Source organism: Dipteris shenzhenensis, chromosome 11 (assembly GCF_047967505.1).
Source record: "Dipteris shenzhenensis isolate YYH24624 ecotype China chromosome 11, Dip_SZ_1.0, whole genome shotgun sequence".
Classification (NCBI taxonomy): Eukaryota; Viridiplantae; Streptophyta; class Polypodiopsida; order Gleicheniales; family Dipteridaceae; genus Dipteris; species Dipteris shenzhenensis.
The window spans coordinates 31,457,704-31,529,792 of NC_141606.1; the positions used below are offsets into that span (position 1 = coordinate 31,457,704).

At 42.4% G+C, this 72,089-nt stretch overlaps 1 protein-coding gene and 1 pseudogene across 5 annotated transcripts; both read left to right on the top strand.

Annotated features, from left to right (window-relative positions):
* Nucleotides 1-874: 874 nt before the first annotated feature.
* On the top strand, nt 875-1,931 carry LOC147896905 (uncharacterized; annotated as a pseudogene).
* A 12,778-nt stretch (nt 1,932-14,709) lies between these two features.
* On the top strand, nt 14,710-58,559 carry LOC147896906 (cyclin-L1-1-like). 5 transcript variants are annotated; one of them, XR_015541768.1, is made up of 10 exons: nt 14,710-14,973; nt 15,101-15,182; nt 15,259-15,399; nt 15,491-15,660; nt 15,802-16,069; nt 16,168-16,558; nt 36,946-36,981; nt 37,090-37,440; nt 37,851-37,970; nt 57,694-58,559. XR_015541768.1 is itself a non-coding variant. In XM_087381595.1 (8 exons), exons 1-8 carry the CDS (start codon nt 14,822-14,824, stop codon nt 37,158-37,160), a joined length of 1,311 nt encoding a protein of 436 aa, XP_087237721.1. In that variant the 5' UTR covers nt 14,710-14,821; the 3' UTR covers nt 37,161-37,704. The 5 variants fall into 5 exon arrangements, 1 of the variants encoding a protein (XP_087237721.1); XR_015541769.1 differs by lacking the exon at nt 57,694-58,559 and adding an exon at nt 52,169-52,296; XR_015541770.1 differs by lacking the exon at nt 57,694-58,559 and having other exon boundaries at nt 37,848-38,110.
* The last annotated feature ends 13,530 nt before the right edge of the window (nt 58,560-72,089 follow it).

A 72,089-nucleotide genomic window follows, 5' to 3' on the forward strand; every position in this document is an offset into this window, starting at 1 on the left:
CTCTAGAGAGGGCGCATCGATGCGCCATCTCTGGGGGCATTTTTTTTTCCTCTTCCTGAGGCATTTTAGCCTCAGGCATCAGCTCACCCAGGGGCTGTAAGTTGAAGTTCATGAATCTTTGTTTGCTTCAAGTTCATCTTCAAGTTCAATGATGCTTCATGCTTCATTTTGATTTTAAATATTGGACATTTTCTGCATTACTATTTCAGTCTACATTTATGTTTCAAGCTATTGTTTGTATTTTGTTTGTTATACATTCTGTAGAAATGTTGACCGATCAAATGTTGGTCCTAGCAAGCGTGCGAGGCGAGGAGGTAGAGGAAAGGGGAGAGGAAATGAAGAGCCCCTTGAGGGCATTGCCCCCATTACTGATGTTCATTCTATGGGAGCAAAGGATATGGGAGACATGAGCTAGGGGCTTGGAGAGGGCTCTGGAGCACAGCATGATCCTAACCATGCACCTGCTTTTGAGGAGTCCTCCTTACAGATTGTGCCATACATAGTTCAGTTGGAGATCATCCCTCCTAGAGGAGGGGATTCTTTGTCTGAGAATTCACTTTATCTAGATAGGGGGGAGGACATTCTCCAAAAGACAAGAATATTTTCTTGTTTTCAGTGTCCTCCTATTCCTTTGTGTAGGCTTATCCCCAATGCCAAGGTGAGAGGGCTAAGGGATGATGTCTCTAGATTGAAAGCCACCTTCAGTAGAGAGGGTTATGTGTAGGAGAAGGGAGCTTTTATTGTTTCTCTTTGAACTTCTGGGAGAGATGACTGTGATGTTGATGAGGCTATCATGCAAGAATGGGACCCTATATGGGTTTCCATTAATGCAAAGTTTGAGGCAGAGCTTGCTAGGCAACCTACATATTAGGTTATGTCTTACAAAATGTTCTACATTTGGGAGGGCAACCATAAGACCGTTGCATGGCAAGCAGCAATCAAAGAGCGTTTTTCACAGATGCATGAAAAGCATTAAAGAGTCCTCTGCACAAGTCATTGATCCTACATGTGTCAGTGAGATTGCTCTGTTATCCACCTTGCAAAGGATGAACTTGTAAGAATTTATTTTCCTTTTCTTAGAAACATTATTTGCTTTACTAAATTAAGTCAAAACTCTTCCTTTTACTGGAAAGAATATTTGATGGTTGATTGCTTTTATTGTTTACCTCTTCTTTGAACATTCACAGCAAATACACATGCATTGGTTGCTGCCTCTTTGAGAGATGAGCTGGTGAATTGCAAAAACATTTGTTCAACCAATCATGAAGAGTACTTGAAGAATTTTCCAGATAGAGATAGGAGGATAGGCGCAAATACACGAAGGGGAGTGAGCCCTGGTATCCTCTTATGAGGAGATACCTTGGCAAGTTGGTTTATAATGTATGTTAGTCTCTTTTATTATTTAGCAATTAATTGCTTTTGTTTGCAGGCTAACATTTGAAGAGTTGTGCTTCATGCTACTTGAAGGTTCAAATCTCTCAAGCGCTTGGAAAGAATTTGAAGAAAGCCAAACATTCTATGTCAAAGGAGGAGCTTAGGAGAGTGGAGGAGAAGGAGCTGGAAGAGCTTGCCACTCGATACGGTGAACGTATAAGGAAGGTGCATCATCTCAATTACTTTAAAAATAAATGATTATGTTTTTGTTGCACTAGTGCAAGCTTTACAATTCTTACATTTTTGTATTCGTTTACATGTTAGACTTTAAGATTAAGATGGTTACAAAGTTAATATTTCATTGGCTCTTTAATATTCACATTTTCATCGATTGTTTAAAAACTTTAAATTGTTTGTATGTCTTAGATTCTCAATATAATTGATCCGAGATTGGGGATGAGTGGATGGCAAAATTAATGTCGTTGAGATGGGACACATAAAGTTTTGCCACCATTGAGAAGCTGAACCTTATTGCACTTCATGAGGCTCCAATCTAGACAAAAATATTTTGGTTGTCTTTATTGGAAGCTAGCAAAGCCATGAAGTCTTTGTATGGTCTACTTCGCAGAGACAATTTATACAGAGTGTGAGTACTTTGCTTGTTTACTTGAGTTTGTGATTCTATTTTTTATCAAACCATCTAGGTAATTATCAATTGTGTCGGTTTAGATGGTTGAAATGTGAAGGCACTCTCAAAAAGATATACCAGAGAGGCCTTCGTATTCTACAGGACTTTGATGACATTTCAGACGTTGCAGCTCTTCCTGCTGATTGTACATTGCATGAGTTTTATGAGGAGGTAAAACTTGATGCTAGGAAGCACATGTTTGATCTAGAGTGTAGGGTTGATAGAAACGACAAGAGTGAGGATGCTCTGTTGCTAAAAAAACTTGATTGGGTACACATGGCTACACAACGGCTTGTGTTCAAGTACTTGGCTACCTACAACCTCTTTCATTTGGAATGATTTTAAGTTAAAGTTTAATGTTGGAAAGTTTGAAGCTTGTTTATTGAGTTGAACCTCCTTAATTTGGAATGGATTTGCCCAACTTATGTATGGACATAGCAATGATTTGTGTTTTTGAAAATCTTTTTTTGTCAAGGTTCTTTTCGTTGATGAGAGAAAAGGGCCATCTATCAAGTATACCACTTCTCGCTCGCCAGTGGTTGGCATTGAACAAAGAGGACAATTGCATATATCCACCTCCCATGCATCACCTCACCAAATGGGAGTGGATACATGTCCTTGGTAGATAGATATGGAGGACTCTTTTGTCATGGAGAGGGAGGAGGGGCTGCATGTGGTCTTCAAGGTAGAAGAAGCTACGAAGACCCCGACTGAGAGAAGGACTTGAGAGGAGAGCCTTGCTTCTCCGTCTATGATAGTACCCCCAGATGCAGGTATAGAACCATCTATTTTACTTCTTTATTTGTGTTCCATTTAGTGGTTGTTCTTTTCAAAAGCATTGACTACTCGCAGGAGCTAGAATGCAGGATGAGATAGAGGATTCCACTTCTATCGAGCGAGTAGTGGGAGAGTCTGCTTCTAGGAGAGGTGAATAACATTTCAGTTTGCGTTTTTATGATTGGATATATGTTCACATGATTTAAGTGGAAAAGTATAAAGTTACATTTTACTAAGTTGAAAAAAGTTCAAGTGAGGTTTTTAGATTGCATCTTATAGTTTGTGTTCTGTTGAAGTTTATGCTTGTGATAATTGAGGGGTGCGTGTTTAAAATATGAGTATGCTTCTCAAATTTGTATGCAAATCGTGTAGTAGTCAGAGCCAGAGTTGTTTTGAAAAAACAACTTAGATTTGTTTACTTGGCTGACCATGCATGTCATGGTGCACCCCCTATTGGGGACCATCGATGCGCATAGCGGTGGTGGCAAATTACCCATTGGCCATGATTTTGCCACTGATTTGCGAAGCCCATCCTTTGCGGACATACATGCATATATGTCTTCACGTAAACCAAGAGGACGGTCTTATGTGCAGAAGGGAAGATCCGTAACTTGGGCTGCTGATTTGATTTTCTTGGATCTGCCCTTTGGTGGGGACCTTGTGATGCCCCCCTCGCATCCACTTTGGGATACTTTGCTGGAGGACCATGTGTGCTATAGGCTATTATTGTCAGCATTCACCCTGTCAGATGAAGGGTGGTTGGTTGTCATGGCAGGTAGTGGAGGTAGTTTATATGATTGTTAGTCTATTTTTGCAACATGCATATATGTCTTCACGTAAACCAAGAGGACGGTCTTATGTGCAGAAGGGAAGATCCGTAACTTGGGCTACTGATTTGATTTTCTTGGATCTGCCCTTTGGTGGGGACCATGTGATGCCCCCCTCGCATCCACTTTGGGATACTTTGCTGGAGGACCATGTGTGCTATAGGCTATTATTGTCAGCATTCACCCTGTCAGATGAAGGGTGGTTGGTTGTCATGGCAGGTAGTGGAGGTAGTTTATATGATTGTTAGTCTATTTTTGCAACAAGCATTTTATGTTTATTTTATGGTTTGTAAATAGTCTCAATACCTTGGCTTTCAGGGGAGAGTATTAGTTGGGTGGAGCACTACTGCCAAGTCTTAGAGCTTCATATTGCATGATGCATTGTAGTTGTGCATCACACCTCATTTGGATCCTATGAGTCGAATGGATCCAACATTGGGGTGATGCTTGTTTCAAACTCTATTTCCATCCTTCTCGTTACATTGGATTGCACAAGTAACTAAATTGGTTTTGATGTTTGTAGGCTTGTACATTGCACATATTTCTATTGCATCACTGAATGCACCCTCGGACTTTTGTTGATCGCACTTCCCCATTCTTTGAGGCCCTCGGCATGTAGGCGACAGATGATGTGATGTACCACTACATCCCCAACGATGCTCTGGGGACCATCACGACAAGGATGCCTTTGAGGGGAGGCATATGGAGACCATGGGATTGCAAAAGAGAGAATATTATATTAAGTTATGCACACACACACACCGAGTTAGGCACAGGCTTTAGTCAAACTCGGGGTGAAAACAAAAGTCCATTAAGCTTTGCTTCGGTGACCCTACTCGAGATTGATGTGCTAAAAGTTTTGAGTGGGGAATTGAGCACATTGACAATAGGAGTCTATAGAAATGAGTACACAAATTCTCCAAATAGCAACTTATGTAGACTCAGCCATGCCTTCCTCTCGTGCTTTTTGGAGATGCTTTGTGTTCCAGAGGGTATCCGTGTTGAGCTGGGATGTGGCACAGCCCCATTGCTAAAGGCATGCCTTAGCACAAGACGTGCTTGCATCCCTAGATGTGGATGATAGACTGATGCGCTTGTACATTCTTCCTTTACTTAGCGCTAGCAGGCAGGGTAGGGAGGACATCACAGAGGGTGATGATGAGGTGGACACCAAGGCTAGTCTTAACCCTTTTGATGACTAGTGAGCACCTTCTATCACACTAGAAGGTGTTTCATTTATTCATGGACATTGTTTTTTGGTGCTGCTTTGAGGCTTCATTTCATATTGGAACTTGACCATTTTGTGCTCTTCTAAAATGTGATTGAGTGCGTGAAACATAGAACATGCATGACTCTTTTAAATATACCATTTGTTAGTCTAATTTTATATCTGAGTGTGGATGTTTTTTGTATGTTGTCTTGGTAAAGTTTGTTGTCAGTTTATGTAGAGGCGAGTGCAAGGGCTATGGTTAATGATCCACGTTGCAAGGAGACTCAGCCAAAGTGTCAACTGAGGAGAAACATCTTTATAGATGATGAGTATGACTCTGAGTGAATATTGACCAGGGATCACATTTGTGATTGGTGTAGGAAAATGTTTTATTGATGAACATGGATCCCTTTTTTGGGCCAATCTATTGCTTGCTTTTTCCCTCTATGAGGACAATGTAATGATCTATTTGATTTAGTTCGAGCAATCAATCATGTTTCACCATACGATAATCTTAAAGTCACGTGTTGTAATAGTGTCTATATCTATCGACACTAAATAGTATTGGTATATACTAACACTATAGAAGTCATTTTACCAATGTTACTCATAAAAATTTTCCATACCAAAGAAATCACATAATGTAGTTTGCAATAAGACCCAAAATAATTTTTTGCTACAAGTTTTATCATTTGAACGATAAAAAATATAAGAGTATGTACACCAAGTTTGAGATCAAAATACTCATGTATTCATGGTGAATTCAATATACAAATGTATATAATGCCACTATAAAAGTGAAAGGGGCAGATATAAAAAGCCTTGTTGATGGCAAAAATCAATCTCTAGGATTTACATCAACAACTGCCAAGTCCAACATGCCAAATAATTCTATCTCTAACTGTATAGTCAATTGATAACCTATATCATGTATTGTACGTCTACCTAAGACTCGATCCTCTAATTCATCTTCTTCAATAATCTCGGGTGATACATGATCTCCACCTTCCTCCATTACGATGTCATTATACACACTTTCTTCTTGGCCCAAATTGTGATTTTCATATTCTTCCCTAGATCCATCTGGATCAATTGGATCCATTGGCGGCATCTCTTATCCACATCCCTATCTTTAAAATGATGTTTACTTTGAGGAGAAACTTGGATGACATACCGCCATCGTGGAACAGAACGATTTGGATGGAATACCACCTATTTTCAAGGTGCAAATTAAATGCCATCAATTGTATTAATGGATGCTTAATTATATATGAACATGTACCAATTCTTTAAAAATGACAATTAATTCATTAGTACATACCTACTCATAATGCTTGGGAACAACAAAAGTATCACTTTCATCAGTCCACAGTTTGGTGGAGTCTATCGCAAAGAAACCACTACTATTTTTTGTAACTGTAGCATTGGGACTACCATAGATAGTTCTAAACCATTTCTCATCAAGAATGAAAATACTAAATCGTCTAAAATCAAGTTCATAGATTTCGTGTATAGTCCGATTGGTATCAGAAGCACTTGCTTGCTATCTTGTGTGAAGTTGGCCATGACTCCACAATCATATGTGACTCTCTTTGAATCGATGCATTCCACACAAAAATGTCATCCATATGACCATTATGAATTGTACTCTTTGTACTACAAAAGGACATCATTAAAACAATTAGGATGCATTCTATTAAAGTGAATGTGACCATGAATTAATTAATCGAGTCAAAAGGTAAGAAGCTTACATGTACCATACATACGCGTGGAAACTCTCTCTTTCACTTGGATACTATCTCGCTCTCACTTGGAGAAGAGCAAGATCCTATGGATATGGTAGCGCTTGCCTATGCATGACTCTATATCATGCCCTGTCATTTACTATTTTGACTTTGCGTGCTTCATATCTCTCAATCCACTTTTGCATCTCCTTGCTATAGAGGATACAAAACTTGCTGAATTTCTCCCTTTGTTCTTTGCTCATCTTTCTTTCAATCCCTTTTCCTTGGGGGACCTTGGCAACGATACGATCATCGTCATGGTTATGCCAAGCATGGATGGGGAAAGGTTATATAGCCCTATAAATGCTTGAGAGGAAATGCTTCCATGCCCACTTTGAAGATTTGGGTATGTAGTCTTTCTTGTTAGACTCACTTGTAAATCCATGTAACACGACTCAAGTGCTCTTTAGGGATCAAGCTATACTGATCATTTACATTTTGAGAGATTTTTCCTCTCTCTTTTCTCTTTTCCTCTTTTCTCCTTAACTCTCTTTCTGCTTCTCTCTTTTCTCTCTTCCTTTTTCTCTCTTTTCTCTCTTCCTCCTTCTCTCTCTCTCTCTCTCTTTCTCTCTTCCTCTCTTCCTCTCTCCCGAACCTGTACCAAGTGATTGAATGCGTTGATCAAATGTCTCAAATGTTGAAAAACTACGAACAATTGTGGATTACAAGTGACATGATCGCTTAATTTCCTACATGTAATTTCTTATTTTTTCCTTTCTTCTTTCTTCCTTCCTTCCTCTCTTTCTTTCCACATTCTTTTCGCATTTTTTGCATTTTTCTCCATATTTCCGCACTCTTTTTGCATTTTCACATTGTTTTTCGTATTTTCGCATTCTTTTCACATTTCCACACGCTTTTTCATATTTTTGCATTTTCGTATTCTTTTCTGCATTTCCACATTGTTTTCCATACTTCCGCGTTCTTTTTACATTTTTGCACTCTTTTCCATATTTCCATATTTTCGCATTTCTGCATTCTTTTTCTCATTTTCGCATTCTTTTTCTCTCTTTCTCCGTTCTTCTCTTCACTGCTCTTTTCTGCATTCTTTCTTCTCCTCTCCTCTTTTCTCTTCATCTCCTGGCTCTTCTTCCTTTTCCTTTTCTTATTTTCGCATTAATTAGCCTTTTCCCATTTTTGTAGTTTTTATTTATTCAGCTTTCTTTTTTTGTATGGGTTTGTGCTTTATTTATTCAACATGGATTCACATCGCACTCTTATGCTTTAGAGCAGTCCAGCTATTCTAGGGGAGGCCATGGACTCATGAGCCTCAAGGACTTCTTAGCGCAAATGAGCCCAGTCATCCTAGAGAGATGCCATCATCTTATCTAGTCTCGGATCACCTCATCTCCTGTCTCTCCTAGCACATCGAGTCCCCCTAGTGCTGGAGCATTAGCATTGCCTACCCGACAAGCATCGCCTATCACATTTAGTCGGGCATCATTGCTTGGGGAGTGACAACCTGCCTCTAGGAAGAGTAATAAGGGTAGTTGTTGGGGTGGAGGTGCAGCCCCACCGCAGATGTGGATTGGTTACTTCTCCACCACCCCTAGCTACACCCCTTACCCTAGTAAGGGTAGGAAGGCTTGCTGGGAATGTAAACATAAATGAGTCTACACATTCCCACCCACCATGATGAGACAAAGCTTGGTACTAGCCCCATGTCAATTGGCTCCACTAATCCTACTTGCACCTCAGGTCGGTCCAGAATCCACCACTCCTTGCTCCACAAGTGCCACTCCCAGCTCTATTAAAAATGAAAATTTTGAAGGAATTGTTATAGCAAGGGTTATTCAATTTCCACATCGGTGAGACAGAGAGTCTAGGAACTCATCTAAATTGAATGCAAGCATTGGTAAGCGATCAATGCTCTAGGATCAAATGTTGAAGAAGATGACGGTAAAGCAATTTTGCTTTCAAGTGTGAAATTCAAGGTCTAGCTGCATTGCTTTTGAGTGAGGAGAGAAGGTCAAAAGAACTTTCACCTAGCATACATAGTAAAGGAGAAAAGGAAAGGTGTAGCAAAGACAAATGAGTTTGTCACTATTGTGGAAAGGAAGGCCATATAAAAATTTTTGCTACAAGAAGCAACGTGATGAACAACTAAAGACTTCAAAGGAAAAAGCTTGTATTGTTGAAGAATTTACATCAATGAATGATTGGTCTTGCTAAAGTTAACGTGGATGAATATGATTGGCATTTTTGAAATAGAGCATCACCCACATCGGCTCTAGCCAATGGGTAAGCCTCCATGTGCAACCATCCAAAAGATAATAAATTTCCCATGGTCTAAGGCTGGTCCAAAGACACAACCAAAAGCAAGAGAGGACCTCCCAAAAAACTTCTTGCTCTACCCAAAGCCACTCCCTTGAGGAGGTCATTGTTGCTACCTCCAACTAAAGATGTTGACATCAAAAAACTCCATTGAGGTGTCTGCTATCAATATGTGAGAACAAAGTCATAATTGGTTCGTAAAATGTTGGCCACTTCTTGCTCTTTTCATATTTCATGTGATATTTTATGTTGCCTTCATTTCAGGTTGTAAGTGAGATTAAAATATTTTATGTGCTTTAGATTCCACAACGAGCATGCCTACATGGTCTAACATAAAAATTTAGGTGCAAGTGAAGTCATGGACCCTTGAAAGGGGTCTTACGCTTGAAAGCATTGTATTAAGAAATCGATATTTTAAAGTTGTAGGCCATTTTATCGATGCATTTGATGACGGTTACAACGACCTTTTTTTTAATGCTTGCCCTATATCATCAGTTAGCATTTTCTATTAAGTTATTTTGATGCTTAGTTGAGTACGTCAATGTTTGAGAGCAACACCAAAGTCATATTGATCGCATACATGAGAAGATATTATATGAATGTGCATGATGTAAGGTTGCCAACTAGACAAGTTTGCATAGGTAATAAGCAAATTCAAGACTTTGGGCATTTGTTTCTCATTTTCGCATTCTTTTTCTCTCTTTCTCCGTTCTTCTCTTCACTACTCTTTTCTGCATTCTTTCTTCTCCTCTCCTCTTTTCTCTTCATCTCCTGGCTCTTCTTCCTTTTCCTTTTCTTATTTTTGCATTAATTAGCCTTTTCCCATTTTTGTAGTTTTTATTTATTCAACTTTCTTTTTTTGTATGGGTTTGTGCTTTATTTATTCAACATGGATTCACATCGCACTCTTATGCTTTAGAGCAGTCCAACTATTCTAGGGGAGGCTATGGACTCATGAGTGTCGAGGACTTCTTAGCGCAGATGAGCCCAGTCATCCTCGAGAGATGCCATCATCTTATCTAGTCTCAGATCACCTCATCTCCTGTCTCTCCTAGCACATCGAGTCCCCCTAGTGCTGGAGCATTAGCATTGCCTACCCGACAAGCGTCGCCTATCACATTTAGTCAGGCATCATTGCTTGGGGAGAGACAACCTGCCTCTAGGAAGAGTAATAAGGGTAGTTGTTGGGGTGGAGGTGCAGCCCCGCCGTAGATGTGGACTGGTTACTTCTCCACCACCCCTAGCTACACCCCTTACCTTAGTAAGGGCAAGAAGTGTTGCTGGGAATGTAAACATAAATGAGTCTACACATTCCCACCTACCCCACCATGATGAGACAAAGCTTGGTACTGGCCCCATGTCAATTGGCTCCACCAATCCTACTTGCACCCCAGGCCGGTCTAGAATCCACCACTCCTTGCTCCACAAGTGCCACTCCCAGCTCTATTAAAAATGAAAACTTTGAAGGAATTGTTATAGCAAGGGTTATTCAATTTCCACACGGGTGAGACAGAGAGTTTAGGAACTCATCTAAATTGAATGCAAGCATTGTTAAGCGATCAATGCTCTAGGATCAAATGTTGAAGAAGATGACGGTAAAGCAATTTTGCTTTCAAGTGTGAAATTCAAGGTCTAGCTGCATTGCTTTTGAGTGAGGAGAGAAGGTCAAAAGCACTTTCACCTGGCATACATAGTAAAGGAGAAAAGGAAAGGTGTAGCAAAGACAAATGAGTTTGTCACTATTGTGGAAAGGAAGGCCATATAAAAAATTTTGCTACAAGAAGCAACATGATGAACAACTAAAGACTTCAAAGGAAAAAGCTTGTATTGTTGAAGAATTTACATCAATGAATGATTGGTCTTGCTAAAGTTAATGTGGATGAATATGATTGGCATTACTGAAATAGGGCATCAGCCACATCGGCTCTAGCTAGGGGCCAATGGGTAAGCCTCCATGTGCAACCATCCAAAAGATAATAAATTTCCCATGGTCTAAGGCTGGTCCAAAGACACAACCAAAAGCAAGAGAGGACCTCCCAAGAAACTTCCTGCTCTACCCAAAGCCACTCCCTAGAGGAGGTCATTGTTGCTACCTCCAACTAAAGATGTTGACATCAAAAAACTCCATTGAGGTGTCTGTTATCAATATGTGAGAACAAAGTCATAATTGGTTCGTAAAATGTTGGCCACTTCTTGCTCTTTTCATATTTCATGTGAAATTTTATGTTGCCTTCATTTCAGGTTGTAAGTGAGATTAAAATGTTTATGTGCTTTAGATTCCACAACGAGCATGCCTACATGGTCTAACATAAAAATTTAGGTGCAAGTGAAGTCATGGACCCTTGAAAGGGGTCTTACGCTTGAAAGCATTGTATTAAGCAATTGATACTTTAAAGTTGTAGGCCATTTTATCGATGCATTTGATGACGGTTACAAAGACCTTTTTTTTAATGCTTCCCTATATCATCAGTTAGCATTTTCTATTAAGTTATTTTGATGCTTAGTTGAGTACGTCAATGTTTGAGAGCAACACCAAAGTCATATTGATCGCATACATGAGAAGATATTATATGAATGTGCATGATGTAAGGTTGCCAACTAGACAAGTTTGCATAGGTAATAAGCAAATTCAAGACTTTGGGCATTTGTTATGGAATCCTTTGCCTTTTGTAGTCTACATCAATGAGTGGTACTTGGTAGTCCACATCTCCAATTGTTGATGTGTAAATATCTAGAGTTTCCTCCTCATCATTACTTGGTTCTTGAGCTTTTGTTGGATGTGACTCTTTTGGATGCAATCTCTTACAAATTTGTTGTTTGAAAGCTAGAACTAAGTTTAGTAGTTGATCAAGAGTAATTTGTACCTTGGAGTCCATTAACTCTTGGAAAAAGAGTGTGTTGTCTTCATTTTGCATGCTTGTGTCTTGTTGCATCTCTTGGGCCCTTGTCGTAGTATCCTCACTTCCTGGAGTTGTTTTGGCATGTATCATAGTCTGTGGTTTTGTCTTTGTGGTCGTATTCTGTAATTCTGGGAACTCCGGCTCACTTGATTAGGAGGCAAATACAATGTTACACCTAGGATCCAACACATCTCATCTCACAACAATTATTCTCATATTGAATCTATAGGGTTCCCCTGCATGGTTTGACATAAGTGTCACCTTTCTTTTCAGGTGAGGAGCCTTGTGGAGTTGCAATAACACCAATTTGACATTTTATTTTTTGCCTAGGTTGCTTTATACATTGCTTCCTAAGGGTGCAATGGCCAAGAAAGAGACAAAGCAAGTTCTTGCAGTGTTAAGTATAGACTACAACTCTACCATGCTTCCTTTTCAGGGATGCATACAAGCATACCTCAATTTGTCTTAAATGTGGACCCCCACGATATAGGCAAAATACAAGGGGATAAGATACCAAAGAAGGTGTTGCAACATATGCCTATATACCTAGGCTAAAACACATGTTGTTGTGCTTCATTTCCCCAGCTTATGGATTGGCATGCTCAAAATCACTCAACAGATGGCATGTTAAGAATCCCAACTGATGGGAAAGCATGGCACCGCATAGAGAGCAAGAGGGTATTTTTTAAACATGAGCCTTGCTATTTACGTCTTGGACTAGCTATGGGTGATGTTAATGCCTTTGGATGCCAGTCCAAATCTTGGTCTACATGGCCAATGATACTTGTAAACTATAATACTCCTTCATGGATCAATATAAGGAAAGGACTTCTCATGCTAGCCTTGATAATTCCAACAAGCATAAGGTGAGGGACATGGACCTGTATCTTGCACCAGTAGTGGATGAGCTTCAAGCTTTGTGGCATGGCACTCAAGTATATAATACTTCATGACCCATCGGTAAAGGACCCTAATGTTATAGGGGATTTTATTTTGGACCAAGGATGACTTTCCTGGATTACATGATTGTGCAAGTCTAAGAGTGCAAGAATATTCTTCTTGTCCATTTTATAAAGATAGTTCAGAGAGTTGCCATTCCATGCACCTTGGAAACATGGTGTATGAAAACCATCAAAAGTATCTTCCTATGGATCATTCCTACTGCATCCATGCTTCATTTGGTGAGCTTGATATGAAGGAAGCAACTTCAACGATGAAGGCAGGGGATTGTTTGGTGGAATGGCATGATCCTAACACATCGACACCTCCTCATGGCATGGAAAAGCTTTCTCTTTTCTATGGATACCCAAACAGTGGAAAGCGAGTTGGATTATATTGGAATCATATAAGCCATCAGAAAAGTGAGCTTTCGACAATTCGGCATGTTGATATTAGATGTGAAATGGTTCAAATTTGTGTGTAGCGATGCTCAAATAGCTATGAGAAAAGATTCGAATTATTTTGTACCGTTGACTCAACCATATTTTGGGATGACCTTACGGATACATTTGTGCTACCTCGTCGTTGTGGATAACTACACATATTTTGGTATTAATATTCTTATTTGATAGTTTGGACCATAGATATTGTGATTTTTGATGCAAGGAAGCGACATGTCTTTGAAGATGAGGACACCTAGAAAGAGATGCAAAATATTACAATAGATGATATGGAGGCAATCACTTGCAATGCTTCTCCCCTACCTCATGAGTAACCTCTAGAAAATAATGACAATTTAACATGTTCGGATCATTATCAAAGCTAGATGTGGGGAATCTAGTCTTTGATGTCTTGAACTGTTTGGATCATTACTAGTATGCTTATTATTTCTTGAAATGTTTCTTTTGTAATAAGAGAATGTTGTACCCATGTTATATCTCAATGATAAATAGATGTGGATGTTGCTAGGACAATTCCTCTTTTTAATTCAAGTACACTAGGAAGAGCACTGTGCATATGAGTGTTAACCCTTATTCCCACATGAGATGTTGTTGTTTTCCTTTCTATTTCCTAAGCCTGTGTGGGGCTTGGTTTTCCTCTTGCTCTCTATTTCCTCTCTTCTTCTCTCTTTCTCCGTTGGGTATGTTATTGTGCTTTGGAGACATGTGAATTGAGCCTACACTTTTGATTGTCTGAGTAAGTGAAAACGTATGGCATGGTACTTTCACAACAATTTAGCCTATACTTTTGATTGTCCAAGTGAGTGAAAAAGTGAACATATAGCAAGGACCACCATTCACCTCAATCACTTTGAGAGACCAATGTGATCATTATCGTGCTGTGTAAGTTCTTGCCTATTTAGCTAGTGATATTTCTACTTCTCTTTGCCATGTTGTTGTGTACTATGTTCTCTTACTCCAAACCAACTCACCTTGTTTTGTAAGGTGATCTACCCAAAAAAATGTTCTCTAAGGTGATAAAAAAAGATTGTTGAAAAAGCTTCAAGTGAATGAAGGTGCACTCTTTGTCATTTGAGTTGAGAGCGTACAACATGTTCCAGGGTTTACGAGTATGCCCACTTATGAATGCGAGGATTTAGCTTATCACCTGCTAATTGATTGTCACCAGGATCTCTTGTAGATCTTATGACAACATCGGTGCTGTCAGGAGCTCTCCAAGCGGGCTGGATAACAGTTTTCGAGAGAAGACAGTTTGGGTAACAAGTTTTCCGCACAAGTAGAACAAAAATGCAAAATGTTAAAAATCCACTAATTTTCAAAAATTTCCATTCACATGAAAGAAAATCCTCTAATGTTCAAAATGGTAAAAATCCTCTAAAAGCATGAGGAAGAAGGGTCAACGATGAGCGTTGACACGGGCAATCAACTCCAAAGGCTGGAATTTTGCATTCTATAAAAGCCTTTCATCTTTTTCCGTCTTCATCGTCTCCATTTTTCTGTTTCTGTTGCTTTGAGCTCCTCCATCGCCATCGCCATCGCCATCGCTGCAGGCTTTGAGCTCCTCCATCGCCATCTCTGCAGCCTTTGCTAATGATCTACACTGCCCTCGACTCCTTCTACCTCTCGCAGGAGCAGCTCTCCAATTCTCCCTCCCGTCGTGATGGCATCGACGACCAAACCGAATCTCTCCTTCGCCTTTTCGGTTGCGAGCTCATCCAGGAGAGCGGCATCCTCCTCAAACTGTATGCCTCCCTCCGCTCGCTCGCTCTCTGCTAGATTCTTCTTTGCACTAGCGCCTTTTGCATTGATCGATGTATTTGATTTTGAGGATCTGCACATTTGCCTTTGGCTTTTCTTTTCGCGATGCAGACCTCAGGCAGTCATGGCGACAGGGCAAGTGCTCTTCCACCGCTTCTTTTGTAAGAAGTCCTTCGCTAAATTCAATGCCAAGGTTTGCACTCCAGCTCTAGTATTCTTTCGTTTTGTCGTGTTGCTCTCGGATTGCCTCGCTTATTTCCAATCTGCAGAGGGTAGCCGCAAGTTGCGTCTGGCTCGCCGCGAAACTAGAAGAAAGTCCGAGGAGAATCGGGCATTTTTTGCATGTATTCCACAGGATAGAGTGCCGTCGGGAGAACAAGCCTCTTGCACTGCTGGACCCATTTTCGAAGGCGAGTGCTGCACCTTCTGATGCCGTCAATTGCCCTTGTGTGAACAGCATTTGCCTCGTCGTTTCTTATTTCATCGTTCTTATTTTCTCAGAAGTATGAAGAGCTGAAGCTCGACTTAATAAGAACAGAGCGTCACTTGTTGAAGGAGATGGGATTTATCTGCCACGTGGAACATCCGCACAAGTTTATTCTGAATTATTTATCGCAGCTCCAAGCACCACCAGAATTGATGCAAGAGGCCTGGAATTTGGCTAATGACAGGTATCCTGTAGCAATGAAGGGTTTTAAGGTTGGTTGTACGAACTTAAGGCTTAATTGGTAAAGATGGTTTCGGATTTCTGAGGTTATGAACCTCAATCTTTGTGGTTTTTCCTTATGTGCAATACCGCTGTCTTCTGTCAGCTTGCGTACTACACTTTCAGTGCGTTTCAAGAGTGAAGTGGTTGCGTGTGGTGTTGTTTATGCGGCTGCACGGAGGTTCAAGGTCAGCTTGCCTGAGAATCCTCCTTGGTGGAAGGTCTTTAACGCAGAAAAGGATGAAATTGATGAAGTTTGTAGAGTTCTTGCAAACCTTCACAGGCAGGCCAAGGCAAAATACATTGAAGTTGGGAAAATTTCAAAATCATTTGTGTTGACAAGTACAGCTTGGGATCCTCCTCGAAATGTCCAGGCAAGTTGCAGTACTCATGTTAGTTTTTAATCGACTCAGATCTCCACAATTTTATTGTTCATAGCAGATCTTTACCATATGGTGTTACTTCTACACAGGATTACTTGGTAAATTCTAGTTCTGCTAAGGGAAAAACACAGCGTCAGATGCCCAATTTAATTGCTGATGGTGCGTTGAAAGACAAATCCAAAAGTCGTGAACCTGAGGAAGAGGTCAGGGCCTCCACTGCAAATGGACAGCTCACAGAGGAGAGAGTCAGGACCTCCAGGGAGCACGGGGAGGAGATTGTTGACCGAAGCAGGGAAGGTGGAATCACTGACATGGTTAAAGAGAAAGACAAAGACAGGTCAAGGTACCGAAAGAAGGATAGGGATAGCAAGAGGGTTTGGGATGGAGAGCATGACACAGCTAGGGAGAAGGATACAGAAAAAGCTCGGGAACGTGTCAAGGACAGACACTATCACAGCAAGGAAAGGAGTAAAGATCAAGGTTGGCTAGTTTTGTTTTTGATATTGTTAAGGCTTATTCATCTTACTTTGTGGCAGATAAGTGGTTCTGAGTGATATATTAAGTCTGATATGAACGTTGCTTTCAGCAAACAAGTGCAAACTTGTTTTTTTTGGGGAGGGGGGGGGATGATCAGCATGCCTTAATACTGCATGAGAGAGAGAGAGAGAGAGAGAGAGAGAGAGAGAGAGAGAGAGAGAGAGTTTCAATGTCATAGCTCAACGCTCAGATCCGTGCTTTTGAAAAGCACACGATTGAGAATCAAAATTCAGTAAAAGAAATGTGAATAGGCAAGGAAAGCACGTTTGAAGAAAGAAAAGGTTGCAATAATATTTTAATGACTGCACTATACCTTCGAGCATTTGTGATGCCAAGATCTGGCAAATTTAACAAACAGTCAAAGGAGACATAATTCATTTATTGCATCTCGAATGTTATTTTATATGTGCATGCATGCATGTGTGTGTGTGTGTGTGTGTAAAGTTATATGGTGAAAATATCAAATTCAAACTGGGCCTATAAAAGGCGCCTCCCCCAACTCCTACCCTTGGTGCTGCCTTAAAACCTTGCAAATATGCTGCATTGGGGTGCTCTGAGATGGTGAGTGTGCAGCCAGTTGTCACTGCCACTCGTGCCTGGCATTGGTGCATGTGACATTCCCCTCTTCTGCATTTGTTACTAGGTGGATACCTTTCAACGCTTTGACCTGGCGACCCGAACTGTTCCACCATGGCCTGCGACGTAGGGAAAAAAGAATGGACCCATGTAGCTCATGCCTGATTTCCCTAGACTGGGGCTCACAAAGGGGTCACGGCATACGACAAAATGTGTTGGGTCTGACTGTGTCACAATGCACCCTAATGCAGGGATGCATGTGCTTAAATGTTGCTACCAAGGAATAGAGTGAAACTATGGTAGCTACCGAGGACTTGCTGAAACTATGGCTGTGTCCCAAAGGGACTGATAAGCATTCCTCTAATAAATGGACTGAAGAGGATGCTGCCATGAAGGAATGGAGGAGCTGCTGAGCAGCCCTCTATTGAATCTACTGACTGGGATGCTGCCTGAAAGGATTGTGAGATGTATGAAACTGCTGAAAACACCTTGAATGAAATAGTTGCATCTTGAAAGAACTGAGAGATGGAAGGAATAGATGCTCCTCTCGAAGGAAGGAGAGGGGGACCTGACGATGAGCACACCTTTGATGAATTGACGCAAGTGCTGCCCACACCTAGGGAACTGACGGTGAGGACACTGGTCACTGCTACTGTTGGTGTCTTGGGATCTGATGAAGAGGGAACTGTATGACTAACCTCCTTGCGTGAAGGACACAGTAATGGGAAGGCATCGTTAACCTCTCTATTGACTGGTATTGCACCTGCTGCCTCCCTAAAGAGTTGAGAAGGGTAATTGTGGAGGGAGCTACATGACTGTCCTCACTGACTGCCGAGGAATCGCCAACCTCCATACTGCTGATAGCTACACCTACTACTACAACTGTGAGGGTACTCCCCCTTGCTAGGCCTGAAACTAGTTTGGCAGTAGACTTCTGAGACACCAGGCCAATGGGACTGGAAACTGACTCTGCTAGTCTTGAGAAATGTTAGTCAGCCTGACTAAAGCTGATGTGGCCAATGGAACTCTAAGGTTATAGGACTTGAGTTGAAAAGGCCTGATGGATGGAAGAACCATCACACCTGTCTGCTGGATCTACCTTCGGTGGAAGCCCCAGGAGAGCTTACTGTGGGAACTAGACAACCCCTCGGGTGGTGGACCCAAGAGGCTCATCTACTACAATGGTTGACGGTTCTGAGATGTCTCCAAGGATGGAAGACCCATCACAAATGATTGTGAAAACTGTATGCTCCTCTGATAAAGCTGATCCAGTTGACTGAGCGCCCTGGGTGGAAGACCCATAGGAACTAATTGGAGATGATAAAGCTGCTGGACGAGTGAAAAACCCATCCAAACTAATTGTACTGACTGAATGATTCCCTGCGGTGGGAACCTCAAGAATAAGTTGACGATCCCCATGGGTTGTAGACCCAAGAGGCTCATCATCTGCGTGTGCTGATTGAGCTCCAGGGATGGAAGACCCCTGAGAACTGGCTCTGGAAATGGCTGCAATAACCTCATGGGTGGTAGACCCTGAGGAACTGCACATAGCTGCTGTGGAAATTGAATGGTCCCCTGGACTGGTAGACCCAAGAGAAGCCAATGTCTGAACTGCTATGAACTGTCTGTGGGTACTGTGGGAGGATAGTCCACTACACAGTGTTCTATGCTGAGTAGATGATTGACGCACACTGGGAACTGCTGATTGGGAGAGAAACTGTGGGAGGATAGTCCACTACAGTGTGCTCTAGGGTGGAAGACCCTTGAGCAGATGATGGACTCACATTGGGAGCTGCTGATGATGGAACTGTGAGCAGGCCCTGAGAAACTGCTAATGCATTTGCTCTCGGTCTCGCCTGTGCTGAACTCCCCTCCCTCCCAATGCTGCCAAGTCGGCCTGACGTCTCGCCCGATGCACGCTGCCTCAAGGCATTCCTGCTGCAGCAGAAGCTGGAAATGGTCCAATGTTGTTGCATCCTCCTTCCAGCGCAATACTCAATAAAAGGGTGGGAGGGAGAGGCCAATGGAGTATAGTGCCACCACTAGATATAAAAATACATAATATCCCAAACGTGCTCCCTCCTCTGCTGACTAAGTCCCCATACTGAGCTTTGCTGCTAGGACTCCCTCCAGCCTACTCCAGATCATAAGGAACCATGATGCTCTGACATCGGGGAGTTGCTGTGTGGAAATAGACGAGATGTGAAAGGAACTCAAGCATGAGAGACACAAGATATCTTCCTAACTAAAGTACACTGCTCTATTTATAATATTGGCTTAAATGCCCCCACTACTGCTGTACAGGAGTGCCACATCGGCATGCAAAACTGAGCTGAGAAAACTCCCCTAACTGCGACTGTGGGAGATGGAGCTACTCTGCTGAAACACAACACAAAACCTCAACCATATGCTGGCTAGCCCAGGGCTGAAAGTGTGGCTGGTCACCCTCTCCTTGGTACGGCTGATCTTTGCTGCTGTACGGCGTGGACTGGATCTGGCTGAGGGCTGCACAAGGGGCTGGAGAGTTACTTGGAGGCTGGAGACTGAGGCTGGAGACTGAATGCCAAAAGAGGGGCCAAGGGGCCCCTTATATAGGGGCTGAAATCAGTTGATTTTCTCAGCCAACTTGGTTGATAAGTGACTCGACTGGTTGGCTGGCTGGTAGGGCCTGCCGATGCAGCCCTATGGGCCGACTTGAAGGGGGTTGAGGCTGCCTATTAAAGGCGCCTCCCCAGTCCTCTTCCTACACTCTTCCTACCTTGCAAATATGCTGCAGTGGGGTGCTGCAAGAAGGCGAGTGTGGAGCCAGTTGCCTTGTGTGCTTGGCACTGGTGCTTGTGACAATGGGCTGCTTTCCTTGGTCATTTTCTTAAGCTGCATCCTGTTGTTCACGTGCAGTCTTTTTTAATTTTAAAATGTAGAGTCATCAATCGACTCTTTAGAAAACTTTCCGAGGTACACCCACCTGTTGCTGCAGCTTGCAGAGAATTGCGATATGACTTTGACTTGTCTCTTTGTTGATAAGATGCTATTTTCCGAGCTGCAAGTCTTGTGCTCATGAGTCCTGACTCCGGAGTCCTAACATTTATTGTTTCCTTGTTTCAAATACATGTCGATCTTAAGGGGCAAAGATTATTTTGAGCTTCCACCCATGGATGTGTAGAAAAGGAAGTTCGTTAGCAGTCTTACAGTGGCTTTGTACTTTGCACTTAGGGCCTGCTAGTATGCTGCTACATGGTAGCCTAAGGGAGTTATTGTTGGAGATATCATAGCCAAAGAGAATGAATGAAAGCCTTCTACGGTTTCTACATTTTTGTATCATTTCTTCACTCCCTAGCCTACCTCTCTCTCTCTCACTCTCACCATGTTTCTAACATGGTATCAGAGCAGGTCAGCCCTGCCACATCATCATCATTTCCAGCCCTAACCCTAATCTGCCTATGCAGTCTCCTCTTCTCAGCCGCCTCATTTTTGCCTCCTCCTTTCAGCTGCTCCTATTTGGCTAGAGTTTCTGCACAACCTTCCATCGCCTCCTCTATATTTTGCTGCCTCCATTGCCACCTCTTTCTTCACAGCTAGGCGCCTTCATTCAAGTCCCTGTGGAGCTTTAGGCGGCCCTATTACCTGCTTGTCGGCAGTTTTTGCAAGGAGCGCTTCCACGTAGGCCGTTTTGGAGCTCTTCGTTGCGGATTCTAGGGGTTCTGAGGTTGCTGTTGCATTTCCTAGCTGTTCTGAGGCTGCTGCTGCATAACCGCCTTCGATAGAGGTGTTTCCTGGCCTTCAGCACATCTACATCAGCTATTTCTTCATCAGAGACCGGCACAGCATTCAGAGCTGTTCTAGGGAGCCGCCTTTCACTTCAGAGATCTGCTTTTGCACTTCAGAGTGCCTTGGTGAGCCATTTTTGAAGATTTTGGACCCGTTGCAGTCCACGCCCACAAGTGCTCCTCTCTTGGTTTATTTCTGCATTTCGGGGCATCAACTTGCTGCTTTTTCTCTCAGTTCTCCATTTCGGGGCATTTGGAACACCACTAGACATCTATATCTGCCCTTTTGCATACGAGGAGTTGGCTGGTGTGGTTCGAAGCCCAAGACCAGCCCATTCCTTTGCTGGTATTCATTTCAGCATGTAGCCCGTCTACACGAAGCCATTTTTTACCATGACTTCCTTGTCCGCTAGTTCCTTGCTCGTGGAGAAGTTCAAGGGGTTAGGCTTTCCCACATGGCAAACCAAGAGGCAGCTGCTCCTTATACATGAAGGAGTTTGGGATGTTGAGGATGACAAAGTTGAGTTATTTGATCAGCAACAACGCAAGCTTTGGAAGCAGCAGAATGCAAAAGCCATTGCCCTCATTGGTCTTTGCTTGGCCAACTCTCTCATCCATCATGTGGACTTCAAGTCAACAGCTAAGGAGATTTGGGATCGCCTTGAGACATTATTTGGTAATAAAATTACCAACTCCAAAGTCGTTTTGAAGCTTAAGCTCTATGATTTGAAAATGGAAGAGAGTGATGAGTTGAGTGATCATCTAGCGAGGTTTCAATCTCTTGTTCAACAACTTTCAAGTTGCTCAACAACTTTCAAGTTGTTCAACAACTTTCAAGTTTGAAAAGTGCGCCTGATGATGAAGATAATATGGCAGCAAACTCTTGAAGTACTACGCCTTGCCACTACCACGTTTGATGATATGGTGGCACTACTCATTGAGAAGGACCGTCGTAATAAGGAAGCCACTCTTGCCTCTCCTGGTGATCAAGCATTTGCTTCCACAAGCAAATGGAAGACCAACAAGAATATTAGAATATTCTTTGCAAGTTTTGCAAGAGGAAAGGACATATTGAGGCTCATTGCTTCAAAAAGAAGGAACAAGAACAAGAGAAGCACCATGCCAATCTCCTTGCTTAATAACATGCCGAACTTGAAGAGCCCCTTGAGGAGATACATGTAGCCACAGTTGAGGTTCACGGCCTCTGTCTTGAGGACCCATATGATATGGATTGGAATTTCTAGGCCCTATATGCTATGTGTTTTTGTGTTGAGTCAATAAATGTTCTCAACCTTGAGTTGTCCCTCTAAGCTGAATGTAGTTGAGTCAATAATAAGAGGTACTCTGCCCTGGGTTGTCCCCCCAAAGTGATTGTATTTTTTTTAAAACTTTGGTGTGATGGTATTGACCACCCAATTCAGAGTAAGGGGGGTTGGTGAGTGATGGTTTGCCCTTGCCGGTCGCAAGCTGACTGAGAAGTCACTATCACACAGGAGGTGTTGGATAGTTGGACTTGCTCTTTGTAGTATTGCGGTGGAGGGGGAATCCGTCTATTCTTTGCGTTTTGGGTCTCACACTCTTTGCTCTGAAGGGGATGGAGATATCATAGCCAAAGAGAGAGTGAGATGTGATGTGTGACGACGTGTTGTACTAGGAGATCTAGTACTAGTTCATGTGAGTCTGGAATTGGAGCGTTACTCTAGCACATCGCAGCAGTTCAAGGGAATTGCCTGTGTCAGAAATCAGCCCTGATTTTTCGCTCCAGACTAGAAATTATGAAACGATTTCATAGGGCTTTGCATCAGGAAGACATTCTGATGCAGAATATCCAGCTAGATGTCAATTTGGAGAAATACTCCCATAGAACACAGCAAATCATCACTTCTGCCTGCAGCACCTTTTAGGGCCAACAAACCAAAATTTTCACGAAGAAACCTTAGGGCTTTTAATCAGGGTGGCAAGGCAATCAGATTGATGTGAGAATACTCAATTCTACAACTTCGAAAATTGGGCCTGTCAGCTGGCTGACATGTAGCATTCACTGATTAGAGAAACTTCCCATGGCAGAATTTGGCTCAGAGGTGTGCCATAGGGTCAGAAACACATGCTTCGATTTTCAAGTAAAAAGGATGAAAAGTTCCCACAATTTCCCATGATTTAGTGCTCTGATACCAATGCTACATGACTGCTTCTAACTAAAGCTATTCCCAACAAGTTTAGCCTAATTGGATAGCCCAAGGCTAGCCTAAACATTGTTTAGAACAGACATGAATAGCTTTGAACAGAAATTAGGCTAGATCCATTCACTTAGGAATAGGAAATGAATTGTTGAAGTGTGCACGAAGTATAATGTAAAAAAAACAAGAAAAGTACCTTCATAGATTTGGAGAGAGCATGACAGAAGGTAAGTCAGGGGCTGGACTTACAACAGATGCTTATAAAGGACTGCACAACTCTTAGAATTCAGCTTGGAGCTAGAAGCCATGGCTGTAGAATTCCTTTTTGGCATTATAACAGTGTATAAATCATAAGCTGAGTACCATACCTTTTATAGAAATTAATGCAGGCTGTTATACAACATTGCTTATGGGATAACTGTTAGAAACATGGTGAGAGTGAGAGAGAGATATAGACTAGGGAGTGAACAAATTATACACAAATGTAGAAACCATAGAAGGCTTTCATTCATTCATCATCATCATCCAATGAGACTAGTGAAGTACAAACTTTTTATAGGCTACACACACACATACTTGCACGAAGTGCATATGGGATGAGTCCCATGGTGACACGTGGCACTCACACATGACTCAATTTAGTTGGAGATACTGGATTGCAATCTCATCTATAAGGTGTGTACGACGTATTTTTGCAATCAGATATGCTTCGCATAGGTAATTTGTAAAAGTCTCTTACTACTCGTCGTTGCTCACAAGATAACTCTCTTGTTATGACGCTGGTAATGATCACGGGCGATGGCTTTTATTTTTTCCTCCCAGCCAACTCTCAGGGACCTGATACGTCATATTCCGTTACATCCATCGTTGTTTTCCTTTATCCTTATCCCTGAGACCCACATTTTCCCTAGATAGTTCCTGGCCACATGTCTTCATTTTAGGCCCCTTCTTAGATGCATCCTTTTCTACCCCTCTCTCGGAGTTCATTCAAAAACAATTGCCCCTTGGCAATTTGCACATTTAGATGCACCTAGGCCCTAGCCCTATTAGAACTACCTAGTCAATGCCATTACGCCCTCACCTAGGACCTTGGCAGTTACTTCTCTTGACCATTTAATTACGCACATTAACTATTACAAAAGTTGGTCATCTAAGAGAAAATGCCCACCGATCTATCCGAGGTCATGCTATCCCAGCTAGAGCATAACATTCCTTCCCTCTTCAAGCATCAGCGTCCTCGATGATGAAATCTGGGAACGCTCTCCGTAACTGGTATACGGATTCCCAGGTAGCTTCCGATAGAGGCTGACCATGCCATGCAACCAACACCGTGGGTATCTTCCGATTTCGTATCTGCATAGTTCCTCGGTCCAGGATTCTTGTTGGTTTGCGCCTTGCAATATCCTCTATCTCCTGAAACAAAACCACACCTTCGATTAGTGAGTCACCTGTATGCAAAAATTTCTTTAAGCATGAAACATGAAAAACCGGGTGCACCTTACACCCCTGTGGCAATTCTAATTTATAGGCTACACTGCCTATTCTCTTTAGAATTAACCACGGCCCACAGTATCGAGGTGATAACTTAGCACACTCTCCTGAAGTCAACGACTTCGAGTGCGAAGGAATTCTGAGAAAAACTTTTTCTCCTTCTTCAAATACTCTTATAGACCGATTTTCATCCGCATACACCTTGGCTCTATCCATAGCCTGGCGGATATTAGCTCTCGCAAGTGCTAGCATCTCCCGCATCTGAACTACAAAGTTCGCGGCACTAGGCACTTTCTGAGGTACTCCAACTATAGTCGGATTGGTTGGTCTATAACCATAGTTCAGTTCAAACGGACTGAACCCGGTAGATGAATGCTTCCTATCATTGTAGGCAAACTCCAACAATGGCAACCACTTGTCCCATGTATGTTGCCTCAATGACACATATGCCCTCAGCATATCCTCTAAAGTCTGGTTGACTCTCTCCGTCTGACCATCCGTCTCAGGATGATCCCCACTACTCATTCCCAACTCAGTCCTTAGTGTCTCAAATACCGCTGTCCAAAAAATGACCGGTAAATCTGACATCTCTGTCTGACACTATGGATCTAGGCAATCCATGCGGACGAAATATATGTCAAATAAACAAATCCGCCACTTGCGGGGCACTAACAGACTCTCTAGTCGGAATGAAGTGAGCCATCTTGGTTAGACGATCAACCACCACAAGGATAGAATTATACCCTCCTTGTGTTGCAGGTAGCCCTACAATAAAGTCCATGGAAATGCTCTCCCACTTACTTAGTGGTATTTCCAAGGGCTGTAAAAGTCCGGGTGGCTTCACCCGCTTGGCCTTACTTACCTGACACGAGAAACACCGTGTCACATATTCATGAATATGCTTTTTCATCTTTGGCCAAAAGAAATCTCGCTTCACGAGATCATATGTCTTCTCGACTCCTGGATGTCCCGCACACGGGCTATCATGGCACTGTCGAATGACCCTCTGCCTGAGATCATTCTGACCAGGTACTACAACCTTGCCATTTCTAACTAGCATACCATCCCTTATGGCATATCTTGCATAAGTTTGGCCTTTTCTGGATGCCAGGTCATCCTTTTCATTTTCCCCGGGTTTTAACACATGAGCCTTAGGCCATAAGCTCTGGACAAACTCGTCCACCTTTTGAGTTTCTCTGATCTCGGTCATTAGAGCACTCTCTAATACCGTGAAACTCAGGTTGTGCATAATGCGAGACAACGCATCAGCTACCTTATTGTCTTTTCCTCTTCGGTACCGAATCGTCAGATTAAACTCCTGCATGAGCTCTGCCCACCTAGCTTGGCGGCCCCTCAAGTCAGGTTGTTTACAAAAATGTTTCAGAGTATCATGATCTACATCCACATAAAACTCTGAACCATACAGATAATGCCTCCATGTTTTTAAAGCATGGATAACAGCATACAACTCCAATTCATGAGTTGGCCAATTCCTTTGAGAGGGAGAAAGCTTCTTGCTTTCAAAGGCTACTGGCCTTCCCTCTTGAAGGAGAACTGCTCCTACCGCAATGCCACTTGCATCGGTTTCTAGGAACAACGGTTTATGGGGATCAACTATTTTTAACACCGGTCCTGAGACCACAGCTTGTTTTATGGTGTTAAAACTTTCCTGTTGATTCTGTCCCCAAATAAAAGGTACTTTATCTGAGGTCAGATCAGTCAATGGCGATACTATTCCGGAATATCCTTTGATATGCCTTCTATAAAACTGGACAAATCCCAAGAATGATCGCAACGCGGTCAGACTCTGAGGGATTGGCCAAGTTAGTATCGCAGCCACTTTCTTCGAATCCATTTCTACCCCCTGTGGAGTAATTATGAACCCTAAATACTCAAGCCTAACCATACACAGTATAGTTTTCTTTTTATTCACATAAAGACTGGCTTTCCTCAAAGTACTGAACACTACTCTTAAGTGCTCACGATGCTCAGTAATACTTTTACTGAATATCAGGATATCGTCAATAAAATGTACTACGAACTTTCCGATATACGGACGTAGTAAATCGTTCATAAGCATGACGAAGGTCGCTGGAGCATTGGTAAGTCCGAAGGGCATTACCAAAAACTCATAATGACCAAACCTGCTTCTAAAAGCGGTTTTATGCACATCCTCGGCTCTAATGATAGCCGCACTTAAGATCTATCTTGCTGAAAATCACGGCTCCATGTAATGCATCTAGCAAATCATCAATCCGAGCCATCGGATACCTGTGCTTAACAGTGATATTATTCAATGCTCTGTAATCTATACAGAGGCGAAACGTATCATCCTTTTTTCCTCTTTAATATCACTGGCGAAGCAAAAGGTGAGAAACTTGGTTGAATCTGCCCCAACTTGAGGTATTCTTCCAGTTGTCTACGCACCTTCGCCTCTTCAGCAAAACTCATTCTATAGGGAGGTCTATTTACAGGTTCTGCCCCCGGGATCAGTTCAATCTTATGCTGAACTTTCCGCTCTGGAGGTAACCCATAAGGTAGTTCATTTCTAAAACATTCAGAGAACTCCTCTGTTATAAGATTAGCCAGCTTGGCCATCTCACCACTTTGCGTAACATCAGTGCTAGCCGAAGACTCATCCACCGACTCTACCGATGCTGTGCAAAGGTACAAAAACTCTACTTGAGCCTTTCTGATTTCCATCACGGAAACCAACGGTCCCTGAGGTATATCTTTTTCATCTCGTAAGACATAAAGCACATCATTCATCTTGAATTGATATACGTGCTTTTTCCAATCAATGGTTGGATTCTTCCTAGAATGCCACGCCATTCCCAGGGCTATATCTGCATGAGCAAGCTTGGTCATTTCAAAATCAAGCTTCTCAGCATAGTCTTGAATCCGAAGCTCCAACTGGGTAACCCTTTGGTCCCATACTTCAGTTGAACTTCCATCTGCCATCCTGACTGTATACGCATAGTCAGATGGACTTGTCTTTAGTTTCAGCCTCTTCACGAGCTTGGAGTTAATCACATTGTGAGTTGACGCTGAGTCAAACAACACAATGACATCATGACTGGCCACTTGCCCTTTCATTTTGATTAACTCCGTATCATTGAAGGCCGTATACCCCGTTGCTGCGGGCTTAGATAGGATGTTATCAGGTGCACTCGTCACTAACTTAGCAACAGATACACATAACAAACAAGGTACTAACCTCTGAGAAGGTCCCGCCAGTTGCATCTGCATATGTTCCGCATTGGGACTCTCCTGCATTTCCACGTCGCATTCAGATATTATCATACTAGCCGTGCGACGATCTTTATTCAGTGGACAATCCTTCCACTGATGTCGCTGAAGGCAGCCGAAGCACAATCCTTCTTTTCTAGCTTTCTCTTTTTGTTCAGGGGTCAACGAGGACTTTGACCAAGCCCGGGCTGCCATTGGAGTTATTTTCCTTTTCACCCCAACGGTGGTACTTGTCTTTACTGGTCCCTCAACCGGCTTCACCAGCTTGGTTTGGCCACTTGGCTGCGAGACACTTGTCTTTGAAACCCATTTCCTTTGAAATCCCCCTTTTCTCGGGTGCTCATACTGAGTCCCTGCCTGCACAAATCCACCAGATCTGCCTCTGGCATCCTCATAGTTCAGGGCTACTGCTATAGATTCATCTAGTGTAGTCACATATTTAGCCCGAACTTCCATTTTGATCTTGTCGTTCAGTCCATAGATATAGTCCTTTAACTGAACCGACATAGGGAGAGGGTCTGTTATCTTCATGACACATTCCCTGAATTTGTCAGTGTACTCTGCCACTGACAAGCTCCTCTGACGAAGATTTCTATAAGCATCCCAAGCTCGGGATTCTTCATCAGGTGGGAGAAAGTGTTTTTAAATTCAGCTTTCAACCCTTCCCAGGTGGTTGGAGCAACTTGATCCTTCTGTTGCTTTATCCACCATCTGTCCGCTGCCTCAATAAACAGGTGTGTGGCCTCGCGGATTTTCTTTAGATCGGATTTAATCTCACAAATGGCGAAGGCTTCTTCCCACTTGTGCAACCAAACCTCGATCACATCAGAGCTGCGCTCGGTCATCCGACCAGCGTACTTCTCCGGTCTATAATTAGCGATATTAGGCACTTTGACCCTTGCGCGCTCTAAGGAATGTACACTGGGCTCTGGCTCAGCTAGAGCTTTGCCCTTATCAATCCTAGACGGTCTAGCCGACAAGGCTTGCACCATCTCCCTGATCTCATTTTGACCAGCATTCACTTGAAGTTGCTTGTTCATAATCTGCTGCAAAGCATCCTCTAATATCGAAATCCTACCAATCAAAGTAGGTGCTGCCTGATGTGACATCTGTTGTGTAGACTGTACTCTAGACTCACTAGGATTCACTCTTGAATTCTGTCCTTCTGCTTCCATAGGTTCACAGTGGAAGATGGGGTTTTTTTTTTAAAAAAATAAATAAATATAATGGATTTCCCCCTTTTCTTATACACAGAAAAGATAAACGACAATCCCTGCTGTAAGAACGAATTAACTGCAACTCAGAAAAAAAATGCTTCCTGGATTCAAGTCTGCCGTCACGTGTGCTCTGATCGAAAACCTTTCATCGTCACCTCCCGCTCCGCTATCCCGCTCTCAGCTAAGATCTCCCGGGACTCGCCCCCTTTGAAAAGAGCTTTTGTGCGTGACTGCGAATCTGGACAGCACTCTTAGTCCCAACGTGTTCTTCCTGTGTCCATCGTTCACGCTGCTCGTCAAGGACTCCAATTCGTGCGCTGCCTTCCGAGACCTGATGAAATCAACGTGACTCCTTCACGTAGCGCAGATTATCAACCCGCTCCCAGCCGCTGCGTCAAGCCTTCAAGCGACGAGCTTGCATCCCTGATTCCACAAAGTAAGCTCGAACGCCACGGAAAAGTTCTTCGAATGCCGCATGTTCACCCACTGAGTTGGACACCATTTGACTAGAATCTTTACTTGCAACACTGAACAATGCTTGCCTCATGCCAGCTCCTCACAGTCCTCTACAACACCCCCTCAGCCTCTTCGTGGGTGGCCTCATCAAGTGATGTTGATCGGAATCCAAAATCATCCATTGACGATTCCCTCCGCGCTCAGAGGTGGCTCTATTACTCTTTTTCCCTGCTTCCGATCATTTCTTTTGGGAATCGCGTCGCGCCCAAATGCTCATTTCAACTTCTATTTTGCTCTCTGGCACCTCGTTGCGGCTCCATCCAAGGGAAATTGTGTGTGGAAGCTTGATCATGGTGAAGAATAGTCGCAAAACCTCACGTTAATCAGCGCCTCACGTAAATAATAAATATCAAAGTGCGCTGCTTCCCTTCTCGTCGATCTCTAGGCTCTGATACCAAATGTAAAAGTCTCTTACTACTCGTCGTTGCTCACAAGATAACTCTCTTGTTATGACGCTGGTAATGATCACGGGCGATGGCTTTTATTTTTTCCTCCCAGCCAACTCTCAGGGACCTGATACGTCATATTTCGTTACATCCATCGTTGTTTTCCTTTATCCTTATCCCTGAGACCCACATTTTCCCTAGATAGTTCCTGGCCACATGTCTTCATTTTAGGCCCCTTCTTAGATGCATCCTTTTCTACCCCTCTCTCGGAGTTCATTCAAAAACAATTGCCCCTTGGCAATTTGCACATTTAGATGCACCTAGGCCCTAGCCCTATTAGAACTACCTAGTCAATGCCATTACGCCCTCACCTAGGACCTTGGCAGTTACTTCTCTTGACCATTTAATTACGCACATTAACTATTACAAAAGTTGGTCATCTAAGAGAAAATGCCCACCGATCTATCCGAGGTCATGCTATCCCAGCTAGAGCATAACATAATTGGATCAATTGTTCCTTCTGCCTAGCACAACTGCTGATCTCACACTTCCTTTGAGTAATGCTCCAAATTCTAGCCTTACTGGATAATTTGCATTGGAATATCATTTACAAGGGGCATGCCAAGTCGCATTGCAATTGGATCTGGTTTGCCCTGATTTTTGGATCAATTTAGCGCAACTGTTGATCTCAGTCTTTTCAGGCTAAGCCACACCAAGATGGAAGGGGATCTCCTATTCTGTCCTCTGCCTATGATCAATTCAATCTTGCTTATGTAATTGAATTGGATAGAATTTTCAAATTTGGTTCGGATCAGGGATTCTCTGCTTCTACAATGCCAACAAGGAAATTCTAGAAGGCAGGTGCTTAGCGACTTAGACCCTAGAAAGGATTGGGATGAAATTGGAGATTCATTAAGGGCCACTGGTGTACTATAATGAGGGGATCAGGACCGATTGGTGGGAGCAGGTTGAGACTTCTCTTTGCAGGGTGGAGCCTGAAGGCAATGATTCATTTCCTACAGGAACCAACAATCGAGATCAGTCTAAAGTTTGTCCAGAGCAAGTGATTCAGAATTGCATGGAACCAATGCCCCAAGTATTGAAGAACTTGACTACTGAAATCAAGAGAGAATGGATCAAAGGTTGTAGAATCTCTCTTCGACTATGAACAGGGGGTTTGATCAACTTAAGGGAAGCCAAATCAATAGGAAAAGAGACCCATGGAGGTTGTATCTGACCCTTGATTCTGATGATGATCCAATTAAAGCCGATCCAGTGGGTTTCATGTCCTCTGCTAAGAAAGCCTATCATTTCAACGGTTTGGCAGCTTACATATGGTTAAGGATTCTTCAAATGCTAATGATCCTAGAGATAAAGGTGTAAAGGCTAAGATTAATCTCTCGAAGTTCAATGTACCGCCCTACTGAATTGGAGGAGTGGCTCAGCAAGATGGATGATTATTTCCTATTACACCCAAAAGGCGGTCAAAGCAAAATCAAATTTGCTATCTTGCACCTTGAGGATTTTGCCCACTCATGGTGGAGGCATCTTCAGAGGGAAGGCATAATTATTGATACATGGGATGGATTCGAAACAAAGATGTTCAGGACTTTTGTTTCACCCCTTGTTAGAGACCAATATGTATGTCAGTGGTATGAAGGATTACATCAAGCAGTTCTAGAACTATCTCTATTTACTCATGATGAAAGGGGCAAGATGCTTATATTCATTGATGACCTTCACCCTAGCCTAGGTTTTGATGTTTCTGCTCAGAGACCCAGCTCTTTGAAGGAGGCTATGCAACTTGCTGGACATTATGAGCCTAAGTATAACTGGAAGTAAAAGGGTATTGGTATTGGGCATTTTGGCAACAAGCTCCTAAGCAAGGTTAGTACTCCCCTAGACTAGAAACCAGTGGTATCCTCGTCAGTCCCCTCTATTCTTAGGTCATGTATGGTAGTACCATGGGACACTTTAAAGCCTATAGGGCTGAAGATGCCAAGGCCCTGCCTAAGCCACCAAGCAAGGAAGATATGGGGGACAAGAAAGAAATTTAGTTAAACATCTCTCTCAAGCTCTTATGGAGGAAAGGAAAAAGAACCTATGCTACATTTGTGGAGAGAAATGGTTAGGAGCAAATGCAAGGCTAAATTTGGAGCTAAAGTCAACATGATTATAGAGGTTGATGAGGACTCAGCCTCTGATGAAGTTGCAACAGAAATGGAATTTCACGACGAGTGTGTAAATGACAACAAATATGAGGCTGATGAAGTTGCTGAGGGTTCCAAAAAGGGTACTTCGTATTCCTTTGACTCTGGTTGTTCAACAAGTGAGCACTAAAAAAAAGGGTATTTCCCAAGACAAATGTCCACGTGCTGGTCAGCAATGGAGTATTATGATTACTCTCTTGATGACAGAATTTCTGATGCATATCCTTGTGTAGAGGATGATGAGATCTATTCTGATGCACAGGCTGAACTGCTCAGCATATCCACCGATGCTGTTATGGGCTGTAAAGGAGCTCAAACTCTCCGTTTGAAGGGATTCATCCAAACAGGCCTGTCCACATATTAGTTGCAGTGGTAGCACTCATAACTTCATTGACTCCAAGTCCATCCAAGCTGTGAGGCTGCATCTACATAATTTAGTTAGCTGAGAGGAAATCTTGACCATAGGTCCACAAAGATCCCCTTGAAGAGTACCATCATGGATCATGGAATTAAAGGGGAGGTGGCTAATGGTCAGCACTCCTACAGCAAGTAATGTTGCCCAGCCACCAGGATTCAATTATCTGAGAAGTACACATTGTTGGTGATGTATTTGTTCTCAACATGGGCCCTATTGATGTGGTGTTGGGTTGTGAGTGGATGAAATTATTGGGGGAGTTGTCCTTGGACCTGAACAAGATGCTAATAAAGTTCATTCATGATGGCAAGCCTATTACATTGGCTAGTTTCACTTCTCCTATCTGCAAGAAGATTAGCTAAGGATCTCAAAAGTGTTTGTGGTATCTATGCTTACATCTAGCCAAATCACAAGAAGTAATGCACTGGAATTTGCGGATACTGACAAGCTAGAGTTACTTCTCAGATGTATGTGCTGATCTGCCCCAACCTCTTCCACCCAAGAGGGACATTGACCACTGTATGTGCTGGAGCCAGTGTCCAAACCTGTGAACAAGCACCTTATAGGCTCTAAAGGGCAAAGAGGGAGGAAGTGGCAAAGCAAGTCAAGGAATTATTGGATGGAAATTTCATTTCCCATAGCCCATCTTCTTTTGCTTCCCCCGTACTGTTGGTAAGAAGGATGGCCTTTATAGAATGTGTATTAACTATAGGGATGTGAATAAAATCACTATCAAGAACCGATTCCCTCTTCCAGGATTGATGACCTTTTGGATGAGCTGAAGGGGTTAAATCTTTTCACAGAGATTGATCTCAGATCAGGGTATCATCAGATAAGATTGAAGGAGGAAGATGAGCCCAAAACTGCTTCCAGGACTGAAAGGGGTCTCTATTGATTTGGCCTTACCAATGCTCCTGCAACTTTCCAAGCCCTTATGAACAATATCCTACAGCTTTTCTCTTTAAATCTTTTCTGGTTTTTTGATGATATAAATTTGTACGATTGGATATATTCTAGTCTTACAAAGGTATATATTAATCCGAGGGAGAGCATTTACTGCATGTAAGGCAGGGTTTGGAAGTGTTGAGGGCACACCAATTATATGCTTAGTCCAGCGAGTGTACCTTCATGGTAGATGAAGTTGAGTGTCTGGGCCATTTGGTAAGCAGCCAGGGAATAAGGGCAGATCCCAACAAAGTGAAGTGTGTAAAGGATTGGCCCACACTCACTAATACTACACAGCTAGTGGGATCCCTTGAACTAGTATCCTTCACCAGGAGGTTCATTGAACATTTTGCAGAAATTGCTGCACCTCTTACTGACTAGCTTATAAAAGAGGCCTTCTTTTGGACAGCCCTCGCAGAGAAAAGCTTTCAGTAACTTAAGGATGCCCCCCTGTCATCAACACCCATCCTGGTATGCCCTGATTTTTCCTAGCCCTTCACTATTGAGGCTGATGCTAGTGGATGGCATTGGGTCTGTTCTTCAGCAAAGCTATGGGGTCATAGCCTAATGAAAGATGTAAGTTGGATGATAAAGAGTCAAAGTATCACAATTATGATGAGAGATGCTGCATGCAATTAAGAATGACATCACTACATTTATGGCAGCCATTTTAAGGTCAAAACTGATCGCAAAACTCTTAGATACTTACTATCTCAAACCCAGCTATCCTAAGCAGAGAAGGTGGTTATCCATTGTGCAAAACTCTGATTTGGACATTGAATATAAAGTGGCAAAGAGAATATAGTGGCAGTCTCACTTTCCAGGATGTGGGCCTGTACTTTATTTCTGAGATGTACAAGGGGTGGATCCATGGAATTCAAGAGGAGTACCTCTCAGATCGTAAAGCTGCTGCTATATTCCAGGCTTTGCAAAACCCTGACTCCGAAGGCTACCCCAACTTCAGTTTGCACAATGGCTTACTGTGGTACAATGGCATAATATTTCTTGTTGAAAATTCCACTTATAAGCTGCTGGTTCAGCAGGAATTGCACTCATCTAACATAGCAGTTACGCCCTTTGGGCTGTTCAAGACTTGTGAAAAAGTCAAGCAAATCTTTTATTGGAAGGGATTTGGGAGGGATGTCTACTACACACATGTGCAGAACTGCAAGCCATGTCAACAAAACAGGGACTTGAACCTAAGCACGGCTGGTCTTCTTCAACCATTGCCCAGAAGGGAAGCGGGGACACACATCTCTATAGATTTTATTTTAGGTATGCCAGTAACTGCTAGAGGATGCAACATCATATTTTTATGGTGGTTGACAGGCTGACTAAAGCTGCCCATTTTATTCCCACAAAGACTCAATACACAACCTCTAAGGTTGCCCAACAATTCATGGAAAATGTTTCAAGCTGTTCAAGAAATTGTGAGCGACTGTGGTGCCAAGTTTATGGGCCAATTTTGGCAGGAGCCTTTTAGATCTATGGGCACACTCCTTACTCCTAGTACAACAGATCATCCCCAGACCGATAGGCAGACTGAGAGAGTTAATAGGTGGTTGGAAGAGTATCCAAGGCACTTTTGTTTTGATACCCAGTCTACATGGGACGAGTGGCTTCATTTAGCTGAGTTTTGCTACAATACTACTAAGCATACTTCTATTGGCATGAGTCCTTTTGAGGCTCTGTTTGGTTGCAAAGCCCATGTACCATCCACCATTATTGACAAGGCACGTACCAACCAGCAAGCTAAGGATGATCTAGCCAGCATGATTGCCCTGTTGCAGCAGTGCAAGGACAGCATGATGAGAGCTCAAGCCAGAATGGAGGAGTATGCTGATGAACATAGAAGGGATCTCCATTGTTGAGGAGGGTGATTATGTATTTCTAAGGCTCCACAAGTCAAGGTATGAATCTCTGAAGGGAAATACTAATGTCAAGCTTGCCCATAGGTATTCTGGACCCTACAAGGTGATGAGGAAAGTTGGTGAAGTGGCCTATCGCTTGGAGCTTCCTCCTACTACCAGAATTCATGAAAGGCATGGCTGCTCAATTATACTCAGCTTATGATTTAGTATTTACACATTGTTATAATGGGAAAATGGAATTCTACAGCCAGGGCTTCTAGCTCCAAGCTGAATTCTAAGAAGGATCTAACTCTTACCTGTCCTTGTGCAGCCCCTCACTAGCATCTGTTGTAAGTCCAGCCCTTGAGTCCTTCTCTCTCTCTCTCTCTCTCTCTCTCTCTCTCTCTCTCTCTCCAATTCTATGAAGGTACTTTTCCTGTTTCTTTCACATTGTACTTCCTGCACACTTAAACAATTCAATAGCTGTTCCTAAGTGAATGGATCTAGCCTATTTTCTGTTCAAAGCTATTCATGTATGTGCGAAACAAGCGATTCTGCTAGCCTAGTGCTATCCAGTCAGGCTAAACTACTTGGGAATAGCTTTAGTCAGAATTTGTCCTGTTTTAGGATGGGGGACATTTTTAAATGTGCAGAAGAAGATTATTTGGTTAAGAGTCCTACAACAGCAAAATGACAGCTACCGATGACAAAAGGACTGGCACCTTGTGCACATGAATATCATAATGGATTGACATACTTTCATCCAATCTCTTATGGGAGCTCATTAGGCAACCAACCATGATGAGGCAAAAAGACCTCAATGACGAGGCAAAAATTGGAGAAACCCATGATATAATAGTTTTTAAAAAGGTCAGCTACCATAGGCTCGTTTGTTCATGTGTGAATAGGGTTCAAGACGATAACAAAATTTCGTTCTTATTTAAATTTGTGGATGTCATATTTTTCAGCCACCTTGATATAAAGGCTACATAGCTTGTACTTTCATCTTTTTTGGAATGCAAGATGATGTGACTTTTAGACATTGTCTCTTTCACAAATGTTGTATCATGAAACCTTTCCCAACCCAGTCCATGGGGAGACCTTGTCTTGTGGCCGTTTGGGACATTTTCTTTTTCCCACACCTCCAGCTCTCTGACGACTTTTAAGCTCAAAAGAAAAATATTTTGTAGATCTTTAGAATTCTCTCGTTCAGAAATTTCCCTTTTTATCAAACCTATCCCAACTCAGTCCATGAGGAGACGTGCTTGTTTTGTGGCCAATTGGGACATTTTCTTTCTCTTACTACTTTTCAGCTCAAAAGAAAAGAATGAATCCAATATATTATCTTTGATGTGTTCTAGTTGTGGCTCTTTTCAACGTATCTGTGCTGTTTACTGGTGTTTATTCCACATGTTAAGCTTGAAATTTTGATGTTTAGGACTTGAATGTAACTTGAGCCTTTTTTGGTATATTTGATTCTTCACTGTCTTCATCCTTTATCTTTAACGTCCTGCTTTGCTGATTTGTGCAGGCTATTCAGATACAAGGCATCACATATCCTCTAGAGGTGTGATTTGATGATTTTGTATGTTGATACTTTTAAATATATTTTGAACGGCAATACTAAATTTTTGTAATGATGGCTATTATTAATTTACTGGTGACCTTCCTGCAGAGAGGGAGTATCAGAGCTCTTATAAGAAAGTACGAGAGAAGGAACGACGTCGGCATCATCCTTATGCCTGAAGAAATCTGCTAGACATACTTTGGTGGTTTCACATTTCAATTGCTAATGCATTAGATATGGATGTCTGGTAGCTCCAACATATGGATTCACATGACCTTGAATGTTGCTTCTGATCAGTGATTGGCTGCCCAGTGATTTTACTCACTGCTTGCCATGGTTGGGACTTGCTTGGAGTGCTAAAGTAACATCTGCCGAGGTTAATCCATAAAAAGTGGATTTGGACAACAGGGGATTTGCTGGCTACAAGCTGAGCTGGAGTGCTTTTTCATCAACTTCACGGTCCGTTTCTGGACCCATGTACAGTGTTGTAGCAAAAGCATGATGTAATCAATGGAGATCGTATTCTTAGTGAATTGACATCTTGAACCTTCCATTGTACAAGATAATTCTGTGGTCACACCCACATTCTGATTAGCCTTTTAGAGTGTGCAATGATTCATAAGAGAAAAAAATATCGATCTGAAAAACGTAACATTGTGTGATTTGCATGTGAGCTGAAATACGTCACATTGCAAGCACTTGCTCATTTTGATTTCCTATGGACTTTGGCAACCATGCTGATGTGCTTTTGAGTCAGTGTGACTCTGGGATTTCTCTTTGGTAGTATTTTGTTTTGTTTAATGATAAATAAGCGAGCTGCACAATTTACTGATGTTACATATGCATGCATGTTCGCATTACTGTAGCAGCCCCTTGTGACGACATAGCACTTTGTGCTCACGAGGAACAAGGTGGCAGGCATCTCCTTACTTTGTTTTGGTGATAAGTGCGGACTGGATCAGTTGTCTGGCAAAACAAGAACACAGCAGGTACTATCAATACCCAAGTTGAAAGCTGTGGGAGCAGATTAGTCCACATCTCAGGGCCTGGGAAGTTTCGATTTTCTTGGCCAATGCAGTTTCCATCATGCTTTTTTCTGCTGCATGTTGGATGGATAAATGGGTCTGATTTGCCGAAAATGTAAGAAAGGTTTTCCCCAGTGCTTAAGTTGTATGTTGGCGCTTATATGTATGCTGTTTTTGGAGCTGTTTATTTATTTTCGTCTAGAAGTTTAATTTGTTGCAGAAGGCTTCTGTGGGTAACAGAAGCAGGATTTAGACGTCATTAGGATTCTTTAACACTTGAATTCCAGGTCACCTCAGTAATTCATGGTGAAGCCTTTGATCATCAGCTCTTTTGTGCATGTATGTGCATGCATGCGTGGACTGCTTATGTGCACGCAAGTTCAATTCGTGTGTTGGGCATGGGCATGGGTGGGATAGTCCTCTGAATTCAATGATTATCTTTTTTGTTCCGAAAATAGAGGTGACCTTCCAATTTTACTTCTTATGTGAGTGTATATTTGTTGGAATTTAGGGTCCATTGTCCCACTTGTAAGCCCCCACATGAGGAGAGCACAAGGACATGGTACCAAGATAGGATTGGGTACGGGGGCAGTCGCAGGTCTTCTGGAAGCATTCAATAGGGTCGTGGATCTGCAGCAAACACGTGTGGCTGCTGTGCGGATACAGGCGCTGCCAAAAGCTTTGTAACTGGAAAGAATGGTGGACTATTGCAGATCCAGGAAGGCTACAGCAGCCTGGTTGGCAGTTTGGCAGGGCCAGAAATGCTGCAGCAGGGATGGAGCAGGAGCCAGCAGCCTGCGCACAGACAAGGGATCAGGACAGTCCCTGGAGGAGCAGCTCGGCAGTTGAAGACAGGGCCTTATATGGGCTTAGGGTAGTCTAATCAGTAACAGACTGGGTCGGCCCAGTCTGTGGCTGGTTGGTTGACCTACAGACTGGGTCGGCCAGTCTGGAGGGCCTAAAACCCTCTATGAAAAGCCCCATTGTGGGGGGCATTTGTAAGAATTCAGGAGTTCAGTCTCTCAGCACCCCAGCCCACTCCAATGTGCATACCAGCAGTACATTGGAGAGCAAAGGAGTGAAAGGAGTGCAGCAGCAGAGGTTCTCACCCACAGTTTAGACTGGAATCATCCCTCACTTTTTGGAGCAGTTCTTGCTGCTTACCTACAGCCAGTAGGAGAGCACATGTCTGCGGGAGGGTTCTGTCCAAGGAACACACACTACAAAGGTCACTGAAGCTTGTTGTGGAGCACACAACCAGAAGGGTGCAAGGACAGAAGTTGGAGCAGAAAATGTGCTCATCATAGAGCATCTAGGGCAGCAGACGCTGCGGGTTTTGGGATCTCTGGTGGAGCTTTCCGTAAAAGATTTGTGCTATATATTCTGAGACATTTTGTGAACTGCTTGACTGTTGTCTATCTCGAGTTTGGTGTCTGTGAGTTCTGTCTTGTGGACACCCAAAATCAAAGTTTTGATGTACAGCATTCGCTTCTCCTCTCTAAAATTCTTCCGTTGCAGACACCTTATCCATCTACTATTTCTGCTGCATGGACAAACTAGCCATAGCTTGGCATGCTTGCATGGGCTGCTTATGTGCACTTGTGCGATTTGTGTGTTGGGCATGGTCATGGATGGGATAATCGTGTAAATTTAATGATTATCTTTTTCAATTATGTCCATCTTTTTTCTTTCCAAAATAGGGGTGACCTTACTTCCATTCATCTCCTTATGTGAGTGTGTTTGGCGTTTTGCCATAAAGGACCGAGATGGTAGAATGCTGTGGGAAAAGGGATGCTCACAAAGTCAGGCCTCTTTTGCTAATGCTTCTCTTTTTTCTTTTTTCTTTTGCAAAAAAGTACTTCTATTAAGTATGAAAGGAAACTGCAGGAGCAAGCTTAATGCGGGAGTATATCGTGTCAATAAATACATTAGACAAATCAAAGCTCAATAAGAGCTAGCAAATAACCAGGGTTGAGGCTGAAAATGCCATGTCAACCCTAAAACAGAATCAGAGAAGAAAGGAGATCCCCTCCATACTCTGAGAAAAGTGTTCCTCCGCTCCTCTCGATGATCCCTGCATGCTGGCCCAGATGGTCATCAAGGTACGTATAGTATCAGTGCAAATATTGGCCAGTGTGAGAGGGGTGAACCTGAGATCCATCCAATGCCTCTGTATGCCATGCTGCAATACTAGCCAGAATCTCCCATGAAGTGTCTACAGAAGCATGTGCAGCTCTGAAAGGAGCGAATGAAACATTCTGGAGGGAACATAACTCTACTAAGTGTCGACAAATCAACAAAGCCCCATCTATGTCCCTCGAAGAAGACCTGAGGTCCCGTAAGAGATAGCCAAGCAACTGAGCCCCAAGTCATGAAGAAGGGTGAAGTACATAAGATCCTAGCAACACCCTTGCCTCAATTTCGAAATTCATGTTCATGCCTTGCAAGTGACTGCTAGTTCATCGTTTAAGGGAAGTGGTACTAGATTGGGATAGAAGGAAGGAGAGAGAGAGTAAGAAGGGTGATTTCGTTGCAAGATGTGATGGGCTGAGAGAGAGAGAGAGAGAGAGAGAGAGAGAGTTAGGAGGAGGTAGTGAGGTCCGGGTAGAGGAGTGAGAAGGGAGTCGTGAGAGAGCGTAGAGCTGAGGCGAACCAAGGGGGATCCCGTATGCGGCTGGATGCTCTGGGGACATGATGGCAGGTAGAAGAGGAGCGCATGAAGGTGCGCAGCAAGATAGGGCCAGATCGCGATCTAGGCCGGGTGCTTTTCAAGGGGGCCTAGAGGCTTAAAAAAGCACCATCCCTCCAAGTTTGGAGGGTGGGCTTTTGAAAAGCAAGGCTTTCCTAAAAGCTTGCTCAGCCGTTTATTAAATTCGGCCACTTTGCCTTCTCCCCTAGTGTGTGGACTGCGCATGCTCCAAGCCCCTCTACGTCCTCACGTTCGGGAGCCAAGTACACTGTACGGCCTGCTGCAGAAATCCGTACGGACAGCCAAGAGCGGGAGTCCCGGGTCCAGGAATTCGAGCTGATCGTCAGCTCGGACCAGCCTACCTTCTTCATGGGCCAGCCTTCCCTTCTTTGGTCATCTCCTCATTGGCTAGCTTTCACTTCGTCTCTACCTCCTAGCTCCGAGGCCACTTGATTGTTTCTCTTCTCTAGCCTATCTTCTTTTTTCAGATCAGATTTCAGTCATCGCTGATTCCGTAGACCCCGGGCTTGCGATGGGAGGTCAGGATATGAACTACCATGTAGATGATGACCAGGGCCTCTTCGATGATTTGATTACGAAGACAACCTTCAGTGAATTCACCACTGCTCTCGATGAAAAGTTTTACGAATCAAACGGGGTTGACATAGCAACTCCAAGGGATTCAGACTTCACTCTCACTTTTGACTAGCACTGTTCAGGCGCTCACGCATGTGGATGCTTTGGCTTCAGTGTTAGGTCCGAATATCACTCTAGATCCTTTTCTCGGAGATCAGAAGTCTCGTACCAAGGAGGTGGTTGACACTTGGTTGCACAAGTGGCAAGTACACTTCCAGTTTCACCCTTACCCCGATGATAAGAAAATGCAGCTTGCAGTAGGGTATATGTCAAGGAAGGCTTTATTGTGGTGGAAGGAACTCCGACCCAAGCCTGTAACATGGATAGAATTCAAAGAGGTCTTCAGGAAAGAGTTTCTGAAGGAGGAGGAAGATTACGATATCGTAGGCAAGCTCAAAGTCCTTGATATGTCCAAGGTGAATCTGACTTTTGAGGTTTATCTTCAGAGGTTTCCGGATTTACAGACGAGCTACAAAGATGGATCTAGTGACCTTGTTAGGTTTCTTTGTGGATGGTTTGCCTGACTCGTACAAGCTTCAGATTAAGAATAACAAGTGTACCACTTTGCAAGAGGTCATGAATTATGCGCGCATCTATGATGATACCATGGCCAGAGCAAAGGGAACCACAATTGCCGACACGAGTGGGAAGAATAATAAGAAGTTCTTCCTATCTACCACTGGTAGCGGGGAGTCGAAGTCTATAGACAACGCCTCCAAGAAGAACTCGACTCAGCCGAAGAATGGTCGTGCCCATTTCCTCCGCACATTGAAGTTAAAGAAAGAAGGACGTCGTTTCATATGCGATGAGCGGGGGCACACTAGGAATGATTGTCCTAAGCGCAAGAACTAGATGCAAGCGTCGGGAGCGAAGCTACATGCGGGTCAAGGTGCCAAAGCTAAGGGAGCTAATCAAGTTTCGATGACAGGTATTTCTGTAAATGTCATTACCTGCCCACTTTCTTGTAATTGCACTTTTAATAATTCGTTATTTGGTTCCCATAATATTTTTCGAGTTTATGGAGAAGTAAGGGACCAAAGAGTTCACATTCTCTTTGACCCGACCCGGGCAGCTCTCACAATTTTATTAATTACAAACTTGTGCAGAGAATGGGGCTGTCCACAATACCTAGCGATCACACCTACGAGGTGCAGCTTCCAACTGGGAAGTAGTTTTGGGATCGCAAGATTAAAGCACTTTCTATCCGGATTCAAGACTACATAGCTGCTCTTACGTGCTATGTCATGCACTTGGAACATGTGGACTTGTTAATCGGAATAGAGTGGTTTAAAACTCACGATATTTGAATTGGATGGAAAGAGCATACTCTTTCTTTTTTGGATAAGGACACCCAATTTTGTATTCAATGTGATAATATATATTCCCTCTTCACAGGGACCTATTGTATCTGCGATGCAGCTTCGAAATATAATAAACACTTCTCATTATGATGTGTATCAGTGTGTTTTGATTCCGCTTTCTTCATTTGTTGTCTCTGTTAATAACAAAAATGATTTAAGCGTGTTTGAACACCGTGAATTGAGAACGTTGTTGGATGATTTCATAGATGTATTCCCTGCTCAACTGTCAGAAGGTTACCTTCAGAACGGGTAGTAGACCATCACATAGATTTAGTACCTTCAACTTATTAGTGTTTCACCATATAGGATGAGCCAGCTTGAGGAGGATGAGTTAGCTTCACAGCTACAAGATTATCTGAATATGGGCTATATTCGCCTAAGTAAATGACCTTGGGGAGCATCTGTCCTCTTAAGAAAGAAGAAAGATAGTTCGTGGAGAATGTGTATAGATTATAAACGATTGAATAAAGTGACAATTAAGAATCGATACCCTCTTCCTCGTTCTGAGGATTTGATAGACTATTTGGCCGGAGCGAAGTATTTCACTAAGATTGATTTGCGTACGGGTTATCACCAAATCCGTATCTATGCTAAACACATAGATCGAACCGCATTCCAAACTAGGTATGGCCACTACGAGTTTCTCGTATTATCTTTTGGTTTGACCAATGCTCCTGCTACCTTCTAGCAAATGATGAACGATTTGTTCCGAGATTTTATGAGCAAATTAGTTGTTGTGTTCTTAGATGGCATCTTGGTATATAGCCGAACGCTAGAGGATCACATTGGACACCTCCGGATTGTCTTAGTTATTCTAAGAGCATAAGCTCTATGCCAAGATGAGTAAATGTGACTTTTTTATGAAGGAGATGATTTACTTAGGACACAAGATTTCTTCTGAAGGTATTAGCATTGATGTAGATCACAGCTAGAAGGTTTTGGAATGGCCTATCCCTCAGACTGTGAAACAACTTCGTTCTTTCTAGGATTCACGGTTTTTCTACGGAAGTATGTGCGTGATTATTCCAATATCATGGCACCTTTGACTAACATATTGAAAGGTTGTGGACGCAGGTCTACCCAGCGGATCTCTTGGAATGATGCATTGAACAAGGCTTTTGAAACCTTGAAGTTAACTATCAAAGAAGCACCCGTTCCTGCATTACCCGATCCTACCCGGTCTTATGTTTTAGAGGCCGATGCGAGTAATTTTGCGATTGGGGCAGCTTTATTCCAAGAGGGCAGACCTGTAGCTTTTGAGAGTAAGAAGCTAGACAACACCCAATATCGTTGGCCCACACTAGAAAAAGAACTCTGTGCAGTTGTGTATGCTCTGAAGGTTTGGAGACACTACTTGTATGGTTGGAAGTTTCTTGTGTTGACCGATCATCAGTCAATCAAGTATGTGTGTGACGGGTTTGAATTGAGAGGAAGAAAGGCAAGATGGGCAGAGTTAATGCAAGATTTTGATTTTGAAATATGTTATCGAAAGGGTTCGATGAATAGTGTGGCGGATGCTTTAAGTCGAGTCAAGTTTGTAAATGCTATGTCATTCACGGAAATATCCTTAGACATATTTCAATCCTTGAGAGGGCTTTGCGCAACTAATAGTCATTTCAGTTCTTATTGGTAGAAAGTGTAGGATGGGAGCTCCATGGTTGACCAGGACTCAGGGATTGTGCCACCTACGGTATAGGCGACGAGAGGTCAGTGGATGATTAGGAACGGCTTGCTGTTCCGGAATGGAAAGATATGTGTGCCAAATGTTTCCGATCTTCGATCCAAGATTTTTTGGGAGTGTCATGATGCTCCTAGTGCTGGACATCCAGGTATACATCGGACTCTGTCTCTTGTGAAGCATACCTCTTATTGGCCTAAGATGCGTGCATTTATTGAAAACTATGTGGTAGGTTGTCGGGTTTGTCAGGTTACTAAGACGGAACATTTTAGAAGCGCGGGTTTATTACAGCCATTGCGAATCCCGAGTAATAAATGGGAAAGTATTTCCATGGATTTTATTACCGGATTGCCTCGAATGCGCAAGGGTCATGACTCCATTTGGGTCATAGTGGTCCGTCTGACAAAAATGGCTAGATTCTTACCTACTAGAACAACCATCGTAGCTTTTCAGCTGGTTCACGAGTTTGTGAGCCACTTGTTTAAGCTGTATGGTTTGCTGTCTGACATAGTCAGCGACAGGGACTCGTAGTTTACAAGTAACTTTTGGACACTTGTTTTTGAATAGTTGGAAACTACTCTAAGTATGAGTTTCTCAGATCATGCACAATCTAATGGCTATACAGATAAGGTCAACCAATGTACTGGCTTGGTTCCGAAGTTATCCCCCAGATGCTGTGGCTCGTTCAAGGTTATTAAAAGAATTGGACCAGTTGCATATAAACTAGAATTGCCTCTTGATGTTAAAGTACATCCAGTCTTTCATGTCAGCAGACCGAAAGAGTTACTGGGTGCGGATGATCAACTTGTTTCTCCTCAAGAAATAATAGAAGTTACATATTTGACTTTTATTCCACACGAACCTAAGAGTATTCTTGAATTTCGTGAAAGATAGATCCGTAATCGAACTATCACGGAATACAAGATCAAGTGGAAGGATCGTGTTGAGGAGGATGCAACATGGGAGACATTACAGAACCTCTAGAGGACATTCCCGGGTTTTTTAGCGAACTCAGGAGTGAGTTCTTAGAGGAGGGGAAGTATGTCATGTACACGGATTGGTATTTGACGTGTACTGGGTACACAAGACTAGCTCAGGTAGCGTGGGGAGGCTTAGGGCTAGGCATGCTTGATTCTTAGGTTGAGTGGCAAGGGTACGAACTAGTTAGAGATCTTCGCTATCTTTGGCGCATTGGGCCCGAGTTTATATAAGCGGTCCAAAGGTTGAATTCTCAAGGGGCCGATGGGAGCAAGTCTCGTTTCCAGGTGCTAGGTCTGATCTTGGATTGAGTCGCGGACGCGCACCTGCATCATAGCGTAGCCCAAGGCCCAGCAGCAGATCCAAAATGATGCTGCAAAGACAGTCTTGCAAAACACGCAAGAAATGTTGCAATTTGCCAAGGAGTTTATTAGAAGTGCCCAAGATCGGGACATATTTTATGCTAATAGACATCGTTGACCTAGAGAGTTCTCTGAAGAAACGATGGTATATTTGTGAATTCCCAAGGTATCCGAGAGCCTAAGTATTGGTTTGGTTCCAAAGTTATATCCCAGATACTGTGGTTCGTTCAAGGTTATTAAAAGAATTGGACCAGTTGCATATAAACTAGAATTGCCTCTTGATGTTAAAGTACATCCAATCTTTCATGTCAGCAAATTGAAAGAGTTACTGCGTGCGGATGATCCACTTGTTTCTCCTCAAGAATAATAGAAGTTACAGATTTGACTTTTATTCCACACAAACCTGAGAGTATTCTTGAATTTCGTGAAAGACAGATCCGAATCGAACTATCACGGAATACAAGATTAAGTGAAAGGATCGTGTTGAGGATGCAACATGGGAGACATTACAAAACCTCCAAAGGACATTCCCGGGTTTTTTAGCGAACTCAGGAGTGAGTTCTAAGAGGAGGGGAAGTATGTCATGTGCACGGATTGGTATCTGACGTGGGTACACGAGACTAGATTAAGTAGCCTGGGGAGGCTTAGGGCTAGGCAGGCTTGATTCTCAGGTTGTGGCAAGGGTATGAACCAGTTAGAGGTCTTGGCTACTTTTGGCGCATTAGACCTGAGTCTATATAAGGGGCCCAAAGGTTTAGTTCTCAGGGAGCCGATGGGAGCAAGTCTCATTCCTAGGTGCTAGGTCTGATCCTGGATTGAGTCGCGGACGCGCACTTGCATCATAGCATAGCCCAAGGCCCAACAGCAGATCACAGGCTTCATAGTGCCACCTGGTGGTATGGGACACCAGGCTGGTTAGGATCTGGTTGGGAGCTCGTGCCAGTAGCTCAGCTCGGAGGGGACATGTCCTGATTCGGGATCACATCCTATAGATGTCATGGTTGGGTGGTGAGCAGCTTGCTCAGTTTCCTCACGTTTGGTGTGTTCTTGCATTTGCTTGCCGATCAGAGGTTTCAAGAGTGCTGGGGTCGTGTTAGAATCCGTAATGGGCATATCATGTGTATCCATCCACTCAATAGGAATGGCTGCATCAATGTGCTGAGTCCTCCATGTACTTCCTGCATCTATCTGCTGAATCCGTAATGGGCATATCATCTGTATCCATCCACTCCATAGGAAGTGCTGCATCAATCTGCTGAATCCTCCTTGCAATCCCTCTGAAATGACCAACTAATGAAACTTGTTGATCCTCTGGAAGCTTTCTAAAAGCTTTTCAAGATCCCACTGTGGATGCAGGGCCTCTCTCCCATCTGGACCACTACATATAATGCGAAGTGCCTAGTGGTTTGCCATGCTTATTAAGTATGCTTACATTCCACATAATGGGCTGCGTGTCGATTTCTTTGCGACAGGAGGGAGGAACTCTCTGAAGTGTACTTCTGAAGCTGTCCCAAGCTTTCAGAATGGCAGCCATAAGAGGAGAGGAGGGAGATCTGAGCGGGGCTGAAATAAAAATCCATCTCGTGCTGTCCATCTAGTCTCCTCCCGAGGTGGCGATACAGGACTGTATGCTGTGTATGAAAAAATCCTTCCAAGGCTCCAATCCATGCGCCAATCCTCTCACGACCATCTTACAGAGCAAAGCCCTGCACTGCAAGTCTGGGTCGATAATATTTAGACCTCCTTGCCTAGTGGGGAGGATCAGGGTCTCCCAAGCCACCCTGGCTATGGCATCCGCCATCCCATCTAGTCTACTCCACAAAAAGTTTCCTGTAGGTCTCTTGAGCTGACTAATACTATCCCTAGATCGGCACCAGCATGAACAAACAAACCAAGCAGTGGTAGTTTGGCCGAACTCCAGAAGAGGAGTTTCTACCTTATGTTCTCCAACACAGGAAAAACTATTGTGCATAAGAGATGCCCACACCTACCTTGCATCCCAATTACCTGACGGAGATACCCCTTTGAATCCAAGTGCAACCAATATCTAATCTCCCCAATCTGGAGTGTCCTCATTGCTGATCCAAAAGCCATTGGATTTGTGCTAGTTTATATGTGTGCCCCTACTGCCATGCAATACAAGCTGTCCTGAAAGAAGTGAGCGTATGGGTGTGGCATCCAAAAAAACAGCCGTGTCATCTACCAGTTCATTGTCCAAGAGCTCATCTTCTTGCCTCAATGGAAGTCTCAGCCCAACAATATCAGCTTGAGATCTAATGTAGATACTCATAGCTTCAGCCATAAACAAAAAAAGAAAGGGGGCTAAAGGGCATCCTTGACGGACTGATCTAGAGATCTGGAACCCGTCTCCTTTGACTTCTCCAATAAGTACCTAGCTGTGGGCTGATCTATAGAGAGTGGAGACCCCTCTAATCCAAGCATTTGTGAATCCGAAACGAAGAAGGATTCCCTCTAGAAAGCCCCAATCTACCATGTCATAGGCTTTCTCAAAGTCGGAATAAGATGAATGAGACTCTTTGTAAGTGAGATAGGCATCTCACCGGAGTCCCAACCCTGCAGGGCTGAGGTAATGTGATCCCCAATCTGATTCCAAAAAGCAATATAAAAAGAGGGAGCAAGTCAATCTAAACCTGGACATTTGCCCTTGTGGAGGGCAGTAAGAGCAGTTTGTAAGAGCAGTTTTGAATTCTATGTAGTTAAAATGTACATCAAGACTGACTCTCCTATTCGGTTTCACCAACATACTTATACATTGCCAAATAGCATCCTAGCATCATCTGTGGCCTCCGTGTCAGGTCTACTGTTATAAAAATCTGTAGCAATATGCATGAAAGTGTCAGGATCTATCTGTAGAATGCCATTTGAGTCAATAAGCTGAGAAACACTTTCTCTACTATGTATGCAGTCAAGAGTAGAGAAGAAATGTTTATTGACTCTACCTCCGATCTGAGTCCACAATAACTCTCTGGCATGAAAGGAATACTATGCTCTCTGATCTAACAATATTTGGTGATGAGCTCTTGCTGCAGCAAGGCGCTCCTAAATCCAAGCCTCTGTAGGCCGTTTCTGCTCTTCCCTCTGAAGGGCTGCGAACTGCTGATGAATACCAACCTCTCACCTAAGAATCTCACATCTCTTGGTTGTGTCTAGTGATTGCATATGCAAGTGTTACTGGAAAGGTTGTCGTGTGATACCATATCACACAGTCGCTAATATCAGTAAGGGCTGCAGCCACATGTGACGGGTGAGGCTGTCCGCCTTGTACATGAGAATCTCAAATCTGCAAAACAGCCTCCATGAGGCCCTCCTTTGCATCAAAGGCATCTAGAACCCTGATATTGGCAGAGTGGCCTCTCAGCCGAGGCTCTTAAACCATTAAAACAACCGGAAAGTGATGTGAAGTGGGCACCCCAGTGGTAATGCATACTGACCCACCTCTATCCAGAGCCCAATCATCCACATAAAATCTATCAATCCGTGCATGGATAGGCATCTGCACCCTCCTGTTTGACTAAGAAAACAAGAGTGACTATGATTCAGCATCATCATACCAAACATCTCTACCACTGAACTGAAACAAGAAGGCATCCCAAGCTGCTCTTCAAAGAGTGAATGCCACCTTCTCTCTGCCTAGGCATCTCAATCATGTTGAAATTACCTCCAATAATCCAAGACTCTGTAATGGAGGACCAAGATTCCTTCCATAGAAGGATACGATCCCCTCTAATGTTGGAGGCGTACAGGTTTAGCAATTCAACCTTACATCCATCAATCACTAAAATAATCCACTAAGCTCTAGAGGGAACAATAACCCCATGTCCAACCACCAAGGCGAGCATAGAAGAAGAAACAGAAATGCAAGTAGCTCCCTTAAGCAACTTGCCTGACTTAGCACAATCTATGGCATCCAACTTGTGTTCCTGCAGAAAAAGTATGTCTATAGAACGGCCAGTGATACCCGAATGAAGCTGGTTACGAATTAGCTGCCTACGGTGATGATGTGGCACTTCACCTAGACCCTGAACGTTTCAGCTGACAATCCTCATCGACAAGAGGAGGTCGGGTGAAAAATCCTACCTAACCTGGTGGCGGAGACAACCCTCTCCTGCGAAAAACCCCTCCTGTTAAGTGGAGGAAAGAACTCCCACATCTGCAGAGTGGGAGGTTGTCTGTAGGAATCCCGATAACAACCTTCCCTTAAGTGGAGGAAACACACTCGTCCATATCAAACTCTGCCAGAGCTACAAAAGAGTTTTTGTGAATCATGTTTGGAGCTGGAGTGCGAAGGATCCATGCACTCGATGGTGTGGAAGAGATAACCTCTTTACCTCTATCGAGGGAGGTAACATGACGATGCGAAGAAGAAGGGGGATGCTCAGGTGGAAGGTCAGAGGATTGAATATCAGCGTGAGTGTCAGCTTTGGCTCGTAAGGAAGAATGGTCCTTGGCACCTGTGGTGAAGTAGCAGCGACAACCCTCACCGGTACCCAAGAGTGACCTGACTGCATCTGTTGCCGAAGAGGGCATGCCAAGAACGGGGGGGATCTTTGTGAACAATTCGAACACAGCTCCAATAGAAGCAAGGAGTCGATGCTACGCCGGTGGGAGGCTAGGGAATCTGATGAAAAGAGAAGTAACCCGGCTATCCTCCTCCACAAGATCAAAGCCCAAGAAACAGGGCATCAAGAAAATCCTTCGGGAACTAAGTGCCAAAAGATTGGCGTTGACCACTATAGTTGCTGAATCTCTAGAGCTGAAAATCACCTAGAAGAAACCTCGTCCAAGCAAGTGAACATCTATCAATTGACTTGCAAGATCTCCAGGTAACGCAGAAAGCATCTAGTCCTTGGCTAGTAATCTGAAAGGATGGGACCCGTGGATACGTGCGAAAAAGGAAGTGGAACACTCAATCTCAGTGTCTTTCTTTTTTCTTTTTTTTTGCGAAGAATCTTAGTGTCTTTCTTGAGCTGCTGCAACTCGTCTTTTGAAAAAGTAACAATTTTTTTGGCCGGTGGAAGCGGGCGTTGATTGATTGAATGAGGATCCATTCGTCAATCAGGGTGGTGAGGCCGATTCAAACACAATACGCTCCGTCCAACCCTTTCTGAGTAACTTGAGGAGAGACTGGGAGAGGCAAGAAGAGGATAACGGAGCTATAGGAGAGGAGATAGGGGGGAGGGGTAGGAGAGGAGGGCGTGGAAGGAGAGGAAGGTGGGGTAGGCGATGAGGGCGGGGAAGGAGAGGGGGGTGGGGTATAGGAGGGGAGAGGATAGAAGGGTGCGAGGTAGGAGAAGATAGGAGGGGCTGGAAGGGGGAAGGGTAGTGGGAAGGAGAAGGTGGCGGGGAAGGAGAGGGTGACGGGGAAGGGGAGGGGACGGGGACGGGGACGTAGAGGGTGCAGGGAAGGAGGCTGAGGGGAAGGAGAGGGTGCGAGGGAAGGGGGCTGATGGGGAAAGAAAGAGAGGAGGAGGGCAGGTGAGAGGGAGGAGCAGGGTGAGGGGCTGAGGTGGAAAGAGAGAGCTGAGAGGGAGGAGCAGGGCAGGAAGAGTTGGCTGCAAGGGGGGCTGCAGCGGGCTGAGAGGAGAGAGGAGAAGTAGAGGCTGGTCTGAGATGGAGGGAGGGGGAGGGGCTGAGGGAGAGGGAGAGGCTGAGGAAGAGGGAGGGGCTGAGGGAGGAGGGAAGCAAGGAGCAGCAGCCCAGGCACCAAAAGCTTCTCATTTGGAAAGGGGCGCATGGGCAAAACGCTTGGCTATAAAAGGGTGGAGCTGAAATTCAAGATAAATGGACTTAAGAATGATACACGTGGAGTGGATATGAATACTAGCCGCTTCAAACAATCTGAAGTCTATTAAAAGAACACTTTCTTAATGGTAATCCATTGTTAAATTATTGAGGTTGGTGCAATGGGGTACACCAGGGCAATTTCAAGATTAGAGATATGTTACAATTCAGTCAAGGTGCATTCTTTGCTACCTTAGTGGCATGCAAACTCTTCATGGTCCTTGTGGAGACTACCTATTATTCTTTGTGGATCTATCATTCAAGGCGCATGTATGTCCTATCAGATCTTTTCCCTATTATATGGAATTGTAGGGTAACAATGTCGTCTATCCTACTATGTGTGAGACTCAAAACCTGATATGCTCGAGTGTAACGTTTCTTTGTAACTTTTGTTATGATTGCCGATGTCATTATGGTTGAGGCATTGATGGTGCTAAATTTGTGTATGTTTTATTAATATTGCCATGGCTATGTGATTGATTGTAATATTGACATTATTATTGGGATGGTCTTGTTATGTGGCCTAGATCTCAATTAGGGTTTTGATGGAGCCCTCAAGTCTTGATAATTTTTCAATAATTCACAAATTTATTGGATTGGATAAGAAGTACGTTTTTTATTTTAGCTCGCTGATATTTCAAAGCCTTTGTGCTTAGAAATGCTGGTGTGGAGAGGCCAAAATGAAACACTTTAGTCTCATAGGCAGAGGTAGCTTGGATGAAGAGAATTTGGCTCTCCTTAGTGTTGACATTCCGCATATTTGAGTCTGCCCTTCACTATTGTGTGTGAGAACATGTGTTTATAATATGGTCTACATCCGCCATTTGGCACTGGTGATGTGGGGATGTCATACTAGTTAGCCTTTTCTATGTTTGTTATATTTATGATTTCAACCTTATGAGCATTGTCATTAGGTTATGCTTTTGCCATAGGAGTGGACATTGAAATTCAACTTGCGATGTTTTTGTTCAAGTTGCGGCCTGTTTATATTGTGATAAGTTTTTCCATTTTTAGTAGTTCACTACAATAGTACGTTTGTTTGCTTAGATATGCTTATTGGGAGGGATTAAAATGAAAATACCGTAGCATTTACCATTACTTGTAGCCTAGATGGAGAGAATGTAGACAATTTGATTAGCTTTCTTCTTTAACGCTAGCTGAGAAGAGGTTGAAGAGGAGAGGAGGAGAACTTGTAGAAAGGAGGTGTGCTGCACCGTAGAAGAGAGTAAGGTGTGACTCTGAGAATGGGAGAGAAGGTACCCAAGGATAGGGGTCGGAAGAGGAGAGGAGTAGAAAGATTGTGGCTGCAAGAGAGATTGTGGCTGCAAGGGTGTGAAGTTTGGGAATGCTTAATAAAAAGCTCTGCTGGAACGAGTCTTTAGAGTTACATCAAGGGTGAGTATCAAATGTCTTATGTGAAGATCTTTTTACGTCCTTGGGATAGTGGCTGCAAGTTTAACTTTTTGCAAGCCCTTTGTGTTGATGAAGTTGTGGGTACTCCTAATTTCCACTAACATATGAACGGTCATACCATTGATCTTGCCTCTCAAAAGTGTCTGGCATTTTTGGCACACATCAATGCACTTGCAGATAAGGAAATACAATTCTAATTTTTGCATCCCAATAATGCTGCTCCTCATCGACATGAGTGTTACCCTCATGAGGCCACACTCATGATGGCTACTCTGATGTATGTGTGTTTTCTTCCTCCATAGCGCCAAGACTCTCATGCTCTTCGCCTCAACATGTGGTATCAAAGCCTTCCTTCCTCAGCCCTTCTCCTTGCAACTTTCATACTTCTACCCTCTAGCATATCACCTATTCAGCTCCCTGCCACTTGCATTCTCCTGTGCAAGGCACATTTTTTGTAGGCGACCTATTTTTCACTAGCATGGCTGAGTTTTGAGCCTTTCCATCAGGCCGCATCTTTTCTTCTTTTCTTTCTTCTTTCCGGCCTTCATCAGATGGAGTCCTTTCTCCTCAACCACCTTGTTGCTCCGCCGCCATCTGCTGGCCTTCACTGGTAGTGCATTTGTAAGTGTACAGTGCCTCATAACTGTGTGCCTCTTCTGTTTTGTCCATCCAACCGTGACCGAATTCAAGGCTCGAGCAAGCATTCAGAGGATAGAGAGTAGCCGACAAATAGAAGCTGTATGAGTAGCTGTGATCAGAGCTGCATAGTAGATATGCGGGCGGTGATCCATTATTGGCTGGAGCATCCACGCAAAAAGGCATGAGCTACACACAAAAGTGGCAGAGAATTTATTCTATTGGTGGTAGGATAGCTTCAGAAAAGAAAAAGTGCAGAGGCCACGAAGCCTATGTAATGATTGTGCCAAAAGAGATGCAACCACGGCTAACAAAATTTATCTGCTGCCCTTTCAGATTAGCTTGTGAGTTGGCAACAAGGAACTGGAATCAATGGCAAGGGGGTTTGTTTGATGGATTTCGATTGCAAAATGCCAACGGAAATCAATGAAGATCGGCCAAATGTAAGGGGACCACCGCTGCAGCAAATTAGCACCATCATGTAGAAAAGATAAAGTTTAATTCAGGCCTTTAGATTTTCTGTGTTTTGATGTAAAAGAAATGTAATAATGACTGGGAAAATTTTCTCTATATACAAGGGCCCAATCACATGCTGCACTTATTATGTATCCTTTGGACTCTACCTATGGCACCAATGAGGGCTGTTATGAGCATGCACCTACATGCGTATGCGAGGAAAGAGCTATGAGCAATGAACCATCAAAGGAATTAACCTACACCCTTAGAACCTTTGGGTTGAGAGTGACAAGCCAAGGAGTCTCTCAGTTGCCCAACCAAGTTACATCAAGGGGGGGCACTCTAGATGTTGATTGACATAGACCATGTAAAAGACCAGCTAGCATCAAGGGAGCACAAAGCAAAAATGGTGAAATGTAATACTACCCTCTGGCACCGATGATGTAGCCAAGGTAGAAGAGAGCATGAATGACAGAAATTGTAAGTGTGACCAATATGGCACATAACCATGTGAATGTGTCTGTACATGAAGAGAAGAGAGGAAGAGTGGTCCAATCAGAAGAGAGCACAACCAACATCGATGTAAAAGCTCAACCACCTTTGTGTAGCCAAGAGGATAAGGCACCAAGGGGGGTGTTGAGAGAATGGTGCCTACAAGAGCAGGTGAACAAGGTCTAGAGAGGTGAGAAAGATAGTCCCAATCTAATGATTAGTGCTTTCATACACAATCATCTCTATCTCTACACACTCATGGCTACTCTTATATATTTGTGTTTTGAAGTTTTTTCTTCCTCCGTAGTGCCAAGAGTCTCATGCTCTTCACCTCATCATTCCCAAATTCTTTTCCTTTTCTTTCAAATTCCACTCATTATGAGGATAATGTTTAAGTTTAAAAATTTAACCCACTCTCTAGAATACAAATATGAACAAGCTATCCCTTCCATCAGCTGCAAATCTCTACAATTGATGTAGTTGATGCCACCTCACCTCTGTTCCTTTGGTGACAGTACTTTGGAGAAGACATGGCTGCCATGCAATACTTATATATATATATATATATATAGAGAGAGAGAGAGAGAGAGAGAGATGTATATATATAGATATGTATATATTGACTGCTTCCTGTGGATCATCCATGCCATTAATAGAACTTGGAGCCTCTCCGCCAGAGCCCAATACACTTCTGATAGATTAGGGCCCCAACATGGGCTAGCATACATAGAGGTTGGGCAGACCAAAGAATCAAAGAGGAGACTTGGTCGGGGTCTTGGAAATGAGAATGAAAGCACTAGTGCTCAAGCCTGGCAAGCACGGCATACACACCCCTTAGTAGGGGCTGCATCATTTGTCCCATCATGAAGATTGAGCCGGAGAAAAGCACTCCCAGTCATGCATGGGATGCAACATATGTTGAAGGTCATAACCTTGGTTTTGCCAAGATTGACTTTTAGATCATGTGTCTCACAAAAAGTGTGAAGTGCATCACTAAAGGCCCTTAGCTGAAGAGGAGAGTAAGACCATGTTGTCTGCATAGAGGAGCATCTGACTCAAGGAGTTAGCGAGGGATGAGCCTGCCCCTCCTATTGTGTCGATGAAAGTCTGAAGCTCATCAACGTAGAAGCCAGACAAAGTTGGTGGGCATGTACAACCCTTTTTGAAACCCTAATTGGGCAGTCATATTAATGTGCACATACCTCTACCAATTTAGGGCATGAAAAAATGAAGACAAGAAATGAAAATAGTTTTGCACACACCTGGTCTCAATGGCTGAAGCCTACCTCTTTGGATTGATTCCGGTCGCTAACAGATGTAGAAGATAAACCAGGCGTTTAAAAAGGAGCCTATCTCTATTGTTTTTCTCCCCAATTCACTGGCCTGTGTGTGTTGAAGAAGAGTGGAAGAGTAGTAGAACTAGTTTAACTTGTCTCTTGCAAGTTAACTTCAGCTAAGGAGTTCACAGTAGGAAAATCAGCGGGGCCAAGAGAGACTGCTCTTTATCACATAGGAGAATTTGTGGTCAGGGAAACCTCAACATAGGCAGCATGGGCATGGGGATGAGCATTTTCCGAGCAAAATCTTCCAAGCATCCGAGCGAAAGAAAAAAAAAAACTTCTAACTATACAAAAATATGGCAAAAATGGATTGGAAGAAAACATAGTTTCACTTAGAAATATGCAAAGTATTATAGCAATGCCTATTGTATACAAAAATCTTTACGTGAATCTTTGGGAATGGTGAGAACATAATGGGACGGCTTTTGAAGAAACCCACATGTAGAGTAGACTTCTCTATGAAAATGCCCTTATGATCCTTCTTACAACTTTAACTTAATAGGGGGTGACATTGAAAAACTCTCTCAACCTATTTTCATGAAAGGGTTTCTCCAAAGAAAACTCATTGAAGCAAGCCATCAAGGTAGTTTCGCCAGCGAAACCCCTTTGAAGTAGGCTTCAACACTTTTAAAAGTGACATAACTCACATCCAATATCCAAATATAGTCATTCAACCACTCAAATTGATTGGAAAACCCCATTTGAGCACATCTAAGGGGTTATATTTTGGAAAATCTTGCATATATAGTATTAAATATTAAGTGCATTTTATGAGAGTGATATATAAGCCCAATTTAATGCTTATTTATAGTAATTTAAACTTCTTTAAAAACATGTCCATAAATATCTTGTTATTTATGCTAAAAAAACACTAGAAAGATATTGCCATATGATATAAATGTGTTTAATAAGTAATTACATATGTATAATATTATTACATTGAGAGTGATTATGAGGGATGTTTCTTAAAGGAATTATTTTTCAACACTTTTTTAAGGTAATAACAGGGGTACAAAGGGATCTCTATGAATAAGAAAATTTATGTTATGTAAAAATGAATGAGTGACTAGTATGTATATTTTATGATAAAGGAATCTAGTTCTAGTGAAAATAAACGTGTAAAAACCATGTTTCCTAAAGAAATACGATTTTTTAAATCTCTTGAAAAACACGCTCGGATGAACCTGCTCATAGGTTTTTGCTCGTAAAATTGACGCATCCCATGGGCATAGATTAAAACCTTCATGCATGAAAGTTGTTGACTAATAGGTCCACCTAGCTGGCACTGTGGGCAGAGCTGTGTTTCTTGAGCTCATTTTCCTATGTCTCATGCCCTGGTCTCTTTGTCGGGCCATGCTCTTGGGCTCTTTTTCTGTTCGTGTGGCTATGGATTGTTCTTCAAAGTTCCTTGTAAGATCAATTTAAAAAATGACCCCAGCTTCAATTCCAGTTGGAGATCTTCTCACCATGGGTTAAATTATATATGAATGGTATAACAAAGCAAGAGACTCATCAGACAATAATATGACTTTCAGTTTTACATGTGTAAAATAGAAATGAGTCTGTATCTTTCTTTTATATTAAAGAATTCTTGCTTAGTGGTAGGAAAGGTTGGTTGCTTGACTCCTTATAAAAGTTGATTGCTCGACTCTCTTTTCAAACGCTTGCATGAACTCCTTTTTCATCCTCTCACGCTGCCGTTTCTCGAATCAGCCCCAATACTCACATGCGCCATGTTCCTTCTGAGGTTACTTCTCATTTTCTTTGTTTTCCCAAGGTCATGTAAACTGTCCTCTATTATGCAAATTTTTTCTTTAAAGCTTCATGTTCCCTTTTGTGTCCAGGTTGGTGGATCCTCAAATCAGACAAGTCACAACTCTACTCAATAAAGTCTCTGTGATTTTTCAGAAATCTATAACCAATTTTGTGGATGGGCTGCACCTTAGATGAACAATTCCTGAATGATCTACCCCCAGCCATGCCCTTGCACAATTCTACGCACAGATAGCTGCTGTTGCATGTTAGTATCCTAATTTTACTTGGGCTAACGTGTCATGATCCCTGTGGCTATGGTTAATAGAAAGGCATATGGTTCCCTAGTCCTAGGGACTTGGGAGGTCAGGGCTGCAACCCTGGGAGGATCTGCCAAGGATTTCGCAAGCACCGAACGATAATTGCTTTTTTCATTTCAGTTGATATTGTTTTATTATTGCTTTGGCTGATGTTCTGGAAGGTGCTGCTTGTCATGGTTTTTTCGCTGGTGCTGCTATAGCCTAATAACGTTGTTGCTGGTACTGTTTTTTGTGTACAAGGAGGTGACAACAAATGGATTCGACACCGTTCAGATGATTTGCGATCATCCTGAATAGTGTCTGATTGTTTTGATTGCAGAATCATAGGTTTCTCTGATCTATTGCATTTTTTCCAAGGAAAAATCACATGTTCACTTTTGTTATCTCATGTTATTTTAATTTCAGTGATTTTGCATAATACCCGTCGGCTCAGAATTGCTGCTCTTTGGATTGTTTGTGTGGCCTGTGAATCTCTAAGACCTAAATATATATATAAAGCCTTTGAGATCATTTGCATAGCTCATTCATCTCAACACACCCACAACCATAACCATAGCCACAGCCACATAGATTGACGGTCAAAACAATAGATTGTTAATAATCAACACCTCAAAAGCATGCACATGTCACATGCCCCCCCACACATATATGTACATATTCTACATATATGTGCATAATTGATGACAATGTGGCGAGTGTAAAACATAGTTCATCGCACTTTGTTAGGAACGCAATTTGATGTTAATTAAAGGATGCAGGTCCCATAAGGCACAAGTTCTAGAGAGGTTTTGTAGTGTTGAGTCCTTGGCATGATTCTTCTCTCCTTCATCAATGTTCGCTAAATGCACTACTTTCATTCTCCATAATGCAATGTACATGACTTTTTGCACCTCCTTCTAGAGGCATTAGCAATGGAGTTTCATGTCTCTTCTCCTCACTCTACTTTTTTTTATATTCTAACAATTGATTGCAAAGTACGTTGTCATTGGAGCAGCCTCTAGCTATGTGTATGAGTTTGTGAGTAATTTACTCTCTTTAAAAATTGCCTAGTTGTTTATATGTCTCTAAAAGTACCAATTAAGTAGATGACCATTAATTGTCATAGTTGTAGATGATCCGAATAGTTGTGTATTGTGAGTATTACTGTGACCAAATGATGTAAGATGGTTGAAGTAAATGTTCAGTTTCTAAGCTTTTTATGCCTTGATCTTTGCATGTGGATTCTAAGTATTGACGGTGTAAGCAACGATTTTTGTTGAAAAATCTTTGTATTGCGAAAACTTGAAGTGTTTAGGATTGAGGCAGCCATGTTTGTTGGAAAAATGTTGGGTTACTCAAATTCAAGTGTGTATGATAAGTATTTGGAGTTTGATTGCAATTTTCTTGAGATACCCATTCGATTGCCTAAAATTTGTGCAATATTTTTGGATTACCAATTGATTATCTTAAGATGTGAAGTGTTTTTTGATATCCCATTGATTGTTGGAGGAATGAGTTTATATATTTCAAAAATTGATGGCAATACTATCATAGTAATAGATTTCTTGATGACACTAAGGAGTCTTAATGTTAAGCTTCTCATTAGTGTCCCAATATTCTCTAGTAAAGGGGGTAGGAGTTATGTTTTGAGATGCTCAAAACAATTTGAGATGGTTTGTCGATATAAGTAGACTACAACAAAGTGAAGTTTGCTAATCTGTTAGCATGTGCAATATGTTTTTTTATCATCCAGGCACATATTCAACTTTGTGGTGTTGCTTGATTTGATTCCTTTCTATCTATCAAAATCATAGCGTCAAAGGCATACACACTTGTGGGCCAATAGAGTCTTGATATAGCCTTCCATCAAACCCTTCCAAACTAAGTCACATGATTGGCATATACATTTATTAAGCATTAAATGGACACAAATTCAATGATAATTTTATAAACTCCAATGTTCTATACAAAACCACCTTTGTCCTACATCTCTATGAGGTGCATAGCTTTGAAATAATTAGAGCTTGAAAACCAACTACCTCAACCTTGATGTCTAGGAACAATAATCCATGCCCCCCTTGGTTAGCATCTATTAGTTTGTGTTATTTTTTACACTAGACTAAGATGATAAAGATCAAAAGACAATTATATCGCACCCATTGTATGTGCAAGGCTTTAGTCTTTGGTTGAGGGATTATGACATTCTATTTCCACATATTAGCCATCCAATCCATATTTCACTTGTTTGTATGAATGATGTATGACCCCAAGCCCATAAATATCACGTTGAGGCATATCCAATAACTAAGTTGGTTTATAAAGGTTTTGATTTTGGTGTACCACTAAGTGCTTCCCTTTTTTAACATTCTTCCATGGAGTATTATGTGTTTTTGGGTCTTCTAATGTGTTCATTGTATTATATTCTTCTTTTACTTGTTTCATCTTAGGAAAAAGTGACCTTAATTGGTAGCAATCTAAGAATGTATGACATGTTGGTAAGAATGTTTGTAAGAATGTATTTCTCACACACTATACTTAGAAGTATGTCATCTTGAGTTCATCGTTGTATGAGTTACCGTAGTATGGAAATTCTTCTATATATTGAGCCGGAACAAGTTGTTTGACCGATTATTCAAGAGGATTCTCATATGGTCTTATGTTGGATTGTCTTCTAGAAAGTAGTTTTGAGAGCAAGCCAACCCCTCCACTGTATTGATTGCTCACCATTCTACTCTTGCAATTGTTGCTCTCGTGTCTACCCTTGCAAGTTTAACTAGCTATTTAGTCTCCTCACACAATGGCACCCAATCTCCAACCAATATCCAAAGCTCAATCCTCACAACCAACCAAGTAGAAGATCACGTTGAGAAAGGATCCTCACCGTTCGTCTCATATCTAGTCCCTTATAAGATCTAGTGGGCAGATGATAGTTGACAACAATTGTGACAAAGGGGCTTGGAGGAGTCTACCAACTATCGTTGGCATCATTCTTCAATAGAAAAGAAGTAGAACAATTGTTCCAAAGCTATGACTTCAAACTATCTATATATTGGGAAATTTGTTACTCATCACAAAAGAGTTGCTTCAAGAGGTCTTTAGCTCCCAATAGATAAATAGCGCAATTTGCCTCCAAGCAAGACTTGTAATTGCTTAGCTTAGCCTAATAGTTTCATGGTTGTTGATCAGTAAATTACAATAGTACATCATCGATTGCTTTTGAAGTAAGAAGAGCTTAGATATATGTCCCTCGCACTCAAGTTGCAAATTTGAAAGCTTTCATAGCCCCTAACTTCAGTTGTTTGGGGACCAGTAAAAGCCTTATCTCTGGCGACTAGTTGTAGAAATACTAATGGGTAGTAGCTTTGTAAAGTTGAAGAGATGGCCTTAGCTATTGATTCATAGCATCACATAAGTCCCTATTTATGATTGAAGTCACCGCCACAAATAATGACGTGGCTAGACATAGTTGCTCGTTGCCTAATTGTATGGGGATCTTATTGTGCCTATAGGCGCTTAACCTGGGACCTATTTGGACTTGTCTAGGGTCACCAAATCAAGCCTCACAAATGGCAAGATTTTTATGCCCTCTAGGTGCCTAAATGCAACTTCTAGATATGTGTGGCATGCCTCTAAGGCCCGCACTTGTTGCTACATAGGCACAGGGAGTCGCTTGAGAGATGCAGTGCGTGGGGGGCATGGGGTGCCAGCTTACACATCGCCATTGAGGGCAAGAGAGGAGTGATGATTGCTTACCCCACCATTGCATGCTATTAGCTTGCCTTGGCCAACTGTGATCCTTGTGGTCAGAGTTGGGAAGGGGAACTTCCCCACTAAGTTCATGAGCAAAAGAGGGTGGGGGAGGCATCCCCTAGTTGGAACATGTTCGCACCTTGGTGTGGAAGCACATTGCACCTCCTAATGGAGAAGTATTTCTCTAAGTGGGTCTTTTATGAGAAGCGAGCATCGGTGTGTAACCAACCTAAGAAATTCGTAAAAATTGTCCAAACCTTTGTGCAGTTGTAAATGAAGAGACTATAGCCAAAGTTGCCTTGTTGACCTCAAGGTACGCCACATCTTTTACTTCTTATAAGATGCGAAGATAATATGCAAATGTTCTAGTTTTAGACAGATGCAACCACAAAAGGTGTGAAGGCCATGTAAATACTTCAATACATCCAATCATCTTGGGTTCCTCCACAATTTGTGCATTACAATGATACTCACTCCGATCACTAAGAATTGAAGTTCAAGGGCCAAACTCAACACAAGATGCAAGATCATAAGGCTAAAGATTGAGATGGAATCCTTATCACCCAAGCATCAAGGTTGTTGAGGATTCATCCCAATATCATGTATTATCACCACATGTGCATAGCATTAACACAAAAGAGTGCTAAAAAGGCACAAGTATTGAAAACCCTAACCCAATCCTTAAAGGAGTTTGTATATATTTATTATTTTCAACTAAATCTAACGTATAGTTCGACATTTGTGGTGTCCTCTCTAGCTATGTCTCCTCTCCCTCTCCATATTTGTTCATGTTATCAGAGCTCATGGCTCTGCCTTTTGCTAAGGCGCCATCCTTCTTGTGAGAGGGATCGAGAGTGTTCTTGAGTGATCTTGAGTTTATTTCGTTTACTTTTGTTGAGTGCAGGGTTTCCATCCATATCTATTCGTTGGGAGAGAGAAGGAGTTTGTGAGTATTTTTTTTGGTTCATTGAGAGTTCTCCTTATAGAGCCTCTTCTTCTCTCCAGTTCGCTTCAGAAAGCTCGTCATTTTGAGCTCTGGAGGGAGACATGCTCAATTTAGTACTTTCTTTTTCTTGAGTTAGATGCCCTAACCCTAACACTAAATGGGTTTGTATATGTTCTACATTTTTAACTAAATCTAGTGTGTAGTTGGTCATTTGTGGTGTGCCCTCTCTCCTCATCTCCACTCTTCTCCTCTCCCCTCTTCATATTTTGTCGAAGCAAGCATCTCAGTCTGCTCTTGACCACCCTCACCGAAAGTATCAGGTTTCTTTGAGGAGTTGTACTCCAAGTTGCGCAAAGCGGCCTCCTCGTTTAGCTTAATCTCACCCGTCACGACGAGCTATGACTTCAACACTGTCAGTAACTCCTCCATCAATTGCATCGGTGACTAACAAACGGTCATGATGCACCAAGCCAATCCTCTAGTGAGCAAATCAAAGGGAGAAATGGAAATATGCGGGCTCGAAAGTAGCCTGCGGCCAAAAGCAACTCTGACAATTTTTAGAGAAGCATTGTTGAATTCCTGCTAGGCCAAGCGACTGCATCGAAACGCCTTCAATGAGGCAACTAAGTCCATGAGTCGTGTCGGCAACCCCTCTACGCAATGCTCCATAGAGCTCCAGCTTCAAACAGATCCAACTACAAATTTTAACATTGAAGAGCTCTGCAAATGTAATCGGCGCCACAAGCTTCATCCTTACTGTCCAACTGCTCCAGCCTCAACGCCCTTGCAATAGAATCGGCTCCAACACTGCACAACGGACGGTCGCCTCTACACTACCATTGACAATGCCCACGACTAGTTGACCACTGGCCTCTAGCTCATCTCCAACAGAAAAAGCCTCATAAGCCAGCTCGATCCTTGCACACGATCTCCAACAAGCTAGCTCCCTCGCTCACGTCGACATGCCTCTGACGAAAATAATTCTGTCAACAACACCATATTAGAGAATTTGGGAAAATCCTGATAATTTGGGAATTTTTGAGGGGTTGTAATTATGTAACATTCAATGTTTTTCATTGATTTTTCCCCTAGATTTGGCAGTCCATCCAAATCTCGCAAATATGCATGGTTTGCATCGACATAAATAAAATGTGAAATATTGAGGTTTTGACCAATACATGGTATTTTTTGAGGGGTTGCAATTACAATGCATTGAGTGCACTCCATTGACTTTCTCCCTAGATTTGGCCGTGTATGTGAAACTCACAATTTGGAGTGTGCATGTTCTGCATTAGCCGGGAAAAAAACATCATATGTTCGAGTTCAACCAAGCATTTTTTGCCTCTTCTAAAAAAAAGGTGGTGTTTAGAAACACCATTTTAATTTAGTTGCAGAAAAAGTAAGAATGCAACACTAGTCCTTGATATTTTGCTGAGTGTGCAGAACTTACAACCACAAAGCAATTGTTTGCAAAAAAAATATAAAGAAAGAAGATCAATGCCATACCTTCCAAAATATATGCTAGTATTCACTAAAATTATCGTTGTGCAAGAAAAAAAATGTCATGATTTTCAAGTACCTTCACTCCGTTGTGGAGTCAACATCGGACCTCTCATTTCGACAGGATGCGTCAATTTTACGAGCAAAAACCTATGAGCAGGTTTATCCGAGCGTGTTTTTCAAGAGATTTTTAAAAATGTTTTTCTTTAGGAAACATGGTTTTTACACTTTTATTTTCACTAGAACTAGATCCCTTTATCATAAAAATATACAGACTAGTCACTCATTCATTTTTACACAACATAATTTTCTTATTTAGAGACATCCCTTTGTACCCCTGTTATTACCTTAAAAAAGTGTTGATTCCTTTAAGAAACATTCCTCATAATCACTCTCAATGTAATAATACTATGCATATATAATTACTTATTAACACATTTATATCATATGGCAATATCTTTTTAGTGTTTTTATAGCATATTTATGGACATGTTTCTAAAGAAGTTTAAATTACTATAAATAAGTATTAACTTAGGCTTATATATCACTCTCATAAAATACATGTAATATTTAATACTATATATGAAAGATTTTCCAAAATATAACTCCATAGATGTGCTCAAATGGGGTGTTCCGATCAATTTGAGTGGTTGAATGACTATATTTGGACATTGGATATGAAAGTTATGTCACTTTTAAAAGTGCTGTCCAAGGTAGTTTCGCCAGCGAAACTACCTTGGGAGACTTGCTTCAAAGGGGTTTCGCTGGCGAAACTACCTGGATGGCTTGCTTCAATGAGTTTTCTTTGAAGAAACTCTTTCATGAAGATAGGTTGAGAGAGGGTTTTTAATGTCACCTCCTATTAAGTAAAAGTTGTAAGAAGGATCATAAGGGAATTTTCATAGAGAAGTCTACTCTACATGTGGGTTTCTTCAAAAGCCATCCCATTATGCTCTCACCATTCCTACAGATTCACCTAAAGATTTTTGTATAAAATAGGCATTGCTATAATACTTTGCATATTTCTAAGTGAAACTATGTTTTCTTCTGATCGATTTATTCCATATTTATGCATAGTTGGAAGCTTTTTTTTTCCTTCGCTCGGACGCTCGGAAGATTTCGCTCAAAAAATGCTCGTCCCCCATTTCGACATAGTTTTGAACTTTTTTGCTTGCAATTAGCTAACCAAGGGAGGAGTTGTGTTTTCCAAGAACTACCCCATCTAAGACATTGTCCTAAGGCTCTCAAACCACCCTAGTTACACATTTGAGATCTAGGAAGGGAGAGAACAAGGTGAGCCTAGCACTTAATCCCCCATGAAGATGAACTCAATTCCTTCTCATAGTTTTACTTTTTATGCTTGGTTTAAAAGGTTTGTTTAGCTTTACCTTTTAAGGTTTTGGTTTTTTAATAGTTTTATATTTTCAGGCTTGCTTTAAAGTAATTGTATGATTTTAAAGTGTAATAGCGTGAATCATGAAAAGAATGTAGGATTTTTTTGAAAGTAGGATCTCTAGATTTGACTTTCAAAATTTGAAACTTGAAATTTGAATTTTGAATTTTAAAATTAAAATTTTAAAATCTGGATTTTCAATTTTTGAATTTCGATTTTAAATTTATCGTTTGGAGATTTGGCTATGTGGCCAAATCTTTCTAGTGATTTGAAAGAAGCTAGCAACATTTAGCAGCACGGTAAAATCTTTCCAAACCCTGGTGGTTTGAAAGAAGCTAGCAAGATTTGGCAGCACGGCCAAATCTCCCCAAACCCTGATGCTTTGAAAAGATTTGGCCAAACGGCCAAATCTCCCAAACCCTGGTGATTTGAAAGAAGCGGCTAAAACTCCCAAGACCCTAGTGCTTTGAAAGAAGCCTACAAGATTTGGCCACATGGCCAAATCTCCCCAAGTTTGAAAGAACGCCACAACCAAATCTTCTCGGTGCTTTGAAAGAAGTCGGTAAGATTGCTAGGTTCTGTCAAAGCACCAAGGCCTAGGAGGATTTGGCCGTGCATCCAAATCTTGCTAGCTTCTTTGAAAGCACCAAGGTCTGAGTAGATTTGGCCATGTGGCCAAATCTTTTTGCTTCTTTCAAAGCACAAGTGTCTGGGGAGAGTTGGCCATGTGGCCAAATCTTGTTGGCTCCTTTCAAAGCACCAGGGTCTGGGGAGATTTGACCGTGTGGCCAAATCTTGTGGGCTTCTTTCAAAGCACCAGGATATGGGGAGATTTGGCTTCTTTCAAAGCACCAAGGTCTAAGTAGATTTGGTTGTGTGGCCAAATCTTGATGGCTTCTTTAAAGCACCACCGTCTCGGGAGATTTGGTTGTGTGGACAAATCTTGCTATCTCCCTTTCAAAGCACCATGGTCTGTGAAGATTTAGCCATGTAGCTGGATTTTGCTGGCTAAAATTCAAAGCACCAAGGTCTAGGTAGATTTGGTCGTGCAATGAAATCTTGTTGTCTTCTTTCAAAGCACCAAGGTCTAGGTATATTTGGCCGTGCGGCCAAATCTCAATAGGCTTCTTTCAAGCACCAAGGTTTAGGGAGATTTGGTCATGCGCCCAAATCTTGATCTCCTTACTTTCTTCAAAACAAGGAGATATGGCCAAATCTTCGAGACAAACCTCTTTCCAAGTGATAGCATCGTGGTTCAATAAGATTTTGCCATGTTTCTGAATCTTGCTTTCACTAGTACTTGGCGAAATGTGGAATTCACCACCCTTTGGCACATAGTTGTATGTTGCACAGAAGCCTAGCAACCAAATCTTTATGGTGACCTTGTAAAGCATTATCATCCTAAGTCACACCATCAGATATCAATATTGAACTATAACGAATGCTATGTATGCAGGTGCCACATTGAAAGTGGGGGTTAAAGTCAACTTGCTTGTCAGTGGAAAGATTGTTGCCATTTGGACAATATTCTCTACATCACATGTTGACATGTGCCAAGGTGTACCCTTGGGAGAAAACAATGTATCGGTGGCGATCAATATTTGTATGGATGAAAGTGCACTTCTTCCATTTCCTACAATGGATGCATTCTTAGTCTATGAGGCTTTGGGTAGTGTTGTTCATTGGAAAGCATGATCAATGAGTTGTGTGGACAATGTCAATGGAGCTATTGTACCAAAGAATGATATAACATCAAATACCATTGAGGTTGAAACTCTATGTGAATATGATGAGTTTTCCATTCGAGGAAGGACAAGAAAGTTTTAATATGGGATGAGCAAAAAACCAAGAGCATTGCTAAGGGTCTTGTTGTATGTCTACCCATTTAAACCTATAAATTTTGAGATGCTTGGTGAAGGTAGTTTGGGTGTGGGAATTGAAAAGTATCATAGTGATGTATTAGGCATCGATACCATCCACTTAATAAAATGGCCCATTGCACAAATAAACTTTTTAGATGGAACTTCATTAAGAATTGATAACACCATGAATTTTCCAAGTGGTTGCGGGCAAAAGCACATTGAAGATGAGGACCCAAATGAAAAATCCACAAAAGAGAGTTGTTATTGCATGATAAAGAGGAAAGCTAAAAAACATGCCATGCCATTAGCATCATCTAGACTCACAGGGGATGCAGTCACAAAAGTATTTACGATTGATTGTTGTAAAAAAAAGTGTTGTCAATTTGCTTATCATCAAATGATATCCAAATTACGCATAGAGTATTGGGGCCAAGGTTTGGAGGCTCGCACCAATTATGTATATGACACTCGGGGTTGCTTGCCGAAAAGATGACAATGGGTAGTTCAAATATGTCTTTTCATTGAATGGTATTCAAGTTTGTTATAGAGCATGGTATGAAATGCATGGTATTCAAAAAACAACATTTTATCGATACAGGGAGCAATTTGAAATTAGTATACGAAGGTGCATGCATGGTAATAAAGAAATTGTGCGGAGAGGTTGGGACAACACAGAACTGGGTAGAGCCATAATCCAAGATTTTGTGAATAACAATTTTGAGTGCCACACAAAAGTAGAACACTTCAGGATGGATCAAGGGAAACACAGTTGGTGATACCAGATGTATACAAGCAGGTTGATATTCTCTATGAGGTTAACATGCAGTTAAAGCACAGTTTGGGTTGTAAGGAGATGTCAACTTCCACGTTCAACCGCATATGGAACTTTGAATTCAAGCATGTAACTTTGTCAAAAACAAGTGAATTCTCTAAGTGTGGTTTATGTAGTGCAATCAAGGCTCAACTTGCAGTGACAAAATGCCAAAATGAATGTAATAAGTTGATGGAAGAGAATAGAAAGCACGTGTTACAACAAAAAAGTTATAGAAATGTGTACTACACATGGCGCAGATTTTATGAAATGTATCCTCATACATACTTGTGCATTATCCATGATAAGATGGACCAAAAGAAGACAGCCATCCCTAGATTACGCAATCATTCAAAGGACACAGACAAATCCTTTCAGCTCCCAGTGGCTTTGACTGGCATGATAATACATGGAATTCATGGACATGTCAAGGATGTTATGGTCACTTTTCTTTATCCTTATGGCCGTCTGATCCTAACTTCACAATTGGTTCATTGGCTTTGTGTTTGAGAAATCTTGAAAGATTTGATAACCATGCACTTGGAGATTTGGTACATGATGGGATGCCAAGGTCTGACAATGCTCTGCTAAATGCACTAACCTCAAGAGAAGCATTGGATTTTCACTATGTCTCTAATGATAAGCAACAACATCTTGGAGCTGTGGGTGGAACATTCAAAGACCTTAGACTTGGAAGTTCCAATCAAGAAAATCCTTGTAAGAAACTACCCACACCTATTGTTGCAGTTGGATAATTGTGGTTTTGAAAACAAGAACAGGTACTTGTTTGCATACCTATCATTACTTGTTGCTCAAGGGATTTTCCAGTCAATCCAATTGGGATTCTTGATGGTTGGGCATACACATGAGGATATTGTTGCAATGTTTAGCAGGTTTTCAGAGAGGTTAAGAAGTAGCCAAACATTGACATTTGCACATCTCATGGATACTTTTGAACAATGTGAGGAGTCTCCTCCAGTGCCATTTTTGGTAATGGAAGTCCCTGATTTCAAGAGCTATGTTGATGGATGCCTATGCGATGGGCAAGATGCATTAGTAGGACACTCAAAGCCTCTCTAATTTTGGTTCTTTATGCAAAATGAAGTTCCTATCATGCAATATAAAGTGCATCCACGATCATTAGATTGGCAACCAAGTGAAGGTGGCATTGAGTTGTGGAAGAGACATCCGGATGGTCATCCCATGCTGCCAAGTGGAGAGCCACATTGTGTACCCATGTTTGAGTATGTGAAGAATCACTCAGATGTGATAGTTGGTATCAAGGAGTATGTACACTTTTGGGGAAAATGGGCACACATGCAAGGTCCAGAAGCATCTTTCACAAAGTTTTACAAGCCAAGAGTAAAGTACTGGAAGAACATGATTGATGAGCTTGATAAACCAAACAATAGTGTAGAGGGCATGTACGGGATATTTTGGCCAAAGACACAACATATCGATTGTGTGCAAGTAGTTGATAATGAAAATGATGAGTTTCAAGGGATTGAAGAGTTGAATGATCACTATTGTGGACCTTAAAGGAAAAAGCCAAAACAATCATTTGACCCAATGGTTGATGTACAAAAAGGACACTTTCTTTTGGTTCGACCAGTTTCCATACAATATTGGGAACCTATATGCAAAAGACGCAATGCACAAATTGAGGAGGTGTATGCATATTGTTGGAACAAGATTTGGATGTGCAATAAAGGTGATCCTCCACGTTGGGAATCTGTTGATGCTATTGTATGGTCATGGGTTCCAAAAGGTAACCTCTCAAAGAAGGTTTCCTCAAAGAGCAACAACCTCCCCAGAGGCTCCCCATCCTAGATTTGTCCTAGTAGTGTGCACTTAACTATGTAGGTTTTAAACTTCCTTCACCGATTAAACACTCCATAGGTTCCACACTAAATAGTTGGATTAGAAAGAGGTCTTTTTTTTTTCTTTTTCTTTGGCTCTTCAATGTGCCTTTTTGGGGTATTCCTCTTCCCTCTAAACCTTTGGTTTATGCTTCCCCCTCCAAACACTTTTTCCCACCATGCCATCTCCAGTCCTTCTTTCGGGAAAGTCTCAGCTCTCGGTTCCAGAATGCTCCCTTCTTCCTCTTTCGCCTACCTCTCCCCTACTTTCCCTTCGTCTCTGCCCTACCGTTGCTTTCCTTTTGCCTCTGCTTGCCCTCTGTGTGCGATTCCCACCCATCTCTCCACTACCTTGCGACTACTTGACGCTCCCTTCCCTATTCTTTTGCTCTCCCCTGTTCTTCTGCGCCCCCTTCCCTTGCAGCCCCTTATCCCTGCATAGCTACGACTCGTCTCCCACTCCTTCAATTGCCCTAATCCCCTGTGCCTCCGCTCGCTTCAGGACAAGGCTCCTCCTCTGATTGGAATCGCAATAGAGAAGGCAGTAGTGTGGTGGTACTACCTCCCTCACAAAGCTGCTTGTCTACATCATCCATCGTTCTCTCCCCTTGCGACGGGATACCAAGACTACCTCCTGAGAGAAGCAACCTACCCTCCTCTCCCTGCCCTTGCAACAGGATACCAAGACTACCTCCGAGAGCAGCAATCTACCCTCCTCTCCCTGCACCTCCGTCTACCCTCCTCTCAATTCACCTACGTCTACCCCTTCCATCCTCTCCCTGTACCTCCTTGCTGCTGGCCTGGGCCTCCTCTCCCTATGTTTTCTACGCCTCTGCACCTCCTGGCCGACCCCTTTCCCGGCCATTGAGTGCTTCAAAGTTTTCACCTTGTCAACTATCTCATGCAATAAGAGAACTGGTTTTTTGAGCAAGTGAATAGATTCGCTTGGCGACTTGAAATCCAAAGAGCACAAGCTCACGAACGACGATGGCTAGTCAATCATTCAAGTAAGAAAAGAAAAGAAATCGAAAGTGTACCCGATTCTTGCATGTTCTCCATCCTTTCCATCTTCAAAACACCACAATTTCAAAGCAAGAGTCTTACAAAGTATGAAATGTGATTGAAACTAAGCCACTGCACTATGTGATTTGAAAGTATGAATCTTGAAAATGTGATTAGAAAGTAGGATCTTTAGTATATGTTTTGACTTTCAAATCTTGAAATTTGAATTTCATATCTAAGATTTTGAATTTTAATTTTGAATCTAAGATTTTGAAATTTGGATTTTCAATTTTCAATTTTTAGATTTGAAATTTGAATCTTGTGATTTGAATTTTTAAATGGGGAGATTTGGCCATGCGGCCAAATCTTCCTAGCTTCTTTCAAAACATATGAGATTTGGCCGCACGGCCAAATCTCCCTAGACCTTGAGGAACCCACAAGACCTGGATCTTGATGGTTTGAAATCTACCCAGACCCACAAGATTTGGCCACACGGCCAAATCTCCCCAAAATGTAGTGATTTGAAGAAAGCTAGAAAGATTTGGCCACACGGCCAAATCTCCCTAGACCTTAGTGATTTGAAAGAAGCTAGAAAGATTTGGCATCACATCCAAATCTCCCCAAACCCTAGTGCTTTGAAAAGATTTGGCCGAACGGCCAAATCTCCCTAGACCATCGTGATTAGAAAGAAGCTAGCAAGATTTGGCATCATAGCCAAATCTCCCTAAACTCTAGTGCTTTAAAAATATTTGATCGACGGCCAAATCTCCCTAGACCCTTGTGATTGGAAAGAAGCTAGCAAGGGCCAAATCTCCCTAGACCCTGGTGATTTGAAAGAAGCTATAAAGATTTGGCATCACAGTCTCAATCTCCCCAACCCCTAGTGCTTTGAAAAGATTTGGCCACACAGCCAAATCTCCCTAAACCCTGGTGATTTGAAAGAAGCTAGAAAGATTTGGCATCACAGCCAAATCTCCCCAAACCCTGGTGATTTGAAAGAAGCTAGAAAGATTTGGCATCACAGCCAAATCTCCCCAAAACTCTGGTGCTATGAAAGAAACCCATA

Excerpts from the sequence above, each read along its gene's own strand:
- LOC147896906 (XM_087381595.1), top strand. The coding sequence starts at position 14,822 with ATGATCTACACTGCCCTCGACTCCTTCTACCTCTCGCAGGAGCAGCTC. Across the intron at positions 16,070-16,167 it reads ATCCTCCTCGAAATGTCCAG|GATTACTTGGTAAATTCTAG; the intron begins GCAAGTTGCAGT and ends ACTTCTACACAG. Across the intron at positions 16,559-36,945 it reads GGAAAGGAGTAAAGATCAAG|GCTATTCAGATACAAGGCAT; the intron begins GTTGGCTAGTTT and ends TGATTTGTGCAG.